General features: G+C 39.7%; 6 protein-coding genes across 8 annotated transcripts in view; 1 reads left to right on the forward strand and 5 right to left on the reverse strand.

Moving 5' to 3' along the window:
* Positions 1-6,108, reverse strand: part of LOC125297579 — a 6,362-nt gene extending 254 nt beyond the window's left edge. Inside the window, exons 1-6 of the mRNA XM_048248026.1 lie at positions 6,042-6,108; positions 5,440-5,508; positions 2,183-2,248; positions 1,623-1,822; positions 1,248-1,346; positions 1-969 (exon numbers count right to left, since the gene is read on the reverse strand). The exon at positions 1-969 is cut by the window's left edge and continues 254 nt beyond it. Of these exons, the coding sequence (XP_048103983.1) occupies positions 587-969; positions 1,248-1,346; positions 1,623-1,822; positions 2,183-2,248; positions 5,440-5,441 (750 nt within the window). The 5' untranslated portion in view covers positions 5,442-5,508; positions 6,042-6,108 and the 3' untranslated portion in view covers positions 1-586. The remainder of the gene's footprint in view (positions 970-1,247; positions 1,347-1,622; positions 1,823-2,182; positions 2,249-5,439; positions 5,509-6,041) is intronic.
* Positions 6,109-9,324: 3,216 nt separating this feature from the next.
* Positions 9,325-17,575, reverse strand: LOC125297580. The gene is made up of 5 exons (XM_048248027.1): positions 17,555-17,575; positions 15,256-15,344; positions 14,428-14,642; positions 11,887-11,970; positions 9,325-11,285 (listed from the first exon to the last, which is right to left on the reverse strand). Exons 2-5 carry the CDS (start codon positions 15,336-15,338, stop codon positions 10,924-10,926), a joined length of 744 nt encoding a protein of 247 aa, XP_048103984.1. The 5' UTR covers positions 15,339-15,344; positions 17,555-17,575; the 3' UTR covers positions 9,325-10,923.
* A 1,301-nt stretch (positions 17,576-18,876) lies between these two features.
* On the reverse strand, positions 18,877-30,316 carry LOC125297770. Its single transcript, XM_048248230.1, has 13 exons — positions 30,307-30,316; positions 28,613-28,855; positions 28,354-28,512; positions 28,111-28,245; positions 27,593-27,703; positions 27,359-27,430; positions 27,059-27,256; positions 24,129-24,254; positions 20,668-20,712; positions 20,567-20,587; positions 20,414-20,473; positions 20,303-20,329; positions 18,877-20,218 (listed from the first exon to the last, which is right to left on the reverse strand). Exons 1-13 carry the CDS (start codon positions 30,314-30,316, stop codon positions 19,539-19,541), a joined length of 1,887 nt encoding a protein of 628 aa, XP_048104187.1. The 3' UTR covers positions 18,877-19,538.
* A 1,770-nt stretch (positions 30,317-32,086) lies between these two features.
* LOC125297573 (butyrophilin subfamily 1 member A1-like) lies at positions 32,087-35,436 on the reverse strand. Of its 3 annotated transcripts, none has more exons than XM_048248018.1 (6): positions 35,314-35,436; positions 35,038-35,097; positions 34,590-34,913; positions 34,147-34,302; positions 32,866-32,997; positions 32,087-32,635 (listed from the first exon to the last, which is right to left on the reverse strand). In XM_048248018.1, the coding sequence occupies exons 1-6, from the start codon at positions 35,330-35,332 to the stop codon at positions 32,514-32,516; spliced, it is 813 nt and encodes a 270-aa protein (XP_048103975.1). In that variant the 5' UTR covers positions 35,333-35,436; the 3' UTR covers positions 32,087-32,513. The 3 variants fall into 3 exon arrangements, with proteins under 3 accessions (XP_048103975.1, XP_048103974.1, XP_048103976.1); XM_048248017.1 differs by having other exon boundaries at positions 34,590-34,952; positions 35,314-35,435; XM_048248019.1 differs by lacking the exon at positions 35,038-35,097 and having other exon boundaries at positions 34,590-34,952; positions 35,314-35,435.
* A 3,343-nt stretch (positions 35,437-38,779) lies between these two features.
* LOC125297557 (B-cell receptor CD22-like) lies at positions 38,780-46,289 on the forward strand. The gene is made up of 11 exons (XM_048247985.1): positions 38,780-38,856; positions 39,749-39,815; positions 40,064-40,399; positions 40,727-40,972; positions 42,206-42,469; positions 43,494-43,751; positions 44,144-44,240; positions 44,441-44,477; positions 44,670-44,750; positions 44,907-44,987; positions 45,225-46,289. The coding sequence occupies exons 1-11, from the start codon at positions 38,854-38,856 to the stop codon at positions 45,309-45,311; spliced, it is 1,557 nt and encodes a 518-aa protein (XP_048103942.1). The 5' UTR covers positions 38,780-38,853; the 3' UTR covers positions 45,312-46,289.
* Positions 46,290-49,604: 3,315 nt separating this feature from the next.
* On the reverse strand, positions 49,605-68,634 carry LOC125297517 (NACHT, LRR and PYD domains-containing protein 12-like). The gene is made up of 13 exons (XM_048247883.1): positions 68,567-68,634; positions 66,591-66,730; positions 66,349-66,462; positions 65,854-65,984; positions 60,334-62,125; positions 59,997-60,170; positions 59,027-59,200; positions 57,515-57,679; positions 57,134-57,307; positions 56,944-56,990; positions 56,259-56,832; positions 54,322-55,373; positions 49,605-50,992 (listed from the first exon to the last, which is right to left on the reverse strand). The coding sequence occupies exons 2-13, from the start codon at positions 66,698-66,700 to the stop codon at positions 50,709-50,711; spliced, it is 4,791 nt and encodes a 1,596-aa protein (XP_048103840.1). The 5' UTR covers positions 66,701-66,730; positions 68,567-68,634; the 3' UTR covers positions 49,605-50,708.
* Between the last annotated feature and the right edge of the window lie 2,790 nt (positions 68,635-71,424).

The raw sequence follows: 71,424 nt of genomic DNA on the forward strand, positions 1-71,424 counted from the left end.
TAGCCCTCAGCTGGGAAATATCCCTCAGCTGGGAAATAGCCCTAAGCTGGGAAATAGCCCTCAGCTGGGAAATATCCCTCAGATGGGAAATATCCCTCAGCTGGGAAATAGGAAATTGCCCTCAGCTGGGAAATAGCCCTAAGCTGGGAAATAGCTGGGAAATAGCCCTCAGCTGGGACTTAAGTTCAGCTGAAGATCTCCAAAATACTTTGTTTTTCTTCTCAATCTATTCTTATCTCGCCTTATTTCTCGCAAGGGTCCAACAGAAACAGGTGAGATCTCAACTTTACTAGACGCAAAGCTATTTCTCAGGAGATGAAATGAAGAGACACAAGGCAATGGTCAACATCTTACACTGGTGTGAAATTGAGCTCAACTGTGTCTAGATGAAATAGACGAGACAAAGAGTTCTCCTTTCCTCTGGGTACTCCAGCATGGACTAGACCATGCGGTTACCACACAGCCTGGAGGACAGGACAATTCAAATCAGATCTCTTCTTTGTCCAACAGTATTGCTCCTATAGACACACGAGGAAAATGAAGAGTTGAAATTCAGATATACAAATATCGAATCGCCATTTTTTTGTTAGGCAGCGTAGGTCGCGCTGGGCAACTCGAGGGCCGAGGGCACCTCGCTGCACCAGTCCAGGTCTCCCTCGATGTCGTTCTTCATGGTGTCCAGGTGGGCCAGCACCGCGCTATGGCTGCGCTCCACGATGGTCATGACGACGTCCCTGTAGGGCGCCACGGCCGCGTCCAGGCAGGCCTCCTCCGCGGCGCGCCGCTGCTGCTGGACGTGCGCGTGCAGCGCGCGCTTCTTCTCCTGGAGGTTGCCCTGCAGGTGACACATCAGCTCGGCCATGCTGCGCTTCTGGTCCTCCGCCGACAGGTGCACCCTCTGGCAGCACGCACGCAGGTCGGACGCCTCCGACTCCGACATGAGCTCCACTGGAATCGGCTGAACGGCATCTGGGGTGGGAGGAGAGAAATGATCCATTAGAGGAGGGTGGAGAGAGAGGAGGAGGAAACACACTAGTGGTGGCAATCATATAATACTCATAATGAAGGCATTTTTCATTAAGCGTAGCCTGTATGTACCTCTATGATCAGCATAGTTGGGTATTAAATGTAACCTGCATGTACCTCTATGATCTGCATAGTTGGGTATTAATGTAGCCTGTATATAATGTATCCTGTATGTACCTCTATGATCAACATAGTTGGGTATTAATTTATCCTTTACGTACCTCTATTAACATAGTTGGGTATTATTGCTGCCACTAGCGCTGCCAAGACCATCACGAGCAGCCACGACCAGGACACGCCTGCATTTACTGGAGCTACTGCTGAATCGAGTTGTTGGAAGTGTGAAAACAAAACAAACAAACAAAAAAAACAGGAAAAAGTCCTGTCTTCTAAAATTTCACCACTTATTTCCAGACAGCGTCTTGAAATTATTACACATCTGATGCAGCACATATATTCACCATTTTCTGTCATTACAAATAGCCTACAGTGAGGCCTGTTCTAGAGACAGACAGACAGACAGACAGACAGATCGATCGATCGAAACATAGATACTTTACTGATCCCCAGGGGGAAATTCATCATGTTCTACCCACCAGGTGGGGGCGCTGCAGCATCCTGCACTCTGGGTGTGCGTGCGGGGTGAGCCAGCACGTGTGCGGACGTGGCCGGTGCCTGGTTGTGCTCGGCCAGGTGGCTCTGGCAGAGGGAGGTGCTGCAAGTCTGGCAGTGTTTCACAGCGCCGTGGACACTGTCCAGGCAAATATCACACGATCCTTGAACATGCCGTTTTATACTGTGAATTACAGAACACGCAGAACAATAACTATACACGGCTATACGATTTGTTTTATTCTGTACATTGGAATACATAATAAGAAACCTATTGTTCTTTAAAGCATAATGTAGACTCTACACTTTCCATAAATTGAACCTGGATTTCGAATTTAATTTGAGACTAAAATCACAAACATTAAAGGAAAATGGTGCATGCGTAACAGATCACTTGGTTTGTGAACACCTTGACTTGAGCAGTTATTGACACTGTGCAAATAACAGTGAATTGATTTGAACATAGTGTTATTATGCAATAATAATTAATTTATTGTGAATACAAAAAAACATTGCAATGTATAAAATGCCCAATTCGCATTACCTTGCATGCAGATCAACTTCATTCACAGAGTCATCACGCAGCTCTCCTTCCATGTTGTCCTCACCCCTGTAATAGAAATAATGATAAAATGACCAGCTAAGACAGACCAGGCAGTCAGCATGGACAGACATCCCATGCATTAATTCACCATGTATCCTCCGAAAAGAAATGCTACAGTTGGAAAACGTGTATGTTGTGGGGAGCATTTGTGCTTTATAGACTTGGAAACCTTAGTAAGGTATACAGTAGTAGTAAAAGGCTGAAATCTATGTTCTGTCTATAACAGAACTAGGAACATATTGCCTGACACTGGAAATGTTTATTTGCCTTTTTGTTTTACCGACTAAGATACTTAGACTGCTATAGACTCCTAGTCTAAGGTGCATAGGCTGCTTCATACATCAAGCTGATGAGACCTAGTGGGGTGTGTGTGTGTGTGTGTGTGTGTGTGTGTGTGTGTGTGTGTGTGTGTGTGTGTGTGTGTGTGTGTGTGTGTGGTAGCGACAGAAATGTGCAGCAATCAGACTATAAAACACTTTGGGGTGCTTTAGATGTCTCCTTGGGTTGTGGGTGCCTTACTGGCTGCACTTTAAAGAAATGTAGACATTTCAGGGATGATCGGAGTTATGTTTGTCCATGACCTCTGAGGTCAACCTCCCTTAAAGAGAAATAACAGCACACACTCAGGATGTGCACTTACAGTATCAGTAGGTTGTATCACCAGAACAAGATACACTCCAAACTGTAAGTGTGTGGGATAACTTTGTGTTTTAATAGAAGTTTTGCTGATATTTTTACTGACTGAGGCTGAAGGCTGATGCATGACTGGTGTTAACTGAAAATGGAATGCTTAGTACCTCAAGCTAATGCGACCTAGTGTGAGTGTGTGTGTATGTGTGTGTGTGTGTGTAAGATGCTTCTACAACTTGATTGCAGTCCACCTGTGCCTAAATTAATTCATCGGACATTATTAGGAGGCACACATCTGTTCATGTAAGGTCTCACAGTTGAGGTTGTATGTCAGAGTGAAAACCAAAATAGCAAGCGGCTAAAAGGGGAAGCTCACAGCTGCTGGTTTTTGAAAGGGCCTCTGAAGCAGCTGACTTGTTTTGGAACAGCTGAAATCTTGTTAACCCCAAAAAGACAGTGACTTGGGATAACTGACCTCCTGAGGTAGTCCCTGATAGCTGAACTTTGCGTTAGCCCAAATCCGCCTTGATATTAATACAGTATGACGCATTTCAGTTCCATGGGATTCTTATAAGATTGAATCAGCATTCCGAATTTCATTGAAATCTGTGGCTATACTAAAGTCCAAAAGTGTGATAATTTCACACCAATACAAATGTATTATTTTTATGTTTCAAGCATATCTTCACGAGTCATTCCAGCATTTTCTGTGTTCGAAAAGTGAAGTCTATACAGGTAATGCACTTTTTTTGTTTATGGCGATATGCACTAACAGTGTCAGTAGATCGTGTCACCAGTTGAAGATACACCAACTACTTTTTTTTATTATTTTGTGTTTAGTTTAAGTGCTTATTTACTGCTAGTCAAGTCTGAGAAGATTTGCCTGTTGTTCTGCTCAGTGCACGTCTTACTATCTATGCATGTGTGACTCTAGGAAAATAATTGAGCTGAGATTGTAATCACAGTAAATAATCACTTTAAGCATCTTCTGTTTATGCATGTCTTGCTACTTATCTACTTATCCGCATCCAATAAGGTCTTCTCTGCAGTGAGCAGGTCTGACATGATGACCCTATTGTCCCAGGCCTGGAGGGATTTTCCCTGAGGCAGACATGGGAGGCCATATGACATACATTACACATCTGCAGGGTTGTTCCCACTAATAATTGACTTTACGAGACCGACAAGACAAGACTGAGGAATGTGTAGTAGTTCTGAATCTAAATAGTACTATTGTTGTGCTTTGAGTTGGCAACAGACGCACAAATAAGGCTTTACTAATAATGTTCTAATTGGTCTAAAAGGAATTTAGTAAATCTTAAAATTTATAAGTGCATGCATCTCATTGTTTGTACATGAATGGGACTCTGCTTCCATACACAGGCCTGTGTGTGTGTGTGTGTGTGTGTGTGTGTGTGTGTGTGTGTGTGTGTGTGAGTAAGTGACCATAAGTGGACGTACAGTATGTCGTCTGTGCAAGACTACCGTCTCAGCCTCATAGTCTAATTTATTACAATTATAATTATCCTTTATTGGATTTTGCACTCTAAAACATGAAATTGGGATTCTATGTTCAACCTATGCATGTGTTCGTCCTGGAAAATAATTGAACTGAGATTGTTATCACAGTAAATAAGCATCTTAAACATGATCGTATTAAACAGGTTAATATTACACTTAATGCAGATTTGGGTCTGCTTTGTGAATGTTTCAGACACACCCTGCTGTTGCCTTTGCATTGAAATCAGCTGGGCATAGTGGGAGTACAAGCATGCAGGGAGCTCTAGTGCAGTGTTTCTGAGTGTGGTCCGCAAGCTATCCCAAGTGGTCCGCGAGCAGACGTGGTAAAATATCATAGATATTGAACCAACTTGTATGTAAATCCAAACAGTTCTGCAACACTGTCTATGTAAGATATGCCAGTTTAAATCATATGAATCCTCTGACACAATAAGCAAAGTGCAAAGACAATAAGCAAGGTGGTTCAGTGAGTAGGCCTATAATTGTGTAGGCTAATATACTGTTGAAGTAGGTCTTTTTTAGCTAGGAGGTCCGTATGTTTATTTTTTATTGGTTAAGTGGTCCTTTGTCTGAAAAGTTTGAGAAACACTGCTCTAGCGGACATCTACATTCCGGACAGCAGCAACTCTGTGCCGTGCATGACCAACGACACACTTTTCTGTCACCTTAGATGATGTCTGACATTTCACAGATCAAAGGTATGCTGCAGGTGATGCATTGCATAAGGAAAATTGTGCCGTCTTGTTTTTTAAGATGCAGAATGAACTTTTGACAATTGTAGCCTAATGTGGAAGAATACTAAACGTGTAAGGTTAACATTAAAAGTGGATGTGTCAAATTATGAATTATAAAATTTCAACAGCAAAAAAAGTACCCAACTCCTGCTCTACAAAACCCTCAAGAGTAACGAGGGTTGAGGGCCAGATTAATGTCCCATGAGGCGCTGGAGAACAGGTAGGTCTACTGAGGGGAACCCTAGCGGTTAACTCCAAGAGGTTTGGGGACCCAAGCCCTGAAGGGTCGTGTGGCATGAGGGGTGAGCTCACATTTTCAACGCCCTTTGGCCTTTTGGTCCTCTTGTTGTGTGTTCACTCAGGGCCCTGATGCTCAGCCTCCTTTGGACAATTACATATAAATATCTATATTTATACACAAAATTACAAACATACAAAATTAGGAAAGCAAAACCTCAAAATCTTAAGTATGAAAAAAAATACAGCTTCCGAAAATGTAATTTCTTTCATTTTTAAATAGAAAATGTAACATATAAGACTTATTATTAGGCCTACTACACGGGCCGTCAAATCACACGTAAATCTAAGACAAATGGAGACCAAAGAAAATACTGTCGGGTAACATGGCGTGACGACGGTGATGTGATTTGAAGTTATCGTGTGGTATGCTGGGCGATAACTAACTGAGGACCGTGTTTTGCTGAAACGGCAACAATGTAGTCATTATTCTTTCTTGCGCGTAAGCTAATGGCGAAATCGCTGGTAACTTTTTTGAATGACAGTGACAGCTTAGAGCTTCCATTAGCCCTACGTGACACACACACACATTTATTTGAGAGATATAGGCCTATTTCTTTCTTTTGACAGAGAAGAGACTGTCAAAGAGTGGCGAATGAGATGTAGGTCCAGCTTACCTGTGGATGTGTGAGATGAGCAGCAATCCCGAGGAGCGAACAAAACAATGTAGAGGAACAGGAAGTCTTTTCAGCTCACTCCACGCTGTTGCCTAATAATCATCCAATCCGCTGCTGTTGCTATGCAGAAACTCTGACAGGAAAATATTCGGTTTGTACAGACGCAGTAGCATTGACTTTGGTACAGTAGTTCACAGTAGTTCTGTTTTTAATTTATTGTAAAATTATTTTTGCAGCAGTTAGTATTTATTTACTGTGCGTAAACTGATATTTGCACATTAACACTATAGCTGCTGTCTGCTGGATGGATGCTGTTGCTTCCTGTTTTTTTTTCTTGCTGCTCATTTCAAACGACGTTTCCTTCCACGCCTGAACAGACAGTTGAAAAGCAGGTCTACTAATATCAAAAGGAAGTTTTGGCATTGCTTGTAAGACAAGACATGCTTATTTGTTATACAATTAATCACTGTGTGATGTGAGGGGATGTTGGATTGTAACATTATAAAAAATAAAACTGTTATGTTATTGCTGATATTAAAGAGCAAAATGTTGACATTGTGTCATTTTCCAGAACAGTCAGCAGACATGACTTCCCTTTTTCTTGCAATGGGGACTTTCAGCCTGTTCTACATAATGCAGTGTGTGTGTGCGCACGCACAAGTGTGTGTGTGTGTGTGCATGTCTGTGTGTGTTTGTGAAAACAGTAAAAATATTACATTACATAAGCCATTTATAATGTGATTGTCAAGTGTGACATACACCATTCTTGAATGTTTGTAAGGACAGCTTGATTCAACTTTCAACTGTCAAGGCACAGTGGTCAGTGGTAACCTTCTGTTCAACTACCCGCATGTTTACAGATAACTACCAAAGTCCTTTTAGGCAAGTCCCTCCCACTCAGCGGCCATATTGCAATGCTTTTTGGGGACTCATCGGGCATCCTATTCGGCAGAAATGCGCGTGCGCAAGGCTTCATGACACCAATCTTGCTCCAGCGGCGAGTTCACAACACATGATTGGCATGATGTCTTCACAACACACCACATGATTGGCTCAATGTATTCACATGTCGACGTTTTGCCGAGGAAGGAGTGGGATATGTTTAGACAACGGCCATCTAGCCCCATGCATTTCTATGGAGGATCTTTTAAGTGCTGTGTCTCCACATTAGAAAGTCTCTGGAACTACCTCCAACATTTTGCTAGTGTATGCTTGTATATTTGAACACACTTCATGGGTGCAGCTAAAGGCTGGTTTGCCTAATGTTAACGCATTTGTGCAAAGGAAATAGCTCGATAAGGATTTACTAGTTTGTAGGTCAAGATGCCACAGCTGCACCAACAAGGTCTCTGTCTCCATACAGTATGTAAACATGTGAGCCAAGGCATTGCTCTCCATATCTGTATAGGCTCCAGTCATCTGACCTTCGAGATATCCTACAGTACCTATTACATGACCACCCCCAAATATGGTTGTGTCCATTTTGGTGCAAATGGAAACATCAGCTCCATGATGACAGATTTACGCCTTTTTGTCTACGATTCCTTGTCTCACAGGCACACTGCAACTTCGAAGCAACTCTACTGGAATCACAACGCAGCATTCATTGGGCAAACCAAAAAAACAAAAAGCTTTAGGCCTACTGGAAAAATGCAAACTATATGTAACCATTATCAATGTTTTAATTTTATCAACCTTTTCATTTATCAATGTCAGATATTTTAATACGCTTTTGACGCAAAAAAGACAGGAGCCAATACAATTGTATTATCTTTGTAAAGAGAGAGAATGATATAAAACAATGGTTCGCACCAAGACTCTGATATGTGATACATGTAAGCTTCCTAATATATGTGTAGGTCACACAATCAGGGTGTGACAGATAACACATAGCCTAAGGCATGATTTCTTCTTAGGCCCTAAATGGCCTTAATGGACATATTGACGGCTAACACATCTTGACCTTTCAGGTCAGACAGAATATTCGATTCCATTCCAGTCTTTTTCTGTTCCTCTTTGGTAGATTTTCAGACACAGCCTGTCTGGATTTGATTTAAAAGCGGACCCAGCCTTTCTGGATATTACAAAAAAGCGGAATCATTAACAGAACACAAGGTTCATGCTTGTAGACTAAAACATGATAAACTACATAACATAAGATTTATGCTTGTGAACTAAAACATAATAATAAGCAAAACATAAGTGATAAGCATGTGAACTAACGGTACGGGTAGCACATGCCTCAGTCCTGAATCCAGTAACCTGCGACCCAATTAAGTCATGGATCTGACAGAACACTGGACACAATGAACACCAAAACACAATGTTTTTAAGGCAGTGCAATAGCTAAAAACAGAACACCAGTTTTAAAAGAATGTAATAACTTTTCTTAATTGTCAACATAAGTCAGCAGGTTTATATTTCTCCAACAATCAAGTAAAGACTTTGCATTCCACCATAGTCTGTATGGGGGCCTAACGTGTGATATCAGAGACACAGACTGCACATTCTTGTTTTCTTTTTTTTCTTTTGGGGGCCTCTTGGTAAGATAAGCTCAAGGTCACAATTAAGCTCCTCTTTCATTGGTATCAGTGTCAGACAGAATGTCCTTGCAGACTGTGGGAAGTGAAGCATCTTTGGTTGTTGCCCATGAGATAAGGATGATTTGCTTATAACTGAAGCATTGTCCTCCATCGGGTCTCAGGAGCTCATTGTGTGAGCACGGTTGGTGAGGGCATTGTGCCCCATCACGTGACTGAAGATGGATGCTGTTGTGTGGAAGAGTACAGGGCCCACACATGCTGTGGGTGTCTTGAAAAATGCTACATAAATCCTGTGTTGTTGTTGTTGTTGACCCAAGATGGACGCTAAAGGGGTCAGAATGAATTACTGATGTGTTGATGATGCGAAGCCGTGTGATGGAAAAGACTGTTACGCAGTTGTGATGACACCCACACACACACACTTAATAAGTAACACACATTTAAATCACTGCACACATTGAGCAAGGCACCCAACCCCCAACTGCGCCCTGGATGAAGGGCTGCTCACTGCTCCGTGTGTATATGCATGCTAGTGTGGGTGTGCTCCTAGTGAGCTCACTGCTCTGTGTTTGTGTGTGTATGAATGTGTACACTACCCTCAGATGGATAAAATTCAGAGAACAAATTTCCAGTAGGATATTCCTACAGCACTATACAGTATAACTTAACCCCCCCTCCCCCAAACTAAAGGGGGACTAAAGCACATATTAAGAAGTCACAGAGCACAGCCAAGAGAGAGCTAAGAGATCATTTATTTATTAGACATACAAATAAAGTCCTGTGGACAGCAGTGGTTACCATGACAGCAAATGAGTATGACCAGACAGATGATCCTGTTTTTTAGTCAGATATTGCAGGTGAGTGAGGTGTTACATGGTAGAGGATTTCCCACAGCAGCCAATCAACAACCAAGGAAACAGCCTCATATGATAACTTCCTCCTACAGCAACAATAGGGGGATTCGACTTGATGCAGCCGTGTTAAGCTGACTGCATAACACGATTATTTCTGAAATGTTTTCAACACATGAGGTTGTAGGATCAGAAATTTGTCTAGGGCTTGTTGAGAAAAGAAGTCTCAGCCAGTCGGGAGTAGAGTCAGAATTCTCAGAGATCTTTATTCACGAATATCCGGAGACCTACGTCGTGTTGCTAACAGACGCAGTCTGATGCAACAAACAAGGAAACACTTTTTATACCCCCCTGACAAGTCAGACAAGACATGACATCTCCATTAATGGTACGCAAACCATTTTACGACTTGGTTACCCGAGAGTTGACCATATCTATAAGGTTGTATCCCATAACGACCGACATCTATGGAATCCAGTCAAGATTGACCCCAAGACAGTAAACAAGGTCTTGGGTGCCAGCCCGCCGGAGCAGGGCCTACACAGCCTCCTCTGCAGACACACACACACACACACAGCATGATTTCACAAACACCTTGAACATGGCATTCCACAGATGTTGTCTCATAAATCTCTCCTTCACTTTTCTGCTTACTGCAGCAATTCCCTCTTTAATATGTTCACAGACCACACCAAAAGAGTAAATGGTTGAAAATAGCACACTCATATATTGTGAACACCTTTAAGGCCAAAATTTCTTACTACAAGGTATGCACAATTCCGGTTTGACTTCTCAGAATCTCAGAAATAATCATGTTACGCAGTTAGCTTAAGACAGACACAGGCGGCTACATCAAGTGGAATCCCCCTTTTGTTCTATTCAAAACTCACTGTATGCAGTGTGTGTACAGTGTGTCCACCTAAAGTCATTCACAGACTTCAAAATAAAAAAACAAAAAAAAACCCAACAAGAAATAACATTAAATAATGATCTCAAAAGTGTAAAACATGAAAAGAGAGCAAACAGCCTTCTCAGAGTGTTCAATACACCACTGATTATGTCAAATCAAACACTTTTGACACTTAGTAACTTTTTGTCCTGCTTCAACTCAGCCCTAGTCATGTGCATGCTGCCTGCAAAAAAACTTGAAAAGAAGATTCCACAACCACATGTTTTACAAGGGGCTGAGGAGAAAGTTTAACAGAATGAAAATGAGCAATGACATGTAACACTATTCCTGTGTTGGAAACATTTTGTAGAAGTTTTTAAAAGAAAGAAAAAATCTACGGATTTGATTATTGATTTTTAATCCATGGATCTGATTACTGAACAAGCTTGTCTGGGAACAGTTAGGAAGTCAAATGGTTAGTTATTTACAGTAGCTAGCCAACAAGACAGATGTGAACATCAAGCAGAGAAGAAGAATCCACGCTTCAGCAGAACATCACAAACCAGTGCATCTCAGAGCAGCGACAAAAAAACGGCTCGTTATGAAGACTGAACGGCGTCGGCCTTGGCCAACTCATCACACCACTTCTGTACTCCCGCTGTGAACGTCCGGTTTTCCAGCAACGAGTACAGGATGCGGTTGGTGCTCTCGACCATCGGCATGACGAGGTCCTTGAAGACTTTCTGCTCGCTGCTGAGGAGGCTCTCGAGTTGCTGGCGGTCCTCCTGCAGCTTGCTCTTCATCCTGCGCCGCTGGTCCTTGAACGTCTCCTGCATGTGGCACACGCGCTTGGCCAGCAGAAGGCGCTGGTCTTCCACGGCGCGGTACATCTCCTCGCAGTCCTGCATGCGCTTCTCCACCCGCGGCTGCTGCTCACGCACCAGTGCCCTCACACGGGCATCTGTGGGCACACATCGAACTGAAATTCAGTGACATATAGCACTATTCCTGTGTTTGAAACATTTTGACGCAGTCTTTAAAAGAAAGAAAGAAAGAAAAAAAAAAAAAAAAAAAATCGATGGATTTGATTATTGATTTTTAATCCATGGATCTGGTTACTATATAAGCTTGTCTGGGAACAGTTAGCCCAACGCACCAACGCCCTCACACGGGCATCTGGGGGCACAAACTGAGTGATTGACTGATAGGATGATTGACTGAAATTTAGTGGGCATGGGGAGGTATACTGTAGATGGAGTAGAAGTGGTTGGGAGGGGAATATGGGGGGAGTTGGGAGTTGATGGAGGGGGCAGGAGAAGCAGTTAGTAGGGGCATATGGAGAGGTATAGGTGGAGCGGGTAGAAGAAGCTGTTGGGAGGGGCTTGGTGGAGAGGGTGGTGGAAGTATAGGGAGGGGCATATGGAGAGGTGGTGGGAAGTGGTTTAGGGGAGGTGAATCAAGAAAAAAGGGTCATGAATGATTGGTCATACGCAATAATAATAATAATAATAATAATAATAATAATAATAATAATAAAAGCTGCAATAAAAAGTTAAATGTACCTTCATCATCTGAAGACATGTAGAATACGGGTACCATCACTGCCACCACAACCACCAGGATCATAAGGGCTTGTGTCCAGGAAACTAGAGTAGGGGAAAATCAACATCACTTTCTTATTAACTGAAATGCTTTTGAATGTATCATAGCACTCTAAGGTACGTTATGCAGAGGTGGACAGTCAGGTGCGTAAGGGGGTAAACGTCCTACTAATCCCATGTGTTGGTTCTCCCCATGCACCTGACACAGGTGACTTCACTAATTAGCTTTCTGAAGCCAGGATGCCCACCTCTGAGCTGTGTTAAAATTCGCCAGGCAGATTCATCTGGCAGATGTTTGTGGCGAATAAAACTGTGTTCAAGTATTCACAAACGCCTGCGGAGAACTTGTTAAAGAATTGTAAACCAAATATATCTGTTGGCTTATGTTGACAATTAAGAAAAGTTATTGCACTGCCTAAAAATCTATAAGTGTTCTGCTTGTTATACTGTTTTAGTTCAAGTGTATGAACCTTATGTTCTGCTTATTATACTGCTTTAGTTAACTGTTATAGAAATGTTTAATAAAGTTATCATTGCTTACATTTTATACACACATAAGTTTGAGCAAGCTGTAAATAGAGTGTTCCAGAAAATGCAAAAACAAAAACAGGAAGACACCCCAGAGGGGTATTTCACAAAACCTAGATAAGGGATTAAGCTGGGATTTTTAGGTGATCCTGGATGAATTTAGCCTTGATTTGGTTTCACAAAAGAGAGGGCGCAGAAGTTACCATGGGGATTTATTCTCTGCACCTAGCCTGGCCCCGACCAGGCTAACAGCCAAGCTAAGTTAATTCTAATGGTTATTATGTTGTCTTATTGGTTCAGCTAGCTGTCATTCACATCAGACCTCTGTGCTAATTTTTTAAGGAGCTTTATTCCATTTATAAACTATTTGCTGAATGTATTTGCTAGCAAAACAAAACAGATTGTCTGCCTACTACCATTACTACCATATGGTTATTGTTTTAATTGTGATAGCCTTATAATTATTAACATAGGCCTAGGTACTCATTGTTTGCTTATATTTTATTGATAGACGTTTGATGAATAGCCTACTGTAGTTGATTAGAAGTGGAGGGGCAAGTTTTCGAAGGTATTTTCAACTATAATATTAAGGTAGGCCTATATCCTAATATGTGCATCTTTGCACTGGCAAGCGCTTTCTTAATGACGTTGCGTGCCGAGACAAGGAAGCACTCACACGTGGGTGCATACGTAAATTTGCATTCAGTTGGTCTACCACGCCTACTCCTGCTGTTTTACAGAAATAGCCATGATTCCCCATTCCAAAAAGGACAACTTTACTTCATTGTTAGTCTATATCAAAAGCGGTTGTTCACTTTGTGTGAATGACGCTATTTTCCGCGTCTTTTTTATTCCAACCGTGGGCACTTTGGAGCAGAAACGGGAACGCGCACACATCCTGAATTACTTACACCTGGTTTGATATAGTCGCTCCTACTCATCCTGAATTGGCATTAGTGAAACGAGTTGAGCTAGGATGACCAGACAACGCTATTGTCAAACCTTGCTTTATCACTTATCTTGGATGTCTTAATTCTGCCTTTGTGAAATACCCCTCAGGTGTGGTGAAACTGATAACAGATAAAGAGGAACTGATGAGCACTAACAGGAAAATAACAAGTTACAAAAATAATGACTGATGACTCTTGCTATTCTGAGCTACTGTAATAAAAAGAGCTTTCTCTGGTTCGGAGGCAGAGATTGTTTTGGAGAGAGGGGGATCCCTGCTCTGTGAACACTCTCTCCTCTGATCAGAGTTTGCTGGTTGAAAAGCTTACATGTTGTCGTGGTTCTTGTTTCTTAGGAAAAGGGGATTTTTCCTTGACATTCACATTGTCTGAATCTTATGTTCACAAGCATACATCTTATGTTCTGTATATTATTGTGTCTTAGTCTACAAGCATGAACCTGTTCTGTTTATAATTCTGCTTTTATAATATCCAGACAAGCTGAGTCGCCAGAGTTGCCCAAATCAACCAGAGAGAAACAGAAAGAAATTAATTTCCACAGTCTCGGAATGTGCTGTCTGATCTGAAGGTCAAGATGTATAAAGATGTATTAGGCCACTTAAGTGTGAAGAAGAAATTATGCTTTAGGCCATGTGTTAACTGTCACACCCTGATTGTGTAACCAACATATATAAAAGGAAGCTTACATGTAGAACCTATCAGAGTCTTGGTAAAAAAACATTTGTTTTGGATAATTCTCTCTTTGCAAATATAATGCAATTGTGTTGTTCTTTGGAATCACTGGCTCCTGTCTTTTTTGCGTCAAAAGCGTTTGCTTAGCATTTGAACACACCTCAGATGATTTGTCATGAGGCACCATTTTACCTGAGCTTGCTGATGCCTGTACATAACTGAGTATTGTGTGTGCTGCGGAGGTACCATTTTACCTGAGCTTCTCCAGTGAGGTGAACTGCCTGGTGCCTGTACATAACTGACTATTGTGTGTGTTGCGGAGGTACCATTTTACCTGAGCTTCTCCAGTGAGGTGAACTGCCTGACGCCTGTACATAGCTGAGTTTTGTGTGTGTTGCGGAGCCCGGCGACTCGTTGTGCTCATTCAGGTGTCTCGCGCAGTAGGCGGCTCTGCAGCTCACGCAGTATTTACGAGCATAGTGGACACTATGGAGGCAAATGTCGCACACCGTCTGATTGAGCTTATAAGCCTCCAACTGGCTTCTGAACCTGTAAATGAAAATGCAAACATCATCAAAACAATGTCTTGGAGTTTATGTTTTCATCAAATTCATTCACCAGGAATTCTAGAAAATTCTAGGAAGTGTATAATTATCAGAGGTGGAAACCCTGATATACATCGGTACACGTCCTGGAATGAATTCCTTCTTCCTTCACACTACCCTCCCTCTTGCTTTTACTGCAATCATACACACAGACTAAGGGACTGAGTAGAGCTGTCTGATCATCACTAATGTTTAACCAATACATTAACACATGTGTTAACTGTGTGACCAATGCTTTAGCTGAAAAATTGCCTGACTAACTCAAACAACTGGGCAGGCCTGCATAAAGGGGAAATAGACTCTAACTCTCTGGTGAACTGAATGATATTGGGATGTGTTACAGATCCTTTGATATATTATTGAAACAGACCTTTGACCTCTATACTTGCCATTGGTTTTGGCAATATGTTAAAAAACATTTTGGCAATATGTTACAACATTCCTTTTCCAGCTTGGTTACTACGTAAGAGATACGCCGGTAATTATTGAGAAAATAAGCCCCGACAGGGGGAACCGGACCCCGACGCACAGTAATGTTTGAAATGGATGTGGGCTACCTTGAAGGTGGTTTGTCATTGCAGTCTGAATCACATTTTGCTGGAGGCCTTGTTGAAGAGTCCTCATGCTGTTCCTCTTCCATGTTGTCCTACAACAACAACAACAACAACAATAAGAACAACAACAACAGTCAAAACATACCAAGAACCATGGAAACGCATTATGTATACTATTGTCTTTCATCTTGCCAGTACTACTTATATCAAGCATATAAAAGGACTGCCCTACCGGAGGAAATAAAATCTCATTTGACAGCTGGTGGTGCGTGGTGACTGACTGGTATGTGTGTGTGTGTGTGTGTGTAGAGGAGAGGAGAGGAGGAATTTCCCATCCAAACAATGTCAAACTCAACTCTGGCCCTGCCAATGTGAAGCTGGTTGAACACAAATAGTTTGAGAGATATGTGAAGGTCAGATAGACACACAAGCAGACAGTCAGAAATGGCATTGATTAATAATAGATAGATACCATTATCAGAGTTCTGTGTTCAGTGCATAAAGGTCTCATCACATCAGACAGTAGCTTTGGGTTTGTGTCTGCCAGTTTATTTTTATTTATTTTTTATGTTTGGGTTCTATTAGCAGTTTGCTTATTTAACAGATTTTCTTCCCACAACCGTACAGATAACTAGCATCCCCCAAACACCAGCTGGTTTCTAATATCAGTTAATTCTTCCCACCCAGCGTCGTCCCTGAACCACGTTCAACACACACACACACACACACACAAACACACAACTGCACTGGGCCTGCTGTGCAGTTTAGTACGGTCAAACAGATAACTGGGCCATTTTGGAACCTGGCCTAATCAATCTGCTTGTATTTGAGTTACCATCCATCCAGGACCTATACAGCCAGTGCTACAGAAGAAAGGCCAAGCGTATAGTTTCTGACCCCAGTCTTCACAGCCACTGTCTTTTCACCATCCTGCCTTCTGGCAGACGATACAAGAGCATAAGGACCCGTACCAGCAGATATAGGGATAGTTTCTACCCACAAGTCATCAGGATGCTGAACCGTCCTTGGAAATCCCCACATAATGGTCCACAAGATTGTTTTTTGGACACTTGGAGCACAAGGAATTTCAATGCTGATAAATGCTTATTTATGAGTACATGATAATAAACTTGAACTTGAGTAGTGAAGATGGCCTGACACCTTCAGCAGAATAAGAGGACCCCACCCCCGTTTTCCCCCTCACATTGTTGTTAAATATTAGCCTACATTAATTCACTTGCCCAATGGCCAGCACTATATTTGGATATGAGGGGCAAATAATCACACCACTGGTTTCATCATCACCAGAATCTATCAACATTTGTATGAGAATTATATTAAAGACAGCCATCTTGATCACAAGAAACCCAATTGTATAACTTTCATACCGAGACGCAAATTTTTCTATCCAATATGAGTGTTGTTTTTTTTAACTACTTTGATTGCATGCACATACAACTATCCTACACCCTGTGTTTGTCATTTACAAAGTCCCACCTTGTGTGTGTGAACTAACCAGGGGTGAAAGTAAGCCGGTACTGGCCGGTACGGAGTACCACTAAAATATTTGGAGAGGGTACGCCGTACCGGAAAGAAAACTATACTGTCTCTGAAAAATATAGCACTTTCAGCATGACAACACAACTGCTAACGTCAAATTACCAGAAGCAACACGTTTCCCCCAAAATATATTTCATATACATCGTTCTGAACTGTATCTGAATTGTGTCTAAACCTCCCGTGCAGCTGGACAGACAACGAGCAAGCTATAGCGCGCGTACAGTAGCCTACAGTAATTGCGCCAACGTGCACTGGTATCCAAAGTGTTTCAGCAGACGGACGTTTCTTGGAAAGTCTCCCAAATAAAAAAAACATACAGGCTAAAAAAAATATGTTGAGGTTTCAATAGCCTATTCTGGTTTTATGTGTGCAGTGTTTCGCTGGAGAGACAGGAGACAGACAGTGCGTGACAGGCAGAAACGTGTTTCATGATATACAGTAGCCTATATAAAAAAAATTGATTGGAAGTGGGAGCGAGCAGAGTAACTAGGTTAAATAAATGAATGTTGAAATTAAGTGTTTGCAATTTATTCATAATCAAAAACAGATGCAGGTGGGTTAAAGAGTGATACTAGAGTGATACGAAGTCCTAGTGAATGCTTGATAAGTAGACTATAATACAGTAAATAAACAAATAAATAAATAATAAATAATTAGGCTAAGTGAAATTTTCGGCGCGCATTATAACTCTATATCATAGTACCACCAATAAATAAAAACTACTTTCACCCCTGGAACTAACCTGTGCAATTCTGCATGGACGAATAAAGCCGCCGTGGTGATTATCTGATGTGTTTTAATACCAACAGGCATGAACGGAAGCTATTTTGAATAACTGGACAACAACACACTTCTCTAATTCTATACAACACCAGGCTACACGCCATAACCACCAGTGGATCGACGCACATAACTGTCGAGTAACTAACCTAAGTTCTAGGCAGGCATGAATTCGTATAAGAACGAAAAAGTGACACCATGACATGACAGTCACTAGGTGATTTCCGCTGCACAGTAGTCGTGCGCGCTGTGCAAACAAATTATTTAGTAGCCTTCCCTAAAACTGCATATTTCCTTACCTTTGGATGTGTTTTCGAAGAACAACAGACTAATTCACTTGATTCCGACGAAGCAAGTCTAGAGGAACGAACACCGGAAGGGTTTTGCTCTTCTATAACCCCTTGCCCTCTTTGGGCAAATATTCATCCAATCAGCACCTGTTGCTAGGCAGAATTTGTAGTATGAGCCCGAGACCAGGTTTTAGTTACTCGGTTTATCAGTAGCCTATCATTGCCTCCCTGAGGCTGCCAAGGCCTAGTGACCACAAGGACGTTGTCAGGAACCGTCCCATGAAACAGACACGTGCTACAGTGCCACAATGTGAAACATTCATCTGCAGATAATAGTTGCTGACAGAAGTATAGCATGGGATGTAATTTAAGATTGACAGAAAGAGTAAAGAACTGCATATGGTATTATTTTGAACACATGCAATTGTGTCTAGCAACCGGCAAATAGATAGATAGATAGGCTACAGTAGATAGATAGATAGATACTTTATTGATCCCCAAGGGGAAATCATATTTACTTAGAGGAAACTACCTAAACTAGCATGCTGCTGTTGAATACACAAACTGTCCATGAGGAGTCATGTGTATCCATGTTTATTTTTCATAGAGACACTAAAACTGTGTGCATGACTATGCAAGAGGATGGGGCTTCCACTGAGCTTCAGATTATGCTGCTGTTTGAACCTTGTTCTGGATGCATGGCCCCAGGTCAGTGTTTCTCTCTCTAGCCAATACAGCCTTTCTCCTCCCTGTTGTCTGTGTAGTCTGGTCTTTATGAATGCCTTGCTAACACTTTTTTTAGGAATTAAAAAGCATGTTTCAGCTTTAAGCTGCTGTTATAAAACTAGCATTGCTCTTGGAGGAAAAAAGGAAAAGGCTCGTTGATCAGGTGATATACTGGCCAGAGCATGCCACCTAGTGGTGGACTAGAATAACTCCTCAGTTTCTGAACAATCCTAGACAATCCAATATTTATCTTTCACATGTGCGTCATTGCATATGTTTATTATGTTATAACTATTGTGTTTGAATAATACAATATTCACTGTAAATCGCTTTGGACAAAAATCTCTGCCAAATACCATAAACATAAACAGAAACATATATTACGGAAATGTGTCATTCGTGTAATGCTCTCTTAACAGACATCCTTGTTGTGATAGATACTGTGCGTAGATGTTCAATAATCTCTTTCCTGTAATAGTGAAAGTGATACCTTGTGTTCTTCAGCAGAAATGACCCAGCATGTTAACAGCAAAGGAAAGACTAGACTGAAACAGTGCATTTCTCTCTCTCTCACTAACACACAGACAGAAAGACAGACACACACACACACACACACACTTATGCACACATGCATAAGTTCTTACTAAATAACTCGAAAACCGCTGCGCCCAAAATGACACATTTTTAGTTGTATGTTGGTCTGATGGAGTCACATCAACCTATAGCCAATGGAGAAAAAAGATCTAGTGAAAAATGTAAATGCAAAAATGTGGTGATGACCTCACCAAATCATCATCACGACAACCACATTACCACTCTCTATCTCTCTCACACACACACACACAAACACACATGGACGGCCACGCATGCTCACACACGACTACCACACCATGCTCAAGGACACTTTGACAGGGTAAGGAGGAGTGAGGCTCAATCTGGCAACCCCTCCGGTTGCAGGATGACTCCTTCACCTCTTGAGCCACTGCCTGTTTGTTCCTTGAGCAATTCTATGCGACCTTTATCTGAAGTTCCAGGGCTGATAACAGGAATGAATGTGGTATTGTGTATTATTCTAAACAGACAAAGATGATGTCCACTGTCTGCGTCATAAAATGAGAGGGTGTGATTTTCACAGTTGAGAACCACTCCAAGTTTTTCTGGGACTTCTTCGGCATCCACCATAAACGGGGGTTCAGTGTTGGTGCGTAGCCCACTTCCTTCCTCATGCTGTAGAACCCAGAAGCCATTCTCGGGGGTTAAAGGGACTCTGTGTCCCCTCAGTGTCTCTCTGCACACTCCCACACACTCTGTGTTCCCTCGGTGATTCTCTGCACACTCCAACACACTCCGTGTTCCCTTGGTGATTCTCTGCACACTCCAACACACTCCGTGTCCCCTCGGTGATTCTCTGCACACTCCAACACACCAGCACCCTTTCACAAACACCTCCCAGCTATGCTTTCCTGAGCTGAAACGCTCTTTACACAAAACATAAGGAAACAATGTTTCGATCTTAACAATGTCTTCTTGTCCCGACCACGTCACGGTTTTCCCATGGTCACAGAGTGTCAGAAAATGAGGAACAGTTGCTGGGTCCAAGGTCAGAGTAACTGAGGAAAACAGTCACACTATAGTATTGAATGCTATTGTATATGGCATTATGAGTGTTATATGTAATATATACAAGGTCCCACCTTTTATTGTCTCCAATGTGGCCCAGTCTGTGTGAAAATTAAGAGGTCAAACATCTAGGATCTCATATTCTTTACAAAATGATAGCCTCATATGATGCATTTGAGACTTACCCTTAATCTGGATGACTTCAGTGTCTGTACCAACTCCTGTGTCTGATATTTTTGCAGACTCTTTGTGAAAACATACTAAACTAAGTTATACTGTCTTAAATGCCATTCTATGTAATTCCAAATTTACAAATACCAATGTTTCAAAAAGTTTACCTGTAAGAGGAGTTGCTTCTTCTGAAAAAAAAACATATAATTGAGTAATTGGAATACTTGTACATATTGTTAACATCCTCTAAATTGTTATAGAGTAGTACCTGCTTCTTTGGGGGATTGTAGGAATTCTGGACATTTGATTAAGCCTGTCAGAGAATGTCAAATATAAATATGCTTGAATAGATTACATCGATTACATTGCACTTCACTGTTTACTCTGGATAATGACCCTTATAAATGGGTCGAGTGAGAACAGTCTATTTCAGTGTAAATTTTACATTTTCCATCTCTACTTTAAGCACTTTTATGGACAAAAAGTTTTTTTTTATTTTACATTCCTCATTAAGAAAAGAAGACTATTATTTCCCTAAAATAAACCCATATAAAAATAAAGCTTATCTGGGAAGTTTTCTTTTTTCGAATGCATCTATGACTGATTTGTCTCAAACTGAAAAGCACAATCCAGAAATAATAGTACATTGTATTCTCAGTGAGAACATTAAAAGCAAGGTGACATACGGACTTGGATGACACACTCACATTTTATTAATGTTTAAAACATAAATGTCATTATTGATAAAGAACTAGAAATCAGGGGTCTATTGCACAAAACTAGGATAAGGGATTAAGCCGGGATATCTTGGTTATCATGGCTCAATTTATCTGTGATCCAGTTGCACAAAAGCGGGATAGGGGGCAGCAGGATATGTTATGGTATAAATCACCATGGGGATTTATTCTGTGGAGCTAGCCTGCTCCAGACCAGGCTAAGTTCCAGGATCTATTTAATCTCATCCCTTATCTCAGTCAGCAGTCACCACAAACGGAAACCAATAGTTATTCCACTGCCCACTACACATTGTTATCACATATAACTAGACCCACTGTCATTATTTAAACGTTTGTGATCATTAATTAACTTTTACATACTCGCCATTCCCGACCTGTCATGCGACAATGTGATGTCACGGGAGTGCTGTAACCATTTCACACGTGGTGGTCGCGGAACTAGTTGCAATATTCTCCTTAACAGAGGTGTTGCTGTTTGTTGTGAGAAGGCTATCTACCTACTTCACACCGTAGAAGAAGCAATGAAGCCGCTCTAGTTGCCATGGTGAATCAGTGAATCTGTGATAGGTGGCGGGGTCTATTTGAGGGAGCCGTGAGCGCGCACTTATCCAGGATAGGTTTCACCTGGCTTGATGAATCCGTGTCTGCTCATCCTGGCTTGCTCGTTGTGCAACCAATTAAGCCTGTACACTCTTGTTTTGGATTCATTGAGCGCAGCTCAGTAGCTTATCCCGGATGTCTTAATTCTGCTTTTGTGCAACAGGCCCCTGCTGTATAAAATATAAAAATATTTTGATATCCAGTAATCACAAGGATGAACGTGTCATTAAGAAAAGTCGTGAAAAGATGAAAAGAAAAGTGATACAGCGTTCTTTAGTCTTCTTCAATTGTGGGTCATTCTACAGAAATGGACACTTTTCTGTCCTGACACTTTACAGATCTGTTACACTTTGAAAAACACTTAATTATTGCATTGTACTTCTAAGAAAAACAAAATGTTAATTGAACAATCACATGTTTTGAGTCATCAAAGTGACAGTATTTATTTTTAAATCGATAGGATTCCAAGCACTACAGAGTGCCAGTCCCAACCCCCATGTATACAGATTGAGGGCCAAATTCTGAGACCAAAAAAATGTTTTTGAAATAGTTTAACTGCAATAATGCATGCATAACTATCACATTAATTATATAAGCAAATATTTAAATACAGAATATCAAATTAATATGATTATTTTATTTAAAATGCATCTGTCCCAGGGAGTCATATCACTGGTGTTACTGCACAAAAAAACTCTTTTTTTGAAATAGAAGCAATCATACTAATGACACCACTGGACTTCCTTTTAGTTAATACATGAAGGTCTCTGAAGAAAGGCACATGTGAAATCCACAGCCTCCTGTCATTTATCAGAAATTGTAGCATTTATATTGATTTCGGTAACACTTTAAATTAACACACCCATATTCATCATTAATTAGCCAGTAACTAACATATTTGTTAGTCAGATATTGTCCCAGTTATCACTCGTGAATTACTACTTTACAAGGCTTGATCATATTCCACCCTTAACAGACCAATAACTAAGACTTTTTGATCTGTTTGATCTACTGCCCTCTGGGAAGAGGTACAGAAGCCTGCGCTCCCGCACTACCAGACTCACCAACAGCTTCATACACCAAGCTGTAAGGATGCTGAACTCTCTCCCTCCTCTCCCCCCTCCACCCTCAGCTACATAACACCCTGGACATTGGACCCACAATGGCCGCCTGCACTACTCCACCTGCACACTTGAACACTTGCACACTTGTACACTTTACAACTTGGTGTTGTTGTCCTGAAAACACAACACTTCTGCTGCTCTTACAATAACTTGCACCACTATGCCACTTTCTTTATTACTTAGGTCAAACAGTATTTTATAGTATTTTACAGTATTTGCACTAGTATTTTATTGACTGTCTATGCACAATTTCAAAAAAAAATTTTGCTGCTCTTATTTTTTCAATTATTATATGTGCCCTCTTATTCACTTATTTACTTACTTTTTTTGTTTACTTGAATGTTATGTTGTCTGTGGACTTAAAATTGGTCAAATATGTCTTGTCTTCACCGTGGGATAGTGAGAAACGTAATTTCGATCTCTTTGTATGTCTGGAACATGTGAAGGAATTGACAATAAAGCTGACTTTGACTTTGACTTTGACTTAAGTAGATATTACTTCCTACTGATTATTGCTGGTAAATTAGGAGGCAATAGGACACGAATTATGATAATAACAGGCAATGCATAGTTCTGGCCTTATTATTACAGAACCCATTCTGTGGGGTTAAAGGGACTCCACGTTTTCTCTGTGATCTCACACTGCACACCCCTATGCACCAGCTACCATCCACCATTATTTCCCATCTGTGCTTTCCTGAATTGAATCTCTCCTTACAAAGAGCATGAGGAAAACCATCCTCATCATTTGTGGGCGACTTAGAACTTTACCACTGGCATTTAGTGTCAGAAAAGGAGGAAGTGTATCTGGATCCAGAATAAGCCTTTCTAGAGAAACCAAATACAATTTTGCATCAATTAATGGATTCAACATTATTGCAGTACCTAGTATGCGTTCATACCTGTAAGGTTGGGAAGATCTTACCATTCATCATTGGTAACATACTCCACACTGTGTGATATACAAAAAAGAAAAATTGTACTATGGAAAATATATTTTCCTCTCCAAAATTAGTAATTAAGTATAAGTAAGTATAAGTAGAAATACTTTTTTGATCCCGTGAGGGAAATTTGGTCTCTGCATTTAACCCAATTGGTGAATTAGTGAAACACAAACAGCACACAGTGTACACACAGTGAGGTGAAGTACACACTAATCCCGGCGCAGTGAGCTGCCTGCTACAACGGCTGCCCCCAAAGTGCAAAGGAGTCGTCTGGGAGGCGTCAGGGAGTGAGGGAGTGTTTACCAACAAGTGAAAACTGCGTACCTGGAATTTCTATGACATCGGGCTTTTGATCAACTCCTTTGTGGCTGAAATGGTGTTGCGATGAGTTTTCTTGAGAATCTTGTAGAATAGAACCACAACACAGCACATTAGAGTTCAGTTTTCCACCTCATACAACCTTGATGTCATGTTAAATATAGTAGTAGGTCTTATTAGGCTAATAATAGTTAATTTTACTGTAGGGCAATAATCCCAGATATCAAAAGCCCTCAAAAATAAAATATCATTAAAATGTGTGTAGGGTCCTCACATGGAAGATCTGACGTTCATTTTCAGTGAGCATGCAAGCAGAATTTACGCATCAGTGTACATTTACAGGTCTCTGTTATGTGGTAAGCTACTGTATCTTGCCTCTTTGGCAAAGTGAAACTAAATTCACTGTGGTGTCAGTCAAAGACAAAACAATTATACACGGTAAGTTACTTTCACTATTGACTGACAATGGGTTACCATCGAAAATATAGGCTGGAAAAAGCAACACTTACCCTGATATTGTTCAAATTACTGAAAAAAAACAATGTTTATTTATTAGTTGCTTATATCTTGTGACAGTGCGTCTTCAGCTGTGCTCCATACGTGTCTCTCGCCTCTCCCCTAATCACTTTTAACCGTCATTACCAATTTGCAAATGATGGGGAATAACTACTCATCATGAGATGTACAGTATTTCGTAATATCTTTATTCTAATTATGTTTCCCATTGTAATCGTGTAATTTGTAATGTTTTGCATGGACGTGTGCTGGTGCACGTTCATGGATGATGGAAGGATGGTGTGTTGTGCACCCGTAAATATGACTGTTGACAAAGCGCTCTTAAAATAACATATAGACAACTCACCATAGACTTCTGACCAGGTTTCTCTTGGTCAGTGGCAAAATGCGTTTTTAGGTAGTGTACAATAGCGATTTTTAGACAATGCATTAGGCCACTCCCTAGGTTGTTAAATACCACACCTGGGTGCATTGTTTAAAAAACAGACGTGCACAATAAGAAAATAAACTTTGTGCCGGGTGGGAAATGAGTTTTACGCCATGCACCAGAGTGCAAAATAGGGGCTAAAGTGTTCACAAATATGTACGTGTATGCTATAAGTATACTCTGTATTGAAACATCCAAAGTAGATTTTTAAAGTATTTAGCATTTTTAACCTGGGCCCTATAGGATGTTTTTAGTTACTTCCATATCAACAAAACAACTGAGATCTGTTCAGTAGAACTCTGCTAATACTGGCAATATTTAGCACCTACAACGCGCACATATGGGAGAAAAATGATAACGTCACAGTAATCTGCTTTTTTGTTACACCACGACAAAGGTTAAACATGTCATTACAAGTGTCAACTAATATGGACAGTATTCCTGCAAAGATATATGTATGCCAGGGAGAGATACATTTCAAAATTAGTCTGAATGACGTATGCCACCAGATGAGAGATAGGTAACACTTTCACTTAACAGTATCAACTTAAGAGTAATTGTTATGATAAAAACCTAATGACACTTAATGACAGTGTTATATCATAAACATAATGTGTTATATCATAAACGTTTATTTATGTTTACTTGTTTATGACACATTCATGACAGTGTCATGTCACTCTTATGTTGATACGATTCAGCATTGGGAACTAGTAGTGTGGTGACTGTTCGTAGAACATCAGGATAAATCAGACAAACCTTATTCTATACCTCATATGTAAGTTTGACATTAACTGTCAAATACGCATGCATTGTTATTAACCTAAAAGAGAGAAAGAGAGGTTGTCATTTTAAAAAGTAGACTCATTGGAAAATATTTTTACATTTAAAGGTAAGGTCAGCGATTGTTCAGGTAGTAGAATTTGTATTAGCAGACAATTTGAGCCAAAACATGTACACTGTATATTTACTTTAAAGCAATTTTCAGTGCAATTTTATTTTTAATCTCTTTGTCATTGTAGCCACCATAAACCAGTCGCATGTGATTTCTGAACGCTAGGTGGCAATGTTGTATTACATTTCACATCTAAAAACTGTGTGAAATCATTAGAAATATGTGAGCTTCACAAGTAAGGAAGGTGCAAATATTATGTAATTTATAATGGGAAATTATTGGAAATGTTATTTCTGGTTTCTCTTCGAAACCAGGTGCATGCGATTGGTTTATTCAAATTCACTTCACCATAGAGGGCTCCACGTCTGATATCTCCATGTCATAAAGGTTGTTCTGCTGCTGAGGCTATGTCAAGGCAGGGAATCTGAAATGAGTGAGCCCTCTATGGTGAAGTGAATTTGAATGAGAAATCACATGTGATGAGAAGAGTGAATGAGAAATCACATATATACGATGAGAAGAGTGAATGAGAAACAAACTTTGAGCCAGGGTTTTTGTTTTTGTCTGGTGTAGCTGCTTCCACTAGATGTTAAAGCTTGTAGGCTTCCTAAGAGACCTTTTTATTAAACAGTGTAGCCTACTCATGGAAAGTTTTCAACATTTTGCCCATTTTATAACCTGGGCCCTATGTCTTTAGCTACTTTAATTATGGACAAAACAAAAGAAATCTGTTAGCTACAGTAGTATTCTGCAACTGGCAATATAAGCACACAATGTCACAATTAACTACTTTATTTAGAGGCAGCCGTGGCCTAGTTAGCGCTTCGGACTTGTAACCGGAGGGTTGCCGGTTCGAACCCCGACCAGTAGGCATTGCTGAAGTGCCCTTGAGCAAGGCACCTAACCCCTCACTGCTCCCCGAGTGCTGCTGTTGTTGCAGGCAGCTCACTGCGCCGGGATTAGTGTGTGCTTCACCTCACTGTGTGCTGAGTGTGTTTCACTAATTCATGGATTGGGATAAATGCAGAGACCAAATTTCCCTACTTATACTTATTTTACTTCACTTATGAGGCTAAAGGTGCCATTGCAACTGTCAACCCAAGGATATAGGTGAGGAGTAGATACATTCCAAATGAGTGAGAGCATTGCACTGTAGTCTGCAACGACTTACATAACCAGGTGGGATTATTTTGGTTTTGCCCCAGCTGGCGGAAAACTCCCCTTCCTCAGATCCAGGATCATGGACAGATGATTCAGGAACTGAAGGTTGTGTGGTGGTGACATCTGGTTGATCATCTAGTGAGGATAAAGGTGCCATAATACCATAAAAATACTTAAATTTACAACTATTTATACATGAAAAAGTGAAAAAGTACAATGTCCTAAACTCAGTCTCACTTGTTGGAGAAAGTAGTCGATTGAGAGCAATTGTTTCTGTCATCGATGTGGTGACTTCAGCTAACTGCCTATCTATCAGTGAAAAATAATAACATTAAACATCAATTGTTTGTATAAAGTCTTGATGTCATGCCTACACATGAACAGCCATATTTTTTTTAATACAATCAAAGTGTGACATTTTTAAGAGAGCAAAACTAATTGTGGCCATAACTGTTTCACCATAACTGTTACCTTTTCTTTTGTATAGCCAGACAACAAAACACAGATGTGAGACTGCTATCAACATGGTCGGAGCCAGATTAACTGTTAGGATGATTCCATTGGTCATTGTCTGCTGCAGATCTTAGAAAGAAATTGAGGACAGCAGAGTATGAGATTTAGGTTATCTTACTGTTTTATCATTAAAATGAGTATTGAAGCTGTATTGAGTTGTAGCTGAAGTCCATTTTCTTTTGAAGTAGTCAACTGGCTTACCAGCCAGAGTTGAGTGTCTTGTCTCCAGATGACGCCACATTCAACACGCTGGGCTTTGGGCTCAACATTAAAACCATATTTTATGTACCGATAACATTAGTAGTGTTTGGTAAATATAACACTAGCATTGAAATTTTTTCCACTTCAGAAATATTTGCATTTTTCAATATGTATCATTCTTCGTCTTTTGCAACAACAAAAAAAAAAAAGCTGTGGACTAGATTGCGCTGCATGGTCCACCAATGTGGTTGACAAGATTTCCTCTCTGCACTCACCAGAGTGGACGTGTGGTATGACTTTGCTCTCTCTCCTGTCTTGATCAGACAAACCCACAGAGCACGAGACCCACTCAGACTCAGAGGGGGAGACCAGCAGCCAGGAGCTCACGCTCACCAAACCATCAGCACCTTCTGGAATGTTTGAGGGAAGTTATAGAAGCAAGAATTTGGGATATTTGAGAAATAACCCAAATCCAGATAGTCATTGCCATTATGTTTTCTTACTAATAGTGCACTTACTTTTGGTGAAGAGATTATCTTCATTTCTACCTATTATGCTTCTGTCTTCAGATGCCCAGATTAGAGTGGGTTCAGGGGACCAGCCACCTGATACACATGTCACATTCACCTGTTCCCTTGCTGACATACTTACTGACATCACTGGAATGGATCCCATTGCTGTGACCGTAATAAAGACAGGCATAATCAAACTTAAAATATATACTTGTTATAAAGTTGTTAATTTAATGAGTTAATGAGTTGGAATATGTTAAAATACCCTTTACTGTTAGGTGAACATTTGTGTCCTCATACCACTTGTCACTTATAACATGGCACCTGTACTCTCCACTGTCTGCCACTGTGAGGTTCTCCAGTTTCAGGGAAACGTTCCCATTCTCAAGGTTCTCATTTAGGGACACCCTGCCCTTGTATTGAGGGTTGCTAGGATGGTCCTGGATGTGGTGGTCTTTATACAGCAAAACTGGGGTGTCATACTCATTGAGATGATACCAGCGCACCTCTTATGATACTGCACTGATGGCAGGAGACAGTTGACAGGGCAAAATGGCCGAGGTCCCAACCCAGGAAGAAAAGGGATTATCAGGAGCAATCAGGGAAAAGATGCCTGAATCTAACAAAACAGATTTTTTTTTTTTTTTATGCACAGATTTGTTAAGAGGGAGTATTTCTGCTCAAACATAAAATCTGAATCATTTTCTAAACTTGCATGAGCTTGTTGTCCATGTTGAGTAGAGACAATCACACATAGCCATGTCAGCAGTCCTGTTAAAGGGTTCACTTCATAATTATGTTATCTACACTGAAATAATAACTTATATGGAAAAGTCTGAGTATCATATACTAAATGTAACAAACCAGTCACCCCCTAAGCACTGCTGTTTCCTAGTCAGCGACATGACTGTAAATAATTAACCCTTAAAGGAGTACCGTCACACCGGTGTGACGGGAATGTTGAGAAATGAACATTCTAAAGAATATCTGGATTCATTGAATTCAACATAGAATTTTAGAACCTTCAATTGTTGCGGAACTTAGAATGTTCAAAAACCTACACCTTTAAGGGTTAAATAGTAATCATCAGAAAAGACTTTAAAATGTGGTAATCAAATCAATATGTAAAACAGTGAAAACACTTATAGTTTAACTACCTTGGTCGACTTACCTAGATAAAGCAATAATTGGGAGATCTGTTGATGTGAAAATGGTCCCTTAAAAACAGTACAATTGTATTCTGTCCTGAGAGAGTGAATTTACTTTACCCAGTAGGTATTCAGACATTTTCATTTTTTTTCTCAGTGTATCTTTTTTTTTTTATCATGTTTTGTCATCTGTTTCAAGAATAGTTAACTCTTTGTTCATCAGGCGATGCCACAGCCATTTTTTCAAGGTCAGTTGCAGCACAGAAATATGCTATCAGAGAGACAATGAATGCCTTTTAATTCAAACTGAACCCCTTGCTGCTGCATCATTGTGAATCCAATGTCTATGAAAACTGTAGCAATTTCAGATGATGTTATAATAAACATACAAAATAACATACCTGAATCATCTGATTGAATCATCCATTCTAGTTATAAATCAGTGACTAATGGCATATTTTGTCTGTGTATACAGATACCCATGCTAAAGTTGACTAAAAAGAATAATACAAAATCATCTTTTGGAATTTGATCTTAACACCTTCATTTAAAAAAAATGAGGATAAATCCAACCTTTAAGGACACCAATTTTCTTTGTGAATGAATAATGTATCATAAATGAATAAATGTTCTTCCTTAAAATACAGGGGGCATAAGTAAGCACACCCCTATGCTAAATTCCCATAGAGGCAGGCAGAATTTTATTTTTAAAGGCCAGTTATTTCATGGATCCAGGATACTATGCATCCTAATGAAGTTGCGTTGGCCTTTGGAATAAAAACAATTAAAATAGCCCCACATCATCACATACCCTTCGCCATACTGTACCAGGATATTGGCATGGGGTACTTTCCATAAGATCTTCTCTCAATGCAAATCAAACCAGCTATAGGCTAACTGAAATGGGTATGGTGAATGGTGGAGCTATTTTTAATTCATTTAACTTATGCACAGCACTGTATATGTATAGAGTTTGATTCCAAAACGCTATAGCCACCATTCTTAGTGAATTTTCATGAATCATTTTCAAGTAATTTCAGTAGAACTGTAATAGGTTATGGGTATTTGATATATCTTTACTTAATCAAAACAACAAAACAGCAAGTTAATTGATATTACCTGAAATACATAATTAAATAACATGACTTTTTAAAGTTTTAAAAAATGGAGATATAGCGTTTTGGAACCAAACTCTTCATATACAGTCCTCCTTATTAGCCCACAGCTAAGAGCTCCACATCCCCACCTACAGGCCAACAGAGGGAAGGACACACACACATGGGCAGAGTACAAGTAAAGGCCTACACAGCTCAGACAATGGCCAAGGCAAACCCAGCAAGGACAAGCAGGTATGGAATTGTAGGCAGCAAGAACAGTTTGTAATTGTAGGAGGAAAATGTAGCTCTGGAGAGGAATGAAACCAGTTCCTCTGCTGACAAATGTACAAAAAAGTATTCTTTGTTGCAGTGAGAGAAGTTAATTACCAAAAAAGCTGTTAGACTCTCTATTTCAGAGCATCAACAATAGTGACACCTTTCAAAGAATTCCAAACTAGAGAACCCCCAGCAAGATGTTTTTTTTTTAATGAAATATTTGTTTTTGTGGCCTTTTGCCTTTATTTTTGATAGGACAGTGAGATACTGACAGGAAGTGAGTAGAAGAGAGACAGGGTGGGATCAGGAAATTACCTGGGCTAGACTTGAGTCCCCAGTACTTGGACCCATATTTGGTACGGGTGTTGTAGCCAGCTGTAATAATAATAATAATAATAATAATAATAATAATAATAATAAAATGTATTATCTTATATTAGAGTACATTATATATATAATGTACTCTAATATAAGATAATACATTGTATTATTATTATTATTATTATTATTATTATTATTATTATTATTATTATATATTATATTTCTGGTCCAATCTCATAACAATGACATCATGTGTTTTTGATATTCAATTTCACTTTTATTACACTTGTCTTTCAGGGTCCTGAGTGTGAAAAAGAGACAGTGTTTCAGTTGGTTAGCACTGGCTGGTCCAATGGCCTTCAGCATGCAATGAGTACAAAGAGAGGACCATTGTCATTCAGCGGAAGAACAGGCAGGTACCTAACAAGTAGGTTAGGTTCAAGATGTCAAATAGTTGATACAACCAAGAAGTCTGAATTATAAAATGAATAGAATATACCACTGAAAAGCAGTCATCAGTTTCAATCAATCATCAGTGTTGTTGCTATAGTGAATTGCATGAATTGAATTTGATGTTTTGAAAGTGAATAGGCAACACTTTTACTGATTCAAAGTCGTTTAATGGTGAAATTCATACATTTTGATGACATTAAAAAGCAATAAAGAGTCAATGAAAATGCTACACAAATTAAGAAAAAAGAAAACAATGTGTTAGATGCAAGTGAGGCACCCAAGTTATTTAAACGACACTTTTATTATACAACAGCAGTTGACCAAAGTGCTGTACATTAAGACAAAACAAAACAAGCAGAGGAAATAAAACAATAATACCGGTAATACAGAATACTTGAATTTCCCCTGGGGATCAATAAAGTATCTATCTATCTATCTATCTATCTAGAAGTAATCAGTTAACAAAACTAGACCAAAGAAGTAAAATAATAAATCAGTAGCCTACAAATGCTGCTAGTACTACTAAAAATAATCTAAAATCAAGCAGGTATCATTTCTTAGCACAGAGTGCAACCCAAATAGCATATTATATTTTGGTTGTATCCCAATTCCCAAAAATGTTAGGTACAATACAAATGAAAACAGAATGTGATGGTGTGCAAATAATATCAACTCATGAACAACATAAACAACATATAACATGTTGAAACTGATCAATTTTACTATTATGAAAAATATACAACTATTTTGTATTTGAAGCTAGCAAAACTTCTCAAAGAGCTGGAACAAGGGAAATGTTGTGAACTACTACAGAAAACCATTTTCATAACTAATGATTAGACCCCAAAAACGGTATTAGACCAATCAAAAATCATAATAATATTAGGAAACTGTCCAGATTGAAGAGAAGGATCGTCCAACTTGCTATTAGTGCACAGCTCAAAGGTCTGCATCTGTGATGGTACGGGGGCACATTGTTGATAGCTTGCATGTCTGGAAAGATAAATAATACATGATTACAGTCATTTCCTGTATTAGCCGCGTTGTGTAAAAGGCACAGGACAGTTTTATGCAATGTTAAAAGAAACAAATTTCATATAATACCATATTAATTGCCCTCGTGTATTAACCTCATAGCTGAAGAAATGTAGCAAAATCAATGTATATAGTACGGTATAACCCCTTAAACCCCAAATCTCCTTAGGGCCTCTTTAAATACTCACAATTGTGGGAGTGTGGTGCTATTCTGCTCTCTCTTCTGTCCTGATCAGACAGACCCACAGAGCAGGAGACCCACTCAGACTCAGAGGGGGAGACCAGCAGCCAGGAGCTCACTCTCACCAAACCATCATCACCTGAGAGATACACACATACAGTATAGTGGAAAGGTCTGCTCATCACCTGTTCACTGCTTGTAGTTTAATTATCCAATTACTACAGTATCTGATCACAAATCAGGAAGAGACAAGTAGCCAATAACTCACGCAAACCATCATTTTCTGAAAGATGGAACTGTGTGGTTAAAATAGTAAAAGCACATCCCACCTAACACTATTACGTTGTGGCAATGTTGTGATTACGTACCACATTGGTTGCTACAACATAGTTGGATAACGCTATATCCCAGTTATACGCAATGCATAACACAATTGCAAGTATTTATGTATGATATGATCTTACTAGCTGCATTCATAATAATATTACACATACAGCACAAATGTTGGCTGCTCAAGCAAAGCCCAGGCAGAGCAAAACAGAAGGATTTGTCCACAAGCACATTGGAGATCATGCATGTTCAGTTCTCATAGAAATTATTAATATAGTTGTATATGTAGTAGGGCTGTCAATCGATTAAAACAATTAATCTAATTAATTACATACTCTGTGATTAATTAATCTAAATTAATTGCATATATAATTTTTGCGCTGAAAGTTTTTTAAATATTTAAATTTAAATGAATCATTGAATAATCAGCATTAGTGACATTCAATTTTAAAAATACTTTTATTATTACTTTCACTGTTCAAATAATGGCCATAATAATCTATGATATGACCTAATATGCTGAGGAAATAAATTCAAAAGTGCTTCGGGAAGAACTTTTTTTTTACATACAAGGCATTTCAGGCCACAGATATAACCTAGGGGACACAATGAAAATAAATGAACACTCCCCTCAATGTCAACACTATTTTGACACCGGTGATATGCAAATTCCTTGCTGCAGACATTGTAGAGGACTTTATTTTAATCAACACTTTATTTTTATCAACACCATCAGGCTTTTTTTAAAAGTAAATGTTCCAATCAATGATCTAAGCAGCACATTTTCATCTCTCTCCTTCATTTTACAGTCTAATTGTTACTGACTAACGGCTCTGGGTCAAAGGTCATAGGGAATCGATTAATCTGCTTTATTTTTTTTAATCAGTTATTTTTTCTCAAATTAATTAATCAAAATTAATCAGTTATTTTGACAGCCCTAATATGTAGATATGCTTACCTGTGATGAAGAGATGGTTTCTAGATGGTACGTGTACATTTCCAAGTGCCCAGTAGAGAGAGGGTTCAGGAGACCAGCCATCGGACACACAGGTAACAGTCACCTGACCGCTTTCATCAGCATCACTAAATGACATCACAGGAATATCTCCCACTACTAGCAGAGCAACAAAACATGTAAGCAGTAGCTAATGTAAGCAGTATCAATATTGAAACAGGCGATGTAAGCAGTAGCTAACGTAAGCAGTATCAATATTGAAATATTGTATGAATGACTCAAAGGGGGATATCACATATGCCTTTTTAAAGCCTTTTTTTAACATGGCACCTACAAAACAGGTGATGTAAGCAGTAGCTAACGTAAGCAGTATCAATATTGAAATACTGTATGAATGACTCAAAGGGGGATATCAGATACGCCTTTTTTTTTTACATGGCACCTACCTTTCACTGTTACGTTGACCTTGGCCATATCGTACCAGACATCACTCTCTACGTAGCACATGTACTCTCCTCTGTCTGCCAGAGTGAGGTTCTCCAGTTTCAGGGAGACGTTCCCGTTCTCCAGGTTCCCAACCAGAGACGCTCGAGTACCCGTGTACCGAGGGTCGGCGGCCTGCTGCTGGATATGCTGGTCCTTGTAGAGCAGAACTGGGTGGTCAAACCCGTTGGGCTGGTACCAGCGCACCTCAAATGATACTGCACTGATGGCAGGAGAAAGACGACAGGGTAAGGTGACGGATGACCCGACCCAGCCAGGAACTGACGCTTCGGATCCCAACAAGATAAAAACGGCAGGATCACAATCTAGAAAATGCAATTTCAAATTAATTCAAAATGGGAGTTTATGGTTTCCATACATTATATTATAATGGCAAGAGTGACATCTAACCTGAAACAACATGTCCTTGTACTGGAGAGGTAATCAAACATAGCCAAATCATCAGCATACCTGTCAATACAGATATATCTGTGACTGAAATACTGTTGTAAGTAAATGACAGCATTTGCAATGCACAGCACCGCCACCCCCCCCTCATTAATTGCGTTGAAATTATCATCATATAATCTAGGATGTTTTGAAGTCAACGGCATATCTCAAAAAAAAAAAAAAATTAAAAGAAAGAAGAAACAATGGTTAGGACCAATTGAAATTAAAATGACTTACCTGGTGATAGAAAAGTCATTCTTTGATACAAGACTTTTGATTCTAAAATGAGTATGTTACTATTTCAAAGTTTAGTATTTCAATGTGTGCTTTGGACGTGAGTAGGAAGAAATAACTGGACTTGATATCTGTGAGTAGCAGTATGGATCATTCAGACAGCCCCCCCCACACACACCCCATCAACATTTTGTTCTCTCTGTATCAGTCATACTATTTTGTTTAAACAGTTACCAAGTGATGAAAACTATGTCAGGGTCATCCCTAAAATAAAGCCATGAAGGGATTAAGTGACCATCACAATAGAATGAGGGAAAACATTGTCATATTTCATATTAAAATTAACCAGCCTTTCAAAGTTATTCAAGGATTTTATTCTGACCAATACAAACATAAAAATTAAAGGTGTAGGATTATATTGAGTCATTACTACCACTTTTAGACTATTACACAGCCTGAAGCAGGCATTTCAAAGTAGATATTTAACAGCATACAGTGTTGACAACTGACATTCTCTGCTTGTTATCATTAAATTGAAAGTGAAAAGGCGATGTTTGTTGTTAATAACAATATTTTGTTGTATTGCTTTAATAGATTAAGTTAAAAAATAAGCCATTACCAGAATGGGTGTTCCAGATAAAAATGTCTCTGCCCCAACACTTTATTGTTTTTATTTACAGTCTGCACATGGAAAATACAAAAAAAGAGTTACAAGAAATGTTAGTGAGGAACAATATACCGGCCCACTGCAGGAACATTTACAAAAAAAAAAAACCTAACAAAAGGTCTTTACATTGCTCTGTTCTCTCGTTTTGTACAGTCACAGTCAAAATGTGCATCAGCCTCGTCCGTCTCTCCTCTCCCTCCCTCGAGCATTGTGGGCCCGGAGACTCCAGGCTCACCTAAATGTAAAACTGCAGAATACAAACAACTCTTCAAATTGTAGTCTACATTCGCCTGCCATCCTGTCAATGTAGCTGCTCTAATACTGCATCAAACACACAGGCAAGTTGTGTTATTTTCAACCCATATTGTGTAACAAATAGAAAAGAAAACAACACAAACTGTGTTGTTCCTACCTGGACACAGCGATGTGTGAAAAAAACAATGCAAGTTGTGTTGTTTTCAACACATTCATGCACCTCATACATGCTCAATAACTTGAGGAGTTGTGATGATGTACATGCTGATAGTTGCCACTAGAGGTCTTACTATCATGCTGACTGTCACATCCCTTCCTTTGAACAACTGTATTTTTGGTCTGTGAAACAGGCCTGGTTGCAGTCAGCAGCTTGCATTTAAAGTATCCCAAAAAAAAGGAAAAAATCCCAAATAAACAATAAACATGATACATGCATGCGTGTGTGTGTGTGTGTGTGTGTGTGTTGTAGTGGAACATGGACAATAGGATGTGCTATACAATAGGATGATGAAATTGTAGTGAGAGTGAATGGAATGTGAGAGAGTGAGAGTTCATATAATGATGTTTCTAAACAAAGTTCGGGAGGAGCCCGTAGGGTTGATTGACAGCCATCACTCACCCCACTTCTGTTCGTAGGGAACAAAACCCTCCTAACTGCCCCTTACGTCATGCTGGAGTTGCAATGCTGTGCAATGCACAGTTGGAGCAATGTTGGAGTCCCCTGCTGCTTCTCCATTTCATTATTAGCTCTATGCTTTGTGATCTCGCCGCTGGAGCAAAATTGGTGTCGTGAAGCCCGAAATGGATGCCCGACTAGTGCCCAAAAAGCGTTGCCATATGGCCGCCGAGTGGAGGGACTTGCCTAAAAGGACTTTGGTATAACTACAAAGTGGGGTCTGGGTCTGTGGTTGCGCAGCAGTTGCTAGGCAATAATGTAAACTCTGAACTCTGTTTGTGCTGCCAGTCAACAAAAAGTATGCCTTTTCTGTGTACGTAGGCTTAGGCTAACGGGATTTAATGTACGATAAACACAGCCAAGAACAAAACTGTTTAAAACTAGCAGAAATTATAATCAGAAGTTAATTTTCACCTAAAACCGGGACAATTCGTGTCCCGGGAAATATTTTTAATTATCCAGGACAGTCACTCAAAAAAGAAATCCAGTGCATGTGGCAACCCTAGATAGCAGCCCCAGGCACTGATTCCACAGCTTAGCCACTGCCATAAGCGTCAGAGTTCATTACCTTAGTCCACTTAGTCTGCGGACTACTGACCATGCTAAATAGAGTGTCCACACAGCGGTAGCTACTAGACTGCATGGGAATCCTCAGGCTGCCAGCAGCCCTCTCCTGGGCGACCCTGACAGTCGCATGGCCCTTGCGACGCATTCCCCCAGCTCCAACTCAGCGACCAGTCTCAGGTTGCTCCAGCAGCTCCGTGTCGCGCCCCATCACCAACTGGCCTTCGACAGCCACAGTCCACCCCTCACCAAACACCTGAACTCGCAGGTTGTGCTCTCGTTTAGCTCCAGTCTCCTTGCAGTACAGTTTCAGTGCCATCTAGAACAACAAAAAAAACAACAGTTCCACTGCAGCCGGACAAACTGAGCCCCTGGGCTGTCGATAGCCTCTTCTGGGTGCTGCGACACTCGTGGCCGTCCCTTAGCATGTCGATCACCAGGCGGTATATTCCTGGTCCAGTACATGTAGCCTACTACAGACAACCTAACCTTTATTAAACAACAAAGTGGACCATCACAAACATTTCAATTTGAAGTGGAGTTAAACAGACAAATCAGTGACCAGATATCAGAGGCTGAATCATGGGCTGAAGACATCTGCTAAAGAAAGGGGTGGTTATGTTAACTCCAGAGGCAAAGTCAGCCGTCCAGCCAATTAACATGATAGCCAGTTACCGTACAGTATAACAACGCTATATGTCCTTTTGAGTCATGTGTTGGACCAACAACAAACATATGAAGTTGAGTCTATAAAGCATATATACATACTGGCGGTGATTCATGAGCCTAATTAAACACTAATTAACAGACTTAAATAAGCAGTTTGTTCATGTGTACATGTGTGTTGTGTGTGTGTGTATGTGTGTGTGTATGTGCACATACAAAAAGGTCCTGTGTATGCATCCGTGAACATGGGGAACTTTATTGCTGCCAAACCATTCCCAGGCAGCGGTGTCCTAGTTCTTATACATGCTAATGTTAGCTCTAAGCTTGTGGTGCAAGTTTGAGACTTCCTCTTAGAGCCTAGTTCCTAGTTCTTATACATGCTAATGTTAGCTCTAAGCTTGTGGTGCAAGTTTGAGACTTCCTCTTAGAGCCCACGCACACACACACACACACACACACACACACACTCGCACACACACACACACACACTCGCAAACACACGTCTAAGTCACTAACGTCTCAGTCACACATTTTCTTCCTCTTTTTTTACTGTTAAACCATGAGAACATTTCTGAGCACGCCATTTTCTTGTAAATGTCACAGGTGATGCAGGGCTGCTGCTCTGTTCTAAACGGTTAACCTGCCACTCTGTGCTGCGGAGTAGAGAGACTCCATCTCATCAGCCAAGATCATCAGCGAATCACAAGGCTCAGCCATGGTGAGGGACACTGGGTGTCAGTTTATGGAAACTAATTAAAAGATGAGAGAAAAAGGCAGCACTTTGTTAATACTTATTTTATTGTTTACTGATGTATTTTTTAGGATTAAATTACAGAGAGATGTCATGTCTTTAAGAACATGTGACATTCTGGGAAATGCAATTTTGGAAACTCTGATAGAGTCATTTATAAAACACTGGGCTAGTGTTGCACTTTAACACTAAGGGCCATCAGCAAATCACAAGGCCTGTTATGGTGAAGGACAATGAGTGATAGATCATTGTTTGTATATTAGTGTTGATTTTTGACCTTCAGATTAGCTCAATTTATGTTTTGTGTTACCAAGCAATATGCAACCAATATTTAACTGACTATCCATAGCTAATGTATATTTGTAGGCCCCGTGGGCCGACAGTGTGGCTAGTGTTGCTAGTATTTCCTGGGTTGTGTGGATGACTGTCTCCACATGCTTTTGTATAGCTGTAACAGGTGTTGAATTTGATCAGCCCATAAAAGCTGTTGCTTTACTGTCACCCCATCTTTGGTAAATAATGTTCCGCAAGTAGATTATTTCTACATCTCTACATTCAGTTTTCAGTGAAGGAAATAACATGTCTTTTCCCCTTCCCTTTAGCCTCTGCTATGATATAATTATTTTTTCACTGAGATCAACAGAATGAAAATATATTTTTCATGTTTTTAGGGGAAGAGCATAGTTCACACTTTTTTCTGTCAACTTCTGCCTGTCAAGCTATTTAAGGTTTTAACATCTTATGCAGAAGCCTATACACCAATAAACCCTCTTCCCCCCAAACACAAACAACATATTTTGACTAAATATATTTTTTTCTTAAAATCCTTCTTTAAGTGTACAGTTCTTCTCCCCACTAGGAACTCATTTCTATGTTCCTGTGGTCGAGCTGTCTGGTTCTAACAGTCCTTCTCAAAACCACCATTGGTAATGAAATGCTTGGCTGTCTTTATATTTTAGCAGGCAGAAAAAAAAATTCAAAATGTTTAAACTTCACCCTTAAATTTGATTGTAAACACAAACAAAAAATACAATGCTAGCTGCTTTCAATTTTGTACCATGTGAACTTGCCTGTGCTCTTACTGTGTGTGTGTGTGTGTGTGTGTGTGTGTGTGTGTGTGTGTGTGTTTGGAGTGCTTTGGGTTGTACTCAACTCTAAAATGTGCTGGTTTCAGCTGCTGGTTCTAATGTGAAATACCAGACCATGAAGACATGCACACTGGAGGGGTCGTCAGTGAGCATCGTCTGCAGCTACAGCTACCCAAAAGGTCATAAGGGCACAGCCACCCATTGGTTTAAAGCTCAATCGCTGGACAAAGTGACACATGACATCTTCCAAGACCACGTGATGAGGGACCGTGTCGAATACTTAGGCGACGGGACCCAGAGTTGCACTGTGAGAATCAACGATCTCCGTTTGGGTGACTCTGGAACCTACTGGTTCAGCTTTGAGACGGATAATTCCGGAAAGAAACTGAGCAGCACATCCGGGTTTACCCTCTCAGTCACAGGTGTGTTAACATGTTTAATTTACACTCTCGGTAACAGGTGTGTTAACATGTTTAATTTACCCTCTCAGTCACAGGTGTGTTAACATGTTTAATTTACCCTCTCAGTCACAGGTGTGTTAACATGTTTAATTTACACTCTCGGTAACAGGTGTGTTAACATGTTTAATTTACACTCTCGGTAACAGGTGTGTTAACATGTTTAATTTACCCTCTCAGTCACAGGTGTGTTAACATGTTTAATTTACCCTCTCAGTCACAGGTGTGTTACCATGTTTCATTTGCACTCCCTGTCAGTAAATGAGACATTGTGTGTGTATTGCCCTTCAGACCTGGTGGTGGAGGTGAGGCCGGAGGTGACGGAGGGGGAGGAGGTGGACCTCTACTGCGGCTCCTGCATCCTGAGTGAAGCCCCCACCTACGTCTGGATGAAGGATGGTCACATACTCGCCAGCCTGGAGCGAACCAACCTGCTGCTGATTGACCCCGCACGCATGAACGACACGGGCAATTACACCTGCCAGGTCAAAGGTCATGAGGCCACGCCCTCTCACCCTGTCAGGCTTACTGTGTCATGTGAGTAGTCCACCTTATAATTGATTATTATATAAAACTGTTATATAATATGCTTTACTAAAACCTAGCAGAGTATAGCCTATACACATTTGCACTCGTCTATTATTTGAACTCATTGGCAAAGTGAAACTAACTTCACCATGGTGACAGTCAACGACAAAACAGTTATACACAGTTAAATACTTTCACTATTGACTGACAATGGGTTACCATCAAAAACATCGCCTGGAAAAAGCAGCACTTACCTAGCCTGGAAAATCAAGACCCTGGTAATCTAGAGAGATTAAGGGTCTGGCCACGAACAATGTAATGGCCCAACTCGAGGGGCGGCAACAAGCATGCATTTAAAAATCTCACTGTACGCAATTGGATAACACTAGACCATGTTTACTGTCCTCCAACGTTGCAGCGCTGTCTTCATCAGTTTAGCTGGTTCCCCGGGATGCAAGGGGTAAAAGTAACATGCATTATTGCTCATTGCCAGAGTGTCTTGCAGAGACAATTCCATTGTGCTCTCGCGAGAACTCTGGATTTCCAGGGTAGCACTTACCCCAATAATGTTCGAATAACTGAATAAAAACATTTATCCTGCAGAGGAGTTGCTGCTTACATCTCGTGAAAGTGCGTCTTCATCTTTGCTTCATATTTGCCTTTCGCCTCTCACCTAATCACTTTTATCCATCATTACCAATTTGCAAATGATGATGAATAACTACTCATTGTGAGATGTATTATATCTTTATTCTTTATGTTTCCCATTGTAATCCTGTGTAATGTTTTGCATGGATGTGCGCTGGTGTGTTTGTGGATGAGAGAAACAGGGTGCGTTGTGCACCCGCCCATATCACTGTTGATAATGCGCTCTTAAAAACTCGCCATGAACTTCTGACCAAGTTTCTCTTGGTCAGTGGCGTAATGCGTTTTAGCGATTTTTAGACAAAATTCGTTAGTTCGTTAATTGCCACACTGCTCGGCGCGTTGCCTAAAAAAAGGTGCAAGATAGGAATAAATTTTGCGCTGGGATAATAATCCGCTTTCCAACAGGCACCGGTTTGTGAAAATAGGGCCCTTAGACACAATAAGTAAATAACACACACTGCATTTTACTTTAAGTTAGTATACATTTGCTGCAAAATATATTTAGAGTTTAGGGTTGTCGGCAGGGACCCAAAGGTGCATGTAAGTGCTGGAAAATGGTTCATCAATACTATTATACGTTCTCGTCATATCCAGGTAAACAGCAGGTGCAGGTGAAGTTGCCACCTGGGCAGGTGAAAGAGGGGGAGCGGTTGGAGCTCACTTGTGACACCACCTGTCCTATGATCAGTAGCCTGGCCTTCTTCGAGTGGTCCAAAGACAGCCGTCTCCTCTCGGATCAGAACCACCGACGACAGCTGGTTCTGGACCCAGTGATGGCGGAGGACACGGGCAGATACTCCTGTGCTTTGGCTGGACAGCAGGAGCTTCACTCGCCTGCCGTAGAGGTCTTGGTCCAGTGTGAGTGCTGCTTATTTAGATACTGAACATTCTTACATATTAGGTTCCAAATCCAAACTGTCCTCAGGAAAAGAAGCTTCATATTTATTTAATTTAGATTAATATATATATATATAGCCTGGGTGCCAGCCAAACTTAGCCCCGCCCACAACATTTGAGGTTGGGAAGTTCGGTCTGGCATTGCTTCATTGTGGAGCAAATATGCTCGAACTAGAGCTGTTCGAACCAATCAAATCGGGCTTTACGATGGACAGGTAAACAACAAAAACGCTGTGGCTAGAAGGAGACAGATGACTTCTAAGACCCCATATGGAAAAATGCGTATTGTTTCAATGAGGTTTTATCACTGAAAATGATTATTTCTGAAAACTTTGGCCAAAAAGTTGAGATGTGGGAAAATTCATGGTTTCACTTTCATCAAGGGAAAACAGCATGTTGTATTGTGACATGTCCCTCATTCGTTTCAAATCTCTGATTGATCACCTGTTCGAGGGATTTGCGACAGCCTTCCCCAGCAGTTTATAACATGTTTGTAGCATATCGGTGTTTTAACGGAATTATTTTTAACAATGGAGGGAATATATCAGTTTTTCCTAATAGCCTACCCTGCTACGTAGCCTATCTCTTATATTTTGATAACGAGTGTTGTAGGAGATATTGACGGCACAATAACTTTTACAAAAGACCAGAAAACAATGTTGACATTTGTGGATAAGGATGGTTTGTGTGTTCTTCCTACATCTCACGGTAAGCTATTTTGTTTCCAATTGAGTGCAGAGGCATTCCCCCCTGTATCGGTTGAAACACGCCCTATAATTACGTCCCAATGGAGCAGTTTCAGACTCATATTCTAACTAGAATTTGACTATGACAACGTTAGGCTAATATATTAGAATAATATAGATTATAAAATACTAGTATGACATGATCACTTCCATTTTAATCAATTTAGAAAAAAAATAGAAAAATATTCTCATCCTTTGTTACATATTTTCTTACTGTATCTTAAACATGTCTTTCACAGATTCTCCCAAGAATACAACAGCCATTATGTTGGGGGAACCACTAGGGGCAGCATCAGTGACTCTGACCTGCAGCAGTGATGCCAACCCACCAGTGGAGAGCTACACCTGGTTTAAGGTGAATGAGTCCACTCCAGTAGGATCAGGACAGCAGTACAGCATCACTAACATCAGATCTGAGGATGGAGGACAGTACTACTGTGAGGCAAAGAACACAGTTGGAAGTGGGAGATCACCTACACTCTTAGTTACGCTGCAAGGTAAAGGGTTTTCAGCATTAGCATCAAATGGCAGTTGAACATACCTTAGATCTTTTGTTTTCTTGCCCTCTGTTGTCTTTCCTCTTTCACATAGGCTACTCACAACACATCCACTTTAACAGGGCACGTAACTAAAACGTTCCATTCACGTTGCGTCTGCTGCAACAATTAGCTTCCACTATGACAAATGGAACTAGCTACACCAGACATGATAACGGCACAAAAGTAAAAAAAATAAATAAAAAATGAACGCACCCGGTGTAGACTCTAAGAGGATGTACTTTAAAATTAAACACAAAAAAAGAATAAAGTCACTGGGGAATCTTTTGTAATTCATCATACTGCATAGTATACAGAACTGTACTGTTTTATTTCGTTGTAATATATTTCAGGTAAAGCAGATCCTCCGTTGCCAGTGGTTATGGTCAGTGTAGCTGCGATTTTGGTGGCTTTCTTTGTTGGGATTGGCGTGATTTGTGGAAACAAAAGGTTAGATTACTTTCTTTTTTTTTACTTGTTCTATTACATTGCATTATTTACAGTCATGGTGTTTATAAATCAGACAACAACAAACAACTTCCGCTGATTATTTTGTGATACTTTGTGATAATCATACAGCTTTAGTCTTTATACAGTGGTAAAATAATAGTTTTCTATATATTTCTTTCTTTCTTTCTTTTTTTCTGTAGGAGACATAGAATGCTAGAGGATGGAACTTTTGACAAGGTGATGGATGCCAACAGTTCCATTGAGTTTCACTGAAAGCACACTCCCGATCGGATGTTTTTTTTTTAAATAACTGTCTACTTTTGAGTATCATGTCTATCTACCTATCTATCTGTCTGAACTTTTCTTTGTTTGTTTGTCTCTCTCTCTCTCTCTCTCTCTCTCTCTCTCTCTCTCTGTCTATATCTCTAGGCTGGAGACCCTGGTCAGAGTGAGAACACCTACTCTAATATGGAGTTAAAGCCAACTAGTTCAGACTATGAGGATGTGACGGTAAGCATCACCCCATGACAGCATGTGTGGAAGTAAATGTGGTTCAAGCCTATAGTGATTAACAAGGTTTGGATGCTGCACAGTTAGTCAGCTAGTGAAAAGGTGTCACAAAAGTACGTCTCCTGTCACCTACTACACTATCTGTAATGTCTCTAGGAGAGAGGTCTCAACCCAACAGATAGCACCTACACAGCACTGGCCTTCAAATCCCAGAGTTCCGAGTATGAGACACTCGAGGTAAGTATTCCTGCATTTCCATGCTCCAGTCAGATCTGACACTTATGCTCAACTATCAAGGGGCAACAAGTATTTTACTGAAAACATGAGGCATTGGATGCAAACGTACAAAATAAATAACTGATGGAAATAAGCAATTTGAGCAAGGCAGATTATTTATCTTAATTCGTACAAAGAAGCAGAAGTCTGTATGAAAGGCTGCTTGTGTATGTACTTGTCTTGTTTCCTTCTATACAGAAAGCCAGGAATACCTCAAATGACTACAGTAATGAGCCAGCCACTGGAATCTATGAGACCTTGGATGACATCACGAAAACAGGATGATGTTACAGAAATATGTGTGTGTGTGTGTGTGTGTGTGTGTGTGTGTGTGTGTGTGTGTGTGTGTATGTGTGTGTGTGTGTGTGATAAATACAAAAATAAGAGTAGCCGTTTTATTCTGTAAAGTCAATTATTTTAGGGCCTAAGTTTTACACACCTTTTTTTTTTAGTTGACAGCTTTGTTAGCCTATGCTAATCACATGTTGTATAATCATGTGATAACCAGGTTAATGTTTAGGATCAATATTAGATTTAATATTTGCATACAATATTTGTTGTGTTCATTATTGTTCTTTGAGTAAGACTTATGAAGTAAGGTGTATTATCATCATGTATTTTTTATAGAATAGACCTATTAATGGAAAATGTGCCTTTGGTCCCTTGTTGAGTTCAGCACTATTGAGTCGCATGTGCAAAGATCAGAATTCACTCAACGTTAAGTCAATGAAGGGAAAAGCAGAGCCTTTCCTGCCATTGAAAACAAACACATTTGATGAGTCGCTGGCTTTATGTTTAACGGAAAAGAGTTTTAAAACTAACAGTGTCACATGCACAATAATACCAAATTAAGAACATATGCATTAATATTAATATGAATGTCTTATCCACAATGGATTTTAATAGTTCTCTGGATTAGCATAAATAACAGGGTAGGCACTGACTCCTCCGACCACACGTCCCTGCAACTAGGCCAGCTATTATGATGTTAAAACTGTGGAGTTTTGTTGGTAGTATGTTACTTGGCTTGATGGCATATTTGAAGTATTTCCTCTGCTAAATAAGCATTTACATTTACATTAACATATGATTTATCTGCTTTCTTCAACGCCGCTGTTGTAACATATTACAGAATGTCCTAGTGTGCTCCAGCATTATGCATACAATATTGTTAATATAATGTGTTGAAATGGTGTAGATTTAAAATGAAATGGCAATTTCAGGATTAAAATTAATGAAAGGTGTGTTTATATATGATTATTATTTGATTTGAAGTTCTCCTATGGCTAATCATTAATAATGACATACAGTTATCCAATATAATCACATATTTAACATAGTGGGCTTTCGTGATTTAATATAATCACACATTTAACATAGTGGGCTTTCTATCATGATTCAGTGGTAAACTATGCATCTAGTAGTACTGAAGCTTACTTTAATAGGCTATTGATATCTTGAGTAAAATAAGCTGACACTACTTGTTTACAGTGTATTTCATAATCCCGAATACAATCTATCTGTAGGCTAAACTGCCAAACACCCAACCATTTGTTGGACTAAAGTCTGCTACACCTATTTAACTGACAGAAGTTGTGAATGATTTAAATAAGGCTACGCTGCTAAAACGCGGCCATCCTTAACACAGGCCACAATATACTTGAATATGCAAAAGTACGGGCCAGGCATACATTTCTCTTTAATGCTCATGGGTAGCGGTCAGGTTAAAAAATAGCGTGTTCAGGTCATTTGTGAATGAACCTGTGCATCAGTGTTGGCTTTACATAGTCTTTTGGTGTTATTTACTGTAAAATAGGCTGTCCTAATCTTTGAAAGATTTGACATAGTTTTCATATAGTAGTATTGGTTCCCAAGTGCCACCCCAATAAAAAGTCTCTACCCAGCTGACCTCTCCTATAAAACAGTCTTGGCTACGGCCCTATCAGCAACAACATTGAAGATCTAAGGTTAATTTCACAGACACCTCACTCAGCAATCACAAAATCGAGAGCTCACTCAAATGGGCAAAATACAGCATTTTTTAACATATTTGCTCAGGATCTCAGCAATGATGCCTACTGACATCTCTTATTTGTGCTTGTGCAGAGTGATTGTACGCTGGTGTAACCAGTGTACCCAGGTCTTACTGCAAGTTGTGTCTCCGAAGAGCCATTGAGATATGAGGATGTAACGTGTAATGGCACAACATGGCCACCTGTTGTGCACGTTACTTTTCCCCCTTGCATCTCGTGGAACCAATCAAATCGGCGTATCTGATATATGGGGGCCAGATGCGAGCTAAACTGATGACGACAGTGCTGTAACGTTAGAGGCCAGTAAACATTGATTGTAGTGTTATCCAATTGCGTGCGGTGAGATTTTCAAATGCCGCCCCTTGAGTTGGACCATTACATTTTTCGTGGCCAGACCCTTAATCTTTCTAGATTACCAGAGTCTGGATTTTCCAGGCTAGTATTAAATTACAGTTGTTATCAATAAAATGGTATCGATTTATATCAGATACAGTAAGGTATGTGGAATGTGCCTTGCTGAATGAATTCTGACCTTTGCCATAAGAACATTATGATATTATGAGCTGAATGCAGTGCACATTGTATTGTATGTATATATAACTTTTGAAAAAGTGTTCACTTGTAGCTGAAAAATTAAAGAAAGATGTCACCAACCACACAGGTCACACAATTGCCCCCCCTCCACTTCGTCATAGACGCCATGGCTGAGAGATGAGGTGAGGTCATTCACACTTTTGTGTGCTGTGTTACTGTATGTCACGCCATTACTCGGAATTTTCTTTTTAAAAAAATCAAACATTTGCAGAAAATACTGTTGACAAACACATTCAGTGCTACTATGGTTACTGTAATGTGTGTGTGTGTGTGTGTCAATACTGTTAGTTAGACTGTTAGACTGCAATCATCACTTGTGTGGCTTATACAGTGATACGACATACAAAGAGAAAGAAGCCAGTCGCACTAGAAGCACACATGGTCTTTCAGTCACCTTGTGCTGTGCACACTCTAACGTTCAATGGCCTTCAATGTCCCAATGTCATCTTGAGCACTGCACAGCGCACAGACCCCAATGGCCTTAATGGTGCTTAATCCGGCTTTGTGTGTGTGTGTGTGTGTGTGTGTGTGTGTGTGTGTGTGTGTAAGGGAGAGATACAGCGAGTATATGTGTGTTTGTATGTGTGTGTGTGTGTGTACGTGTGTGTGTTTGTGTGTGTGTATGTGTGTGTTTGAATATACTGTATGTGTGTATGAGAGTGTTTTGTGTTTTGACATTCCCCACCCTCCTCATGAATTTGCTGCGCATGTAATACATTGGTAGGAAAATTGGGTGTATGGCAAATATCCTTTGGTCTGTGACAAAAGTCTTTGGTCTTTGTTATAATGAAGGCAGAGCTCAACACTGTCTTTGTGTGAAGTCTCATCGGCCTTTCCTGTGTACTTGGCACCTAGCACTGACCACAAGCCACGATGTGTATAAAGGCCTCAGTTCCCTCCTTCCCTCTGCATTCAGCGCGCGATACGTGGACATGAACAACACACATCAGCAACACCAACACGGTAAATTTAGTATCCCAAATCTCATGCTTTAACTTATAAGACTATTTTTGCTGTTTTATGACAAAGTTTGCTCTTCAATACTAAAGATACATATTTGTTTTAACTGATTTGACATTATGTACATTCATTGTACTTATGTGGCGTTCAGCCATTTGTGGTATTTTATGTAATTTGTTGATTTCTTGCCATCTGTTGTGTTTATTGGTGATATTAACTTGTCTCCCATCTCTGGTTGTTATTCTACTCATGATGAAAGGTAAACGTAGTCTCAGTCACAAAGTGTGCAAGTCACATGTCTAATGAAGATTATTCTTTACTTTTCACATGATATCTTGGAAGTGTGCAGACTTCTTTTAGTAGCCCTTTGCAAAGTGCTATGATGTGATAAGTGTCAACGCCTAAAATAAAACACCCACCCCCCTGCACATTGATTCCATGTTTCTACCACATTGTCTTACAACCTATTGGCATGTGGCATTTTCAGTCAGAACAAACATATTGGTCAAGAGAAAATCAACATTAAATCAATATTTGCCAGGGGTATGAATAATTTTGTTCTTAACTGTACATGCATACAAACAAGAGTCTGGGTTGTATGCTAAACTATGAATTCTGTGATCTCAGTGAGGTGGACATCGCCATGCATTATCAAATTTTAAAAAAAGGCAGAACATGTTTGATGATTGTAGAGGTTATTGTCCAATGTTTATAACAATACCAGTGGTATAAAATTCTTCCTAGTATTGACGAGTGTACAGTACATATTGTGAATGTGGATAATGCACTGTGTTTTTTGAATGTTAAACGTTGCAATTGGTGAATAAACTCTTCTGTTTGGATAAACTAAATTGACTCATGACACCCTTAACTCTCATCTTTACTAAATAAATACATGTTCACTTGTATGTCATACTAGATGAATAATGTTTCACTGAATCATACAGTAGAATAGGACTTGTAAGTATGTGATGTTTCAACAAAACTCCACAACAGGTTAGTTATTTTTATTATATTTGCATCAATAGTCTACTACATTAAATGTCTATCCATCATCTGATACTTTCTGATCAGTCATATTGTAATGTATACATCTGTACAGTGAAGCCATGATATGATGTAGCCTCCTCTCTCACCTGCAGGTGATGCCTTTACAACAAACTGAAGGTCAGCCAACTTCCTGTGACACGTGAGATGTCAAATGGCAGCGCCCGGAGAACTTTGTGAAGGTACAGTCTGTATAAATCTTCTTTTAAATAAACTACCAATGCTTTTTCAAAGTTCTCAATGTCTCGTTTTAAATGTCAGGGCCCTCAGAAGTCTACCAATTAAGTGTGGAGCTACTTTGAGCCTTGTAAATGGTGTAAAATAGTGATTTATTTGGATGGCTAGCCCGATGCCCGAGGCAATCCCATTGAAAGAACTTGTGTTGGTAGCATCGGCTAACTATAGCCGGATTTCGGAATGCAAGGGGACAGGCCGAGATGGGCTATGAGACAAAAGTTCACACTCGGTATCATGTTTCAACACACTTTAGGTCAATATCACACCAAACTTAAACCTTTAATCTAACACCTAAAGATTAATAGTGTAGTTTTTAGTCTACAACGATGCACAGATACATCAGATTATAATGAAACCATTATCAGCCTGGTGCCCACATTACAAGTATCAATTCAAGACCAAACGTGAATGTTATATTCACAACATACATTTACAGATATTTGGTGCCTGGCACCCTGTTCTGAGAGGAATGTTCTTTGTTTGAGATGGGGTGTGACCATTTGGCTGCTTTGGCCCAAATATTGGCCTTGGCCTCTATCACATTGTTTATAACATTTTTCAAAATGTCAGAGTACTGATTAGTAGCATTCCAGGAAAGATAATGGTTTACATAATTAATTTGGATTAAATTAGAGACCAATAGAATAGAATGGAGGTGCATTATGTGTATCAGTCCTCTTCTCATGACTGACATGGAGTATAATGATGATGACATCATGACCATTTAACAGTTTTTCAAATGTCATAGTCTTCACCAACGCACCACACAAATGCCCCACTGACAATATGAGAAGGTTTCATCCTAACCGTCTTAAGAAAGGTTCAGTGTTTTCTTGATAAGGTCTTGATAAAAGTAATAGTCCAGTTCTTTAAGGAGGGAGAGCATGATGCCACACGTGGTGTCTCCCTTTTTAACCACCATGTCGATGAGGGAGGTCACCTGCTCATGTAGCACGCTGGTCCTCTGCAGGATGACTTGTGCTTCCATCCTGTTCAACACAGGAGGCTGATGGGATTCAAGCCTCAGAACCAGACCTTTCAGTGTAGGTTCTGATGTCCTCTCGATGAGATCAGGCCGAATACAGAACAGTCGATCTAGGAAGAGATCACCAAGGCTCAGGATTTTAAAACAGTGTCTCTACTGCTGCTGCTATATATGCTCTGCCCGGAGTTTTGACTCACCTCAACACAGTTAAATTAGGTAAAACAAACAAACAAAATGTAATGGATTTATTGTTATTTCAAATATTACACACACACACACACACACACACACACACACACACACACACACACACACACACACACACATATATATATATATATATATATATATATATATATACAAACATAAAAAGTTGGGACATTGTGTAAAATGCTAATAAAAGAATGTGATAATATACAGAACAAGTCTCGTAGACATAGACAACATATCAAATGTTGAAAATGAATCATTGGACTATTTCATGGAAAATACATGTTCATTTTGAATTTGATGCCAGCAACATGTTTCAAAAAACGTTAGGATGGAAGCATGTTTACCACTGTGCTGCTTCACCTATTCATTTAACAAAATTCTGTTAATGTTTAGGAACTGAGGAGACCATTTTCTAGAGTTTTGCAAACAAAATGTTGTCCCTTCTCGATATAGGATATAAATTGCACAACAGTATGGGGTATTCTTAGTCATGTTTTTCCATTATGAACCTAATTTGACAAATCTGGACTGCAGACAGGCCACCTGGACTCTTCCTCTATCGACAAATACTATTTAAATATGTATAGGATTCATTTTGGCATTGCTTTCCTGAAATAGACATTTCCTAGATGGCAGTACCGGTATATATTGCTCAAAACCTGTATACATCATTCAGAATTGATTGTGCTGTGGTGTCAAATCCACATTAAATAATACAACATCAAAAGAAGTCCGCACACTGTGGATGTATACTGCAGATGATGGCTTTAATGCACTCCGGAGCATTAGTTAGTGAAGCAAGTAAGTAAGTGAAAAGCAAAGTAAGAAAGTGAGCAGTGAGCAAAGTAAGCTCAGTAAGCTAACATCCTCTGGCTGTTGTCCAGCCTTTATACCCCTTCACGTCATCCCAGACAAGACACTCTTTGTTTACAGATAACTGACCAAGTAATGGTACTTCACCTTTGCCCTCTCATCCTGTTATTCCTACATTCTTTAGGTTTTGCTCACATTTCCTGGCGCCAAACCTTATTGATGACCCTGTCAGCCAGATCTGCTCTTTCCCTTAAACCAGTCTTCCTTTCCCACACTGAACATACTACAGACTTCAGTTTCACAAAACAATGATATTACACAGAATAAAGATACTACATAAAAGATATATAAACTAAAGGATATATGTCAATAAAAGTCACGACAGTGCTTTGCCAAATGTACAAGATGCCCATGCTGTAGGCACTAATGCTTCTCCAAACCGTCATAGATGTTGGGTTTTGAACTGAGCAATAAAACAAGTTGGATAGGTTGGATACTTGGATAGGCCCTCTCCTCTTTCGCCCAGATGAGTCCATGGTTTCCAAAAAGAATGGGAAATTTTGATTGGTCTAACCACAGGACCTTTTTCCATGTTACCTCAGTCCATTTTAAGCAAGCTCAGGCCCAGATAAGACTGTATTTTCTGTATCATGTCTCAATATCAGTTTGGCTGCAGTTTTCGAACTGAGTATCAAACTGTGGTTATTAGAGGTTTTCCTGAGCCCATACAATGACAGGTCGGGAAACAGGTCTGGTGTTGATGCAGTGCCATCTGAGGTCCAAAAAACCACGGCCATACAATGTGTTTTTCATCTCTCTTCCTTGTTTGCTAAGATTTCTGATGTTTTAATAATTAGTGCAGTGCCTGTTCAAACATGCTATTCCTGTAGAAAACCCTTTTACATGCCCAATTACATGCCCGCAGGTAGGCCTGCTTTAAAAAATAGGATGATAGGGAAACATTCCAGCTAAGCATTCAATAATGAATATGATATTATAATACATTATAATACATGTGCAGTGAGTAGAATTTAAGAATGGCTGCATGTGACATTTTTACAGATTAAAATGACATACGCCTGAGTTAATTCTTGAGTTAATTCTTTATGTTAAGCCTATTGAATAACTTGATGATAGAGAAGACAAATTATACTATATAGCATGTAAGTATCTCGTATCAAATGAGTATGGGCATTATGCCAAGCAATATTGCATGTAAGTATCTCGTATCAAATGAGTATGGGCATTATGCCAAGCAATATTGCATGTAAGTATCTCGTATCAAATTAGTATGGGCATTATGCCAAGCAATATTGCATGTAAGTATCTCATATCAAATGAGTATGGGCATTATGCCAAGCAATATTGCATGTAAGTATCTCGTATCAAATGAGTATGGGCATTATGCCAAGCAATATTGCATGTAAGTATCTCATATCAAATGAGTATGGGCATTACGTTAAGCAACATGAAAGACATCCCTGAATTACATAGCAATGCAACATGTGAATAAGCTAAATCTCCTAGCATGCTAAATCTCCGTTTACCATGCTAATGCAGACCACTACACTTCTGCTACTCAAATTCGCAGATGAGGTGAGATTACTCAGCCGCTGGAATCCAAACTGTGTTTCTCGGTGACTGACTATCATCAAAGTGAGACCTAGCCACACAATAGACATGGGTGGAGCTCCCCTGAAACTGGTCCCCTTGGAAACAGTGCAGTGCAGCGATAAACGTCCTACCTAAATAAGAATATTTTGAAATATGCATTCAAAAATCTTCAAAATCGAGATTGCACACCTTTGTGCCACGCGCGAGCCACATACGAATTCTTAGGTCAGTCTGACAAACGGTCAGCAAGATATGCGTGCCACAGACATTAGGACACACAGACGCTTTATAGATAGATAGCCTACTATGTCATGTAGATGATGAACTCCCTAAATACTTCACAATTTCATGTTAAGAAGCATTAAAATGGCATTATTTCATTATTTGTGCACACAGATTTACACAGAGTGATGAATACCCCTACATCTTTACTTCTAAGAGGGATGCTCTTTTTTATGCCCAATCGTGTTGGCAGTTACCCTAATTCCTCCTTTTGTTTTCTTTATCATATAACTTTTCAACATTTTGATATTCCCATCCCAACTTTTTTTTAAACATGTTGCTGGTATCAAATTCAAAATTAACATATATTTTCCATGATATAGTCAAATTTGTCATTTTCAACATTTGATATGTTGTCTGTGTCCTTTTTGCAGCTAAATATGAGTTTAAGAGATTTGCAGATTATTACATTCGGGTTTTATTCACATTTCACACAACGTCCCAACTTTTTCTGTTTTGGGGTTGTATATTATATATATATATATATATATATACAGACAGTGGTTAAAAAGGTTACCTTTGTGTGACATGGTGGCCATTATCCCTCCTACTTCATTGTTCCTGGCAGAACTGCTTGAGTAAGCCTCCTCTCTGCTTGTGTTAGCCACCTCTCTCTCTCTCTCTTCTCGAGAATGTCTGTGTGCTGCTGCTGAGGGCATTTCATGACTGTGTGCCATTTCTCCAGTCTCACCATATTCAAAACGTTCCAATGTCGCTCTCCATATGGACTTCCCCTCACTGAGTATCTCCAAATCAAAGGAGTCCTCTGCATTGTCAATGACCACCCGAAATAAGTCAGGAGGTCTGATGTATTTAAGGGTGATCTCTGATGGAGAGATCCTAGCATGACAAGGGGATATGTTTAGTCTAAACTTAGTGTTCATCTGAATGGACATGTCTGGGCGATGTGTTTTGATCTCCTTTGCATCTTGAGTTCTCGGTAAATCCTTTTCAACAGCCTGAATCATGGAAGCATCCCGCGGCACGACATATGCAAGGAGAACCAGGGGCGTCACTCTGGTCCGGTAGATTAGCACATCCAAGTGGGTTTTAATTCTGAAGCATTTTTTCAAAATGGCTCCTGTCAGTGAGAAGGAGGGCTTAAGGAGCTTTGTATGGAAGCGAGTCAGCTCACAAGTTTTTAGAGTTACACCGCTGTCGTCCCCATGCAGAACTCTCACAGCCTCTCTGACATAGGCATAGGAACCTTCCAGGCAGGCAAAATGGGGCAGATGAGCCTCCAACAGTTCACCTGACAGCACTTTGATGTCCATCAAGGGACCAATTGGTGTGTACCGTAACATGGCAAGCTCTGCTCTAAAGATATCAGGGTCGCTAAAGCAATACTCTAAAGTGACTTCAACCGCGCACACCCAGCGCAAACCGGATACTGTGCACTCAAACCTTCCTGGGGGAGAGCTGTGTTTATACACAGGGACTCCTGTCTCCATGGAAACAGAGGGTTCCATGAGGATCCAGTGTGAAGTGTCTTTGATGTTCTCACATGATTTGCAGCAGTTTGTTGGTCTATGATTCAGACAGAGAATTTCATCAGCTGAAATCTCCATCCTGTAAAAGAGAAAAAATATATTTGTTTAGTTTTATTATGGTAGAAAGAGCATATTATGTCAACAAGCAGCCATCAAATTTAGTGATAGATTGTGGTAGACAAATTCATATACAATTCTGACATAAGTTATGAGGGGCAAAACAAATTAAATGAACACCATCAAAATCCCCCTGAGGAACCTTTTCAAGTGGCTTTGGACCCCATAAAGACACAACGCAATCAATAAACACAGAGAAACTACCACAACAAACTCAAGTAGACAAATGGTGCAACAAAACAACACATTCTCAGCCTGAACAAACTGTCCTTCTTGAACATGGGGCATCCGTGGCCTACTGGTTAGTGCTTTGGGCTTGGAACCAAAGGGTTGCAGGTTCGACCCCCGACCAGTAGGAAACATGTGGGCGGGGATGTGGTTTAGCACTGCTCTCTCATGCCCACATCCACGGCTGAAGTGCCCTTGAACAACGCCCCTAACCCCTCACTGCTCCCCGAGTGCCGCTGTAGTATTACAGCTCATTGTTCCGGGTTAGTGTGTGCTTCACCTCACTGTGTGCTCTTTGTGTTCACTAATTGACAGATGGGATAAATGCAGAGACCAAATTCCTTGTATATGCAGGCCTATAAACCTGATTTACATTTCACAACATGCTAACCGGGCAACTTCTCTTGTCAGTGTTGCATTGAACTATGACCATATCAAGCCACAGCTAAACAAGCTGGAGTAGGACATCTATGTGGTGTTTACAGCATGTCTCTCAGAGTTTTACACAGAGACTCATCTAAAATGTTTTTCTCTTTCTTCTGCTCTGGGTTATACAGCTTCTGTGTTTTAATTAATATAAAGATGTAGCAAGAAAAGATGAAAAAAAATGCTTCATTACCCTCCATCATTATATGTAGTCTGTATCCTGTTGGGTACACTGCAAAGAGAAATTGATGACTCCCTATTTCCATTATTGTAAACCCCAAATGCTGCATGTAGGGGCTCAGTGAATGTGGAGTGGTACATGTTCAGGAGTTTGAGAGTGTTCAAGGAGACGCTGTAAAAGGACAAAGTGCCAGCCGGCCAGTCCAGGTACACTCCTAATCGGTTTTCATTCAATTGATATGTAACGTGTCTCATCTTCTTATTATGCCAGAAAGCAGGCCAGGAAGATTCCAGATTTACAGACATGCGCCAGGACTTGTCATCGGATCCAAAAATACTTTCTTCCCTACCTCTCCTCTTGATGCTGTTATAAGCCACTGCTATATATACCCTTCCAAAAAAGTCTGCTTCCCAATAACAACGTGTTGTCAACCTCTCACTGCACAAGACCTGAGCCCTGCTGTCAAATCTCTTCATATTGTCTGAGTAGGGCTGTTTCTCAAACACATATGTCACCTTCCTGTTCCCCTCAGAAAACAAAAGGTGTGGGCTTGCAGTGTCTGGGTCTAGTGTGAGCTCACAGGTATCTGCAAACATGAGGAAGGTTAAGGCAAGGACAAGATATATTCTCAAATTTAATCATATTTGTGAATATTGTTATGAAATACTTAGGGGTTATGTATTGTTTTAGTTCTCACATTTCTGCAGTCCTGGCTTTAACCAACGCGCTGAATTGTGCTCTGTGCTGTAAGTAAGAATTGGCAACACACATATACAGACATGCATTACAAGTCACAAGACCACAAGTACTGTACACATGACCAAAGAAAAGAATTCATGTGTACCGAGTATGAAAACTACACACAAACACTACATTCAACTACATACTTGAGTTTCTCCAGTTTGTAGTCTGTATTCTTCAACATGCTTGTGAGTTTCTTGACTCCCGACACACCAGGATGATTGTAGCTGAGATCCAACTCTCTCAGGCTTAAAGGGTTTGAGTCTAAAGCTGATGTCAAATGGTCACATCCGATCTCTGTTATGAGACAACCTGAAAGACTATAGAGAGAGATCCCATATGCCTGATCATGGCATAAAAAGCAACAATATATTGAATTGGCTGAATTTCCTCCTGTGAGTGTTTTTTTTTATCTGAATTTGTAGAAATGCCAGCAAACAGCAGATAGTGTTACAGAAGAACATATTATCAATAGAGTTTAAGCATTCTGGTTTCAGTTTGAAATTATATGGATTCTAACCACTTACATCAAATTTTCCAGTTTGCAGCATGGGTGCTTCAATCCCAAAGACAAGGATTTTGCTCCACAGTCTCCAACTTCATTGTTGGTGAGATCCAGCATCTTAAGGTTTGTGTTTACTGCCCAGCCCAGGATTTTACATGATTCTTCCGTGAGATCACAGCATTTGAGTCTGCAGACAAATTAGGAGATAACTTTAGGCTCTGTCGATAGTAAGATAGGTAAATATAATTGTGGTGAAAATGATCTCCGTCCATTTTATTATATCATTGACTTTTTCCCCCAAAAGTTTTGTGTCCACACTACGAACGAATTCACTATAGAAGGAACTCTCAATTTTATATGTATTATGGCAACTGCTCTTCATTATATCTGAAACTCTGCATTTACACTACAAAGCAAACAAGGTATTTTCAAATGTATGCATTTCAGAGAGCCTTTTCATAAAGCTTAGTTTTAGGTGTCTGAATATGCTGTTTTACCATAGACAGAAGAGCTAAATAATAATGCATATACATATTTACATGACCTTAGTATGAATAATTCGGCTTTGCTTTGCCTTAAATATATCCTATAAGGGTAACGCTTTAGGTCTTATAAGTGTATTATCCATCTCTTTGTCTTATACACCATTAACAAGCACTAACAAGCTGCTTCTTAACACTTACAAGCTGCATGTTAACTGTTAATATGTTTGTGTAACTTAAAAGGCTGCTTATTAACACTTACAAGCTGCATGTTATTAAAGGATAACAACAGTTAACTTACTGTTAGTAATTAATTGTTAACTTTTTATTATGCACTGATAATACCTAATAAGTAGGGCTGTCAATCGATTAAAAAAACAAAAATCTAATTAATTACATACATGTACTCTGTGATTAATTAATCTAAATTAATCGCATATATATTTTTTTGCTGTGAAAGTATTTTAAATATTTAAATTCAAATGAATCATTGAATAATCAGCATTAGTGACATTAAAGTTCAAAAACTCTTTATTATTATTATTTTCACTGTTCAAATAATTGCCATACTAATCTATGATATGACCTAATATGCTGAGGAAATAAATTCAAAAGTGCTTCAGGGATTTTCTTTGCATTGATGTGCGACTATAGAGTTGATGAACTCCGGTGATATGCAAATTGCTTGCTGCAGACATTGCAGAGGACTTTATTTTCAACACTTTATTTTTTATGAATAACGACCATCAGGCCGTTTTTAAAAAGTAAATGTTCCAATCAATGATCCAGGCAGCACGTTTTCTTCTCTCTCCTTCATTTTACAGTCTAATTTTTACTAGAACGGCTCGAGGTCAAAGGTCATACAGAATCGATTAATCTGCACTAATTTTTTTAATCAGTTATTTTTTCACAAATGAATTAATCAAAATTAATCAGTTATTTTGACAGCCCTACTAATAAGCACATGTTATTCTAAAGCGTTAACCATGTAAGACATAATATGAGAAGATTACAAACTAAAGTCTGAGTGTTTCAAGTTTGACCACTCTAACCTCAATGTCTCCAGTTTACAACCTGAAAATACTAATCCAGCACACATTAACTGTATTCCAGAATCTGTTAGATGATTGAAACTCAGGTCAAGTTCCTTTAGGCTTGAGTTTTTGTGCTGGAGTACAGATGACAGTGTATGGCAGCAGTTATGGGTGAGATCACAGGCAGCCAGTCTTAAAAGAAAGCAGACATGATAAACACATTTAAGTTTAGACGATTAGAAATAGGGGGTGTACTGTTTTTTAATGAGATTGTAGATTGTTTACAGATGTTTTATCCTGATTATCCTCACTCACAATCACACAATTGGAGAAAGAGACAGGCAACCATTACAGAACTTTTTGTAATGACTAATGATTACATGCTTGGCTACATGCTGAAGTTTCACCATTCTCACAGATCCAAATATTTATTTCAGAAGAGAAAAAGCTTATTTTACTTGTTTAGTAGCCTGGAAAATCCAGACCCTGATAATCTAGAAAGATTAAGGGTCTGGCAAAGAGCAGTGTAATGGCCCAACTCGAGGGGCGGCAACAAGCATGCATTTAAAAATCTCCCTGTACGCAATCGGATAACACTACGACCAATGTGTACTGTCCTCCAATGTTGCAGCGCTGTCTTCATCAATTTAGCTGGTTCCCCGGAATGTTGGGGTAAAAGTAACGTGCACCATTGCTCTTTGCCAGAGTGTCTCGCAGAGACAATTCCATTGTGCTCTCGTGAGAACTCTGGATTTCCAAGGTGCTTGTTTAGAGTGATGATAGCTTGATTTGAATGTGAATGGTGAAACTTAAGCAAATAGTACATTTGTTTCAAGATGGAAAATGTTAACAGCCTTGTTTCTACCAGGTCTATCTAGTTCAGACCTAGGTAGCCTAGCCTACTGTCCAGATAGCATTAGAATGACATTTAGTCTATTTTTCTTTATTGCATTTTGCATTTCACATTATCCATTCATTCAAAACTCACCTTAGTATCAATATTTTGCAATATCTGCTGGTTAATCCACCAAACAAGCTAGATATACCCTTATCTGTTATCCTATTGTTGGTCAGGTTTAGTTCTGTCAGATGTGATTCCGGTGACTGGATTGCATTGGTGAGAATTGTGCAGGAATATTGATTCAAACTACAGCTGGCAAGACTGGAAAGAATAATCACAATCAATTTGCAACTCTCAGCCTCCATTTCTAGTTTTTACATTGGAGTTACAGCCTGAATAACATATCTGTTTTGTCTGTAATATATATATATATATATATATATATGTCATCTATATCCATTTTTAGAATATATTTCACACTTACTTTGCCTTTCTGGAAGTACTCACAGCAGTGAGCAGTCTGTTATGTCCATCTTCAGATGTGTTGTATTTTGACAAGTCAAATTCATCCAAAACATCATCTGACATCAGAAGCATGTAGGCCAGTGCTGAGCATTTCTCTACAGAAATCTTCTTCCCTGAGTTAACATCCTGTTGGATCTCTGAGTATGCAGAATTGTCTTTCATTTCCATCAAGCAAAGTAAAAGATTCATGTACCGTTGAGGACTGGATTTGTGATGTAACACATTTTCACTAATCTTTTTTTTTATGTGTTCAACCGCTATTCTAATACTCTCTGAGAAGTCCTGTGTTTTTGGCAGGATGCCTTGCAGAAGCCTTTGATTGGACTCGAGTGCACAGCCCAAAAGGAAGCGAAGGAAAAGGTCCAGGTGTCCATTCTCACTCTTTAAGGCTCTATCAACAGCACTTACAAGCCAGTGGTGCAAATTCACCCCCATGGTTGGAAAGGCACTCAGTGCTTCCATGTCTGCATTTACAGAGCAGGAAAACACATAGACCGCTGCAAGAAACTCCTGGATGCTCAGGTGGACAAAGCAGTACACCCTTCTCTGTCCAAACACTGGCTCCTCCCTAAAGATTTCAGTGCACATGCCAGTGTACACAGATGCATCAGCAACATCAATGCCACACATTATTATATCTTCCTCATAAAACAAGATATTGCCCTTCTCCAATTGCTCATAGGCCAATTTAGCCAGTTTCATGAGGATGTTCTTGTTAGACTGCAGAAGGCGTTGCTTGTCTGACTCATTCTTGCCGTGGTATTTTTGGCTTTTCACATTTGTCTGGATTAGCAGGAAGTGAGCGAACATTTCAGTCAGTGTTGTAGGTATCTCAGTGTTGATGTTGTGGACAAAAATCTCACTAAGTACTGCAGCTGTGATCCAACAGAAAACTGGAATGTGGCACATGATGTAAAGGCTACGTGAGGACTTCACGTGGGAGATAATTCTACTGGCTTGAGACTCATCACTGATTCTCTTCCTGAAATACTCCTCCTTCTGGGGGTGATTGAAGCCTCGCACCTCTGTTACTTGGTCAATGCGCTGGGAAGGAATCTGGGCAGCAGCTGCTGGTCGGGAGGTCACCCAGATGAGGGCAGAGGGCAGGATATTTCGATGGAAGAGTTTTGTAATCAGTGTGCTGAGTGATGAGACATCACTAACAGAAGAAACACTTTGATCATGTTGTGCTTTGAAATTCACCTCAAGTCTGCTTTCATCGAGGCCATCAAAGATGAACAAAACCTTACAGCTTTGGTATATCTTTGGATCCAGCCTTTTAACTTCCGGGTGGAAGAGAACAACAAGGTCATGAAGTGAGAATTGACGATTTTTCACCAAATTCATTTCCCTGAACGGAAGAATGAACATAAAATCTATGTCCTCATTTCCGTTCCCCTCTGTCCAGTCTAAAATGAACTTATGCACAGATACTGTTTTTCCGATGCCAGCGATGCCTTTGGTCAGGACTGTTTGGATGATTTTATTTTGTCCAGGTAATGGTTTAAAGATGTCATTACATTTGATTGCTGTTTCCTGTAATGTTTTTCTTTTGAATTCCCTCCTAATTTGCTGTATTTCATGTTCAGTGTTTACACCTTCACTCTCTCCCTCTGTAATGTACAGCTCAGTGTAAATCTTCTTCAGTGACATTTTAACATGTGAGTCTTCAGCTCCTTCATTAATGCCTTCAAACCTCCTCTTCAAAGTAGTCTTATGTGCTCTCATGACTAACTGCAAGGTATCACCATCTGTTAAAGAAAATAACTAAAATGTATCCAGTGTCTTCTGACGATTTGTGAATTAAAAACACGTTCTTGTCGACAATGATTTTAGAATGTTTTATCTTCTTTCATCTTGCAGTTGCTGAATTATGGAGTGGATTTTATTGAATGTTAAAAATATTTAAATCAACATAATAGGCGTTATTTAGCATCTAAACTCATGGTACAGTGTTCCCATTAGTACGAGGGTGGTTATATGTTGAAAACTGAATGAATGCCAGACACTATTGTAGGCATATAGACAAATGTTTACAAACATTCCAGTGCATTAACCTAGCTGGTGGAAGACATAGACATACTGACTAGATGTCGCCTTGGGCTCTCAGCAACACCGCCGCCATCTTAGGTTAGAAATTTGAAGCTCTAAACTAGTTCTCCAGTGTTGACAGTGTTACCGATTTAGTGACTTTTGGTCATCCCCAGTGATAGAAAACCTTATCTAGCGACAAATTTGACGATTTTTCACAATGATGGCAAACTTGGTTTTGTTGTTGAAATGTCAGAAAATGTCCCTCATGGCTTTTTCATTTGTGAGTTAATCTACATTGCGTTCACCCAAAGCGTTGCCCCCCAAAAGTAATGACTGGCCTATGTAGTATCAGACCATGTTAAAGCACGGAAGTAAATGTTCAATAGATCTAACAGCAACTTCTAGTGAGATTACAACCTGAATGAACGAGACGAGGGGTAGGCTATGTAGTCTCAACCAGAGCCCGTCTACGAAGAGCCTGTTCACTTCCATTGTATCGAACCTGGTTGCAGTTCACCCATAGTTCCTCTAGGGGCGGTCGCGAGCTAGCACAGAATTATTGGGAGTCTATGGGGCTAGACAGGTAAATCTATCTTTACTAGAGCTTTGTTTTCTCTGGACTCGACCATGTATGTCTGTCAGTTGGAACAAACCAAAAAAATAGCAAGCCCTCTGATTAAACAAACAATGACCTAAAATACTTCCTGCAAACAAACACATTCACATTTAGCTGGACATAATGTAACCTGACTTAAAAACAGAGGTGTGGGTAGGTCAGACCTAGAGGGGGCACATTTAACTGCTAGAATGTCATTTTTGAAATTCTAGCAGCTAAATGTGCCATTTTTGCCTATGACTTGCTAGAGAAATGGCATGGTTCTCGTTTATAATTAATTTTTACCTTCCCCAGAGGGCACATACTGTAGTACTGTAGGGTACTACATCTCTTCATACTGGGATTTGTTCCTTTCCATTGCAAGGGCACTTCATAGTTCCACAGTGCTATCTAAGAGGGCCCTTCATGATTTTCCACTGCAGGGGCATCAGTTAGGAAATGTCCCTAAATTGATGTAAGTAGGGACACGGTTTGCTTCACTGCATCACATTTTAACTACTAGAGGAGTATCTACATTGGCACTTTATGCTTTCCCACATGTTGTACAATATGCAGGGCTACATTCTACTGCACTCTGTACTGGAAATGACACTAAATGAAACACTGTCATGTAGTGGCAGCAAAGAGGCCACTCCATAATGGCACCCCTCTCCAATGGAAGGGCACACATAGGGAACGCCATGTTAAGGGACAACATAGGTGTTGCATTTCATTAAAGGGAAACTTGGCAGGATTTCCCCCTCTGCTGGAGAAATTGTGCACTATGCTTTTTCAAACTGTGGGAAAAGGTAAAGATAAAGCACATGGATTTGTTTACAAGCTAGCGAACGGTTAGCATAAATTTGGGAGAACTATGTGGATGTTACAAGGTAAGAAACACGATTTAAAAGGAGTTTCTTGTTTCTCATTTATCTTTCCGGGATGGTAGTCTCAATGTTGCAAGGTTGGTTTTCCGCCTGGGGACGCTAGGCGCAGCGGGGAAAGTCACCATTTTTACCGGAACAGGTCATTTAACCATCCAAATAATTTCTAAACGGGTTTATTACGTTGAAATAGTTGCCAAGTTCCCCTTTAAAGTGCCGATATTATGAAAAAAATCACTTTTTCTGGGATTTGATGTGTTATTGTGTGTCTTTGGTGCTTCCACACTCCAACCTTGGAAAAAAAAACCATCCATACTGTTTTGAGTGAGATAAGGGTTTCTGGATGTATCCTGCCTTCAGTCTCCAGGGTGATGTCACAAGCCGAAATATTTCAATATTCCCACCCACCACCTCCTTTTAGGGCAATTACGTTATAATGGAAACCTATGGAGCTGCATCGAAGTGGGCAGGGAAAAGGATTTATACTAAATCGTTGAACAAACGTGAACAAAAGGCACAAAATAAGGTTGGTGTAAGAGTTATCTGTTTGTTCATGGGATTCATTCTAATCCCATCACTTACATATTTTCTTACAACTAGGTGAGATAGCTAAGCTTATGTTGTAGGCTACTGAAGTTCAACTGTTAAATAGCTAGCTAGCAAGCTAACCGTTTTACATAGAGATATGGTAAGTGTTAGCTACGGGCTAACTTCGTCCTCTCAACACTGGGGTATTGGAAACAAATAAGGTTGGTAGTGTACATAGTTTCGGCATAAGTCAATTACACATTTCTCCATAACCATTGTGTTAGTAAAAGGATTGAATGTCCTGTGAATCAATATGTAACGTGTGACTAGCATCTAGCTGTCTTTCCCATTGGAATCAATAGCCACGTTTGCATGGACATTTTTATTTAAATCCGATTGAAATGAAACTGATTAAAGATTTCAACCGACTTGTTTTCATGAACGCTAAATAATCTAATTGGCAATTATTGACCAAGATAATATCACAGTGATCTGAGAAGATGCAGTTCTGTAGCCTAACTAACTATGTAGAACGAAGGTGTAGTAGATGTTAGGGGATATTTAATTGGCGTGTTTCAGATGTTGCATAATGAACACCCCACCTCTCCACACCAAGCCTACAAGTTCAACTGTTAAGCCTAGATACATATCTCAGAAAATAATGTAGATACAAGCTTAAACCTTTGCACAGTAGCTGTTGGGTAATATTTAGCATTATTGACATAAACTATGAAGCAAAGCCAAGATGGTCAGGCGAGGCTGGAGGTATTTGCTGATTTGGCACGAATGACCCTGGTAACAGTTAATGGAGTGGGGCGTGGGTAAGTGGCAGCAGCTCATTAATATGCAATGAGCAGCAGAAACAGCACACTTTGAAAGGGACTGAAAAAGAGTGTAATAGAGGTAGGCAAGAATCTTTTTCCAGCAAACAACTTCAGAAACATGTTTTCTGGAACTCATAGACCTATTTTAACTTGTTGAAAAATATTCATAATATGGGCACTTTAACAACACTAGAACCCACTTTTCAGCCATGAGGACACCAGAGGTTGCCAGCGCTCTTTAGAGTCTGGACTATTTACACTCTTTAACATCATTAACACACTGGCAATAATTTCCACACTCACAGGAAATTTGTACTGAAATTAACTACAGTTTTATTCTGCCAGATAACATTTGGTCCCTCTCTGTCTGAAGAGTTAAAGTTACTCTTATAAGATATATATTTTTTTAAATGCTTATGTGGCTTTTCAAGATATGTGCACTGTTGACTAGGTGATGGGCAAAATTATTGTGTTGATTATTTTCAGAATATGGTCAAGAATACAGAGCTTGGCTTGCTGCTTATTATTGTCAGTAGTTAGGATGTCAACATAGAGAGACAACAATACAACAAATACACATTTGGCACAAATGTGGGTGATTTTGTGTTACTTACTACACTGGAGACACATGTGTTGTCCTAACTGTCCAGGCTGGTCTAGCGGATTGCTAACGCAATCCTTGCAGAAACTATGACCACAGCTCATTGACACAATGGCTGCCAATTCCTGTTCACACACTCCACATCTTCACATATAGGACATAATACAAGAAATACAATACAATTACAAGATATATTGATTTCATATAGCTTACGATATATAATATATGTTGTTATATAAAACTGTAGTATAATAATAATTTATGGGTTTATTACAACACAATTCAACCGCCAAGGACGTGAGGTGAGGTAACTGCAGAACTTTTCGCCTCTTGGCAGCTTGCCAGACAGACTAGCTCACTACTTGGTGTTAATGATTTAACCACATTGGTGGCTAGTTAGGCTACTGTCACACAGCTGTTGATAAGGCGGCATAGGGAAAAACAACGTTTATCTTCAGAGGCTTTTCATGAGTTTAGAACAACAATTTTGCCACAAGAAGAACTGTACCTGGTGTCAGAAGGATTGTTGTCTCCACTGAACTTGAAAGGCTCTGTCATGGACATGTTACTCTTCATGGAAGCACAGCTCGGTACTGGGGATGGGGGTCTTTTAGTTTTTGCCCTATGAACAGCACACAATGAAACCTCTCCAGCAATACAGGCCTTGTTTTCAGTAAAATTCTACAGTTAGTTGTAAAAGTTGTATAGTTTGTTGTAAAATACTTTATGCACTTATAACTATAATTTTACCTTGTGTCTGATGGAACACTGTCCTCACTGCTGTCAAAGGGCTTCCCCATGTTGTGAGGTGTTGCAGGAGCACTGCTTGGATCAAGGCCCCGCCTCTCTTTGCGACTCATGGCACAAGTATGTCAACTAACTCCTTAAACCTTTGGATATATATAAGCAAGAATATATTGAATATAATTCTGTTGTGATGGTAAAGTCAGTAATTTAAAAACACTGGAGAATGACCAAATGAGGAACACTGATGGGTTTTAAAAATTGTGCATAAGAGACAAACAGCTGTGGGCAGCCGTGGCCTACTGGTTAGGGCTGGTTAGGGCTTCGGACTAGTAACGGGAGGGTTACCGGTTTGAACCCCGACCAGCAGGAACGGCTGAAGTGCCCTTGAGCAAGGCACCTAACTCTCCACTGCTCCCTGAGCGCCGCTGTAGCAGGCAGCTCACCGCGTCAGGATTAATGTGTGCTTCACCTCACTGTGTGTTCACTGTGTGCTGAGTGTATTTCACTAATTCACGGATTGGGATAAATGCAGAGACCAAATTTTCCTCACAAGATCGAAAGACTTACTTACTTATAAAAACATGGTTATCACATGCATATGTGGCCCATATGTAAAGTTGTACGAATGAAGGAATTCAGAAATAAATTCAGACAATTCAGAAATAAATTCTTGTATTCAAAAAACCCTGAAATTGCCTGGTTTCCTTATTTTTTCTTTGGTAAAATAAGTATTGTCTGAAGTTCAGTGTGTATGGAGATCCAGTGAAGTATTTCTTCTATTATCAGAGGTCAAAGGCAAATGCCCGCCCTGTCTGCCTCGCCACCACCTCCTCACCTGTCCACCATATACAGGTCAGAACAAATTTTTCCATCTAGGGCCAGATCACTCTAAATCACTACATCTTACTCTTGCCTGATCTTATCTTGTTTACTCATTCACTTTTGACTTGAAACGCTAAGTTTAAGTTAAAACATTTGGTAAGACTTTATGGTAAGGATATATGAATTATCATGAAAGCATGAATTAATTATTGATTTATGTATTACTTCAAACCTTAAAATCACATGAATCATAAGGAATTGACATGAGTTCATAGCCTGTAATTTGTGATCTCATACATGAACAGCTCATCACCTAAAGCATTAGATACGGTGGGTACATTATGATGTATGATTTATTAAGCATGAATATTATGATTTCTTTTTCTGCCAAAAACTTGGTCATCAATGCTCAAATTCTGATTTGAACACAACTTGTGCAGTTCTCTAAACACATGCCATTATTTAAAACATTAGGCAACTTTAGTTGAGGGGCCAAAGACATGATTGACTCATGGGCAATTAACCTCAAACTAATGTAATGATGATGATCACCATACTGAATCACCATGATGATCTGGAGTCAGCTTCCCTCCTCTTGTGCTATTGGATACATTCTAACAGACACACAGCACTGACCTCAGTGGAGTATGTGCTTCCTTAACAGCCCTGCTTTAGCTATGAGAACAGTCTTCACCACAAGGATTAATATCAGGATAGGACAAACCTGACAAATCTTCTGCTTTTGTCAGTTCTTATTTTATACATAAGTAATGAAAATCTGCAATAATCAAAGTCACAATGAAAGATGTGTTCCAGTCTGGGATCACATGACACGTGACACAGAAAATCAGCCACGACGAAATTCATCATTCAACCCAGGTCAAAAGGCACTGAAATTACTTTCCCTGACTATACCAGATGTATATATGTAAAGGATTTTTACTGAAGGGTGTAGAAAACTGTTCATAACAAAGCCTCGTCCAAAGACCACAAGACTCCATTGTCCACTGTGTACATAACTCTAGATGCCAACAAGTGTAGAGCATTTATTTTACAGCATAGATCAATAATGTGATTTTTGCCAATTGCCAATGTATAGGTTTTCCCTTTTATCGTATTAACTTATATTTAACCACAAAACAAATATATGCACTTACCTTAAGATCGCTTTAATCACCTAAGCCATATTTCGCAGATACTGTCTGATGACTGTTTCAGAGTGAACTTTGTGTTCCTGTTATAAAAAGGTTTTACAGCTACATTTTACAGCTACATTCTTCCTTCAGACTTGAGTACTTTTCCTTAAAGAGACAGTAACATAGTGTAGGTGTGGTATGTGTTTGGGACTGAAACAGTAACATGGTGTAGGTGCTGTGTGTGTTTGGGACTGAAACAGTAACATGGTGTAGGTGCTGTGTGTGTTTGGGACCGAAACAGTAACAAGGTGCAGACAGATATTGTGGTATAAAACTTTCACTATGGTTTGTAGACATCATGATGAGAGAACGAGTTTGAAACTGTAAAGCATGTATTTATATAACCTTAACCATAATAAAGTAATACACTGACATTATTTCTAACTAACATACTTTTATAATATTTTAAATAACAAATTTAACTAATACTATTAACATACTGAAGCTATTCTACCAGAATTCCCCCTACGTGCGCTCTGTATCCCTATGTCTCTCTTTGTCGCTTTGCGTCTCACTGTGGATGGGCGAAGCCTGTTTGAAAAAAGCAGCTGCGGAGATAAAGACGTCATCGGAGGCGGGCTCTACTCAAAACAGCTAGTATGAGAGAAAACGAGTAAATGATCAACAGAACAATATGTAACCCATGAACAATGTGTGACCTGTGATCACTGTATAAACCCCTGAACTTTGTGTAAACCTCTGAACTTGTGCACATTGATGTAAATTATTTACTTATTTAAATTCTACTTCTTTACATTCTTATTTTTCTTGCAGTTATTTTCCTCACTGTCCTATCTAATAAAGGCTAAAAAGGCCAAAATATATAACTTTTGAAAAAGTGTTCATTTGTAGCTGAAAAAATATAGAATGATGTCACCAACCACACAGGACACACATTTGTCCCCCCTCCACTTTGTCATAGACGCCATGGCTGAGAGATGAGGTGAGGTCATTCACACTTTTGTGTGGCGTGTTGTGTCACACTATTTCTCGAAATTTTCTTTTTTTAAAAAATCAAACATTTGCAGACAATACTGTTAACAAACACATTCAGTGCTGCTATGTTTACTGTAATATGTTTAATGTGTGTGCATGTGTGTGTGTGTGTGTGTGTGTGTATGTGTCAATACTGTTACTGTAGTAACTGCAATCATCACTTGTGTGGTTTATCCAGTGATACGACATACAAAGAGAAAGATGCCAGTTGCACTAGAAGCACACATGGTCTTTCAGTCACCTTGTGCTGTGCACGCTCTGATTGGTGCTTGTAATCCGGCCTTGTTGTGTTTGTGGTGTGTGTGTGTGTGTGTAAGGCAGAGATACAGAGTATATGTGTGTTTGTATATGTATGTGTGTGTGTGTGTGTGTGTGTGTGTGTGTGTGTTAGTATGCTTGTGTTTGTGTGTGTGTATGTGTGTGTGAATACAGTATACTGTATGTGTGTATGAGAGTGTTTTGTGTTTTGACATTCCCCACCCTCCTCATGCGTTTGCTGCGCATGTAATACATTGGTAGGGACATTGGGTGTATGGCAAATATCCTTTGGTCTGTGACAAAAGTCTTTGGTCTTTGTTATAATGAAGGCAGAGCTCAACACTGTCTTTGTGTGAAGTCTCATCGGCCTTTCCTGTGAACTTGACACCTAGCACTGACCACAAGCCACGATGTGTATAAAGGCCTCAGTTCCCTCCTTCCCTCTGCACCCTTCAGCGCGCGATACGTGGACATGAACAACACACATCAGCAACTCAACACGGTAAATTTAGTATCCCAAATATCATGCTTTAACTTATAAGACTATTTTGCTTAGAAAGTTTGCTCTTCAACACTAAAAATACATATTTGTTTTAACTGATTTGACATTAAGTACATTCATTGTATGCCTACTTACAGTATGTGGCGTTCAGCCATTTGTGGTATTTAATGTCATTTGTTGATTTCTTGCCATCTGTTGGATGCCATTTTGTGTTTATTGAGTGATATTAAATGTCCATGTTTTAAACAACTCAAGGTGTAAATAGATATTTTTGGCTTTTGTCCCATTATGCTAATGGTCTTTTCACAGGTTCCTTTAAAACTGATGATGACTTGTCTCCCATCTCTGATAGTTATTCTACTCATGATGAAAGGTAAACATAGCCTCAGTCACAAAGTGTGCAAGTCACATGTATAATGAAGATTATTCTTTACTTTTATTGTTTAGTGTTGACATGATATCTAGGAAGTGTGCAGACTTCCTTTTAGTAGCCCTTTGCAAAGTGCTAAGTGCTATGATGTGATAAGTGTCAAAGCCTAAAATAAAACACCCACCCCACTACACAAACACACACACACAGAGAGAGAGAGAGAGAGAGAGAGAGAGAGAGAGAGAGAGAGACACTCACTCACACATACACTCATTTACACACACTCACACATACACTCGCATTGAAACACCTGCCATTTCCATTAAAAGAAGTCAAAATCACAATTCTAACATATTATAAAGTGTCCTAGTGTGCTCAATTTGTTAGAGAATAATGAAAATGAAATAATAATGAAAATCGCTGGATTGTGACATGAGTAATACCACTGTGTTTACTGTAGGTGTTGATTGTAATTGGAGGGTAACATACACCCCCAATAGCATCTGCACATTAGAGGGATCTTCAATGAACCTGTCCTGTTCCTACACCTACCCCAGTCATCTAAAAATCCAGGATGCTTTCTGGATGAATGAAGACAGTGATTCTCCTACTGATTTCTCCAAGGACCCAAACTACTCCCAGCGAGTCTGGGCCGACTGCCAGACTAAGTCCAGCACGTGTCACCTACACCTA

Source organism: Alosa alosa, chromosome 7 (genome assembly GCF_017589495.1).
Source record: "Alosa alosa isolate M-15738 ecotype Scorff River chromosome 7, AALO_Geno_1.1, whole genome shotgun sequence".
NCBI lineage: Eukaryota > Metazoa > Chordata > Actinopteri > Clupeiformes > Clupeidae > Alosa > Alosa alosa.

Bases quoted from the DNA above. Each gene is read 5' to 3' on its own strand.
- LOC125297580 (XM_048248027.1), bottom strand. From the start codon at position 15,338: ATGGAAGAGGAACAGCATGAGGACTCTTCAACAAGGCCTCCAGCAAAA. The intron at 14,643-15,255 runs GTAGCCCACATC...TTTCATTTACAG, and splicing joins AATGACAAACCACCTTCAAG to GTTCAGAAGCCAGTTGGAGG. The intron at 11,971-14,427 runs GTAAAATGGTAC...CCCCTACTCTAG, and splicing joins ACCTCACTGGAGAAGCTCAG to TTTCCTGGACACAAGCCCTT.
- LOC125297770 (XM_048248230.1), bottom strand. The intron at 28,513-28,612 runs GTATTTTAACAT...TTACGGTCACAG, and splicing joins TGTTCACCTAACAGTAAAGG to CAATGGGATCCATTCCAGTG. The intron at 27,257-27,358 runs GTGAGACTGAGT...TATCCTCACTAG, and splicing joins TCGACTACTTTCTCCAACAA to ATGATCAACCAGATGTCACC.
- LOC125297573 (XM_048248017.1), bottom strand. The intron at 34,953-35,037 runs GTTAGATGTCAC...TGCATTTTCTAG, and splicing joins ACAAGGACATGTTGTTTCAG to ATTGTGATCCTGCCGTTTTT. The intron at 34,303-34,589 runs GTAGGTGCCATG...TTGCTCTGCTAG, and splicing joins GGTCAACGTAACAGTGAAAG to TAGTGGGAGATATTCCTGTG.
- LOC125297557 (XM_048247985.1), top strand. The intron at 40,400-40,726 runs GTGTGTTAACAT...ATTGCCCTTCAG, and splicing joins GTTTACCCTCTCAGTCACAG to ACCTGGTGGTGGAGGTGAGG. The intron at 44,751-44,906 runs GTAAGCATCACC...TAATGTCTCTAG, and splicing joins CAGACTATGAGGATGTGACG to GAGAGAGGTCTCAACCCAAC.
- LOC125297517 (XM_048247883.1), bottom strand. From the start codon at position 66,700: ATGAGTCGCAAAGAGAGGCGGGGCCTTGATCCAAGCAGTGCTCCTGCA. The intron at 66,463-66,590 runs GTAAAATTATAG...TGCTGTTCATAG, and splicing joins AGTGTTCCATCAGACACAAG to GGCAAAAACTAAAAGACCCC. The intron at 55,374-56,258 runs GTAATGAAGCAT...TCTCTTTTACAG, and splicing joins ACTACATATAATGATGGAGG to GATGGAGATTTCAGCTGATG.